Source organism: Medicago sativa, chromosome 8 (assembly GCF_051527215.1).
Source record: "Medicago sativa cultivar Bolivia chromosome 8, Bolivia_mono, whole genome shotgun sequence".
Taxonomy (NCBI): Eukaryota; Viridiplantae; Streptophyta; class Magnoliopsida; order Fabales; family Fabaceae; genus Medicago; species Medicago sativa.
The window spans coordinates 42498692-42570103 of record NC_140756.1 but is presented as its reverse complement, the minus strand read 5'-3'; the positions used below and the strand labels follow the sequence as shown (position 1 = coordinate 42570103).

The 71412-nt window shown below is 33.9% G+C and overlaps 6 protein-coding genes across 8 annotated transcripts; 4 read left to right on the top strand and 2 right to left on the bottom strand.

Annotated features, from left to right (window-relative positions):
• The first annotated feature begins 1859 nt into the window (after positions 1-1859).
• On the top strand, positions 1860-8030 carry LOC146899266 (putative beta-1,3-galactosyltransferase 14). The gene is made up of 7 exons (XM_085732734.1): positions 1860-2347; positions 4033-4185; positions 4279-4361; positions 4464-4563; positions 5881-5994; positions 6774-6916; positions 7562-8030. The coding sequence occupies exons 1-7, from the start codon at positions 2001-2003 to the stop codon at positions 7648-7650; spliced, it is 1029 nt and encodes a 342-aa protein (XP_085588860.1). The 5' UTR covers positions 1860-2000; the 3' UTR covers positions 7651-8030.
• A 2547-nt stretch (positions 8031-10577) lies between these two features.
• Positions 10578-16109, bottom strand: LOC146899265 (phosphoenolpyruvate carboxylase, housekeeping isozyme). Of its 2 annotated transcripts, none has more exons than XM_085732732.1 (10): positions 16042-16109; positions 15307-15906; positions 15140-15224; positions 14272-14494; positions 13960-14063; positions 13770-13863; positions 13486-13640; positions 12135-13133; positions 11647-12033; positions 10578-11183 (listed from the first exon to the last, which is right to left on the bottom strand). In XM_085732732.1, the coding sequence occupies exons 2-10, from the start codon at positions 15864-15866 to the stop codon at positions 10887-10889; spliced, it is 2904 nt and encodes a 967-aa protein (XP_085588858.1). In that variant the 5' UTR covers positions 15867-15906; positions 16042-16109; the 3' UTR covers positions 10578-10886. The 2 variants fall into 2 exon arrangements, with proteins under 2 accessions (XP_085588858.1, XP_085588859.1); XM_085732733.1 differs by having other exon boundaries at positions 15307-15901.
• A 3914-nt stretch (positions 16110-20023) lies between these two features.
• Positions 20024-25270, top strand: LOC146899264 (UBP1-associated protein 2C-like). Of its 2 annotated transcripts, none has more exons than XM_085739153.1 (2): positions 20024-21471; positions 24602-25270. In XM_085739153.1, exon 1 carries the CDS (start codon positions 20139-20141, stop codon positions 21468-21470), a length of 1332 nt encoding a protein of 443 aa, XP_085595279.1. In that variant the 5' UTR covers positions 20024-20138; the 3' UTR covers position 21471; positions 24602-25270. The 2 variants fall into 2 exon arrangements, with proteins under 2 accessions (XP_085595279.1, XP_085595278.1); XM_085739152.1 differs by lacking the exon at positions 24602-25270 and adding an exon at positions 23071-23384.
• Positions 25271-30732: 5462 nt separating this feature from the next.
• On the top strand, positions 30733-34774 carry LOC146899263 (mucin). Its single transcript, XM_085732946.1, has 5 exons — positions 30733-30896; positions 31099-31227; positions 31327-32347; positions 33281-33420; positions 33725-34774. The coding sequence occupies exons 2-5, from the start codon at positions 31135-31137 to the stop codon at positions 33923-33925; spliced, it is 1455 nt and encodes a 484-aa protein (XP_085589072.1). The 5' UTR covers positions 30733-30896; positions 31099-31134; the 3' UTR covers positions 33926-34774.
• On the bottom strand, positions 34022-36519 carry TBL31 (trichome birefringence-like protein (DUF828)). Its single transcript, XM_085732948.1, has 5 exons — positions 36084-36519; positions 35764-35935; positions 35242-35441; positions 34900-35046; positions 34022-34568 (listed from the first exon to the last, which is right to left on the bottom strand). The coding sequence occupies exons 1-5, from the start codon at positions 36458-36460 to the stop codon at positions 34211-34213; spliced, it is 1254 nt and encodes a 417-aa protein (XP_085589074.1). The 5' UTR covers positions 36461-36519; the 3' UTR covers positions 34022-34210.
• Positions 36520-44199: 7680 nt separating this feature from the next.
• LOC146899261 (malate dehydrogenase, mitochondrial-like) lies at positions 44200-47932 on the top strand. The gene is made up of 7 exons (XM_085735656.1): positions 44200-44537; positions 45613-45786; positions 46305-46473; positions 46733-46794; positions 46899-47020; positions 47180-47300; positions 47500-47932. Exons 1-7 carry the CDS (start codon positions 44292-44294, stop codon positions 47635-47637), a joined length of 1032 nt encoding a protein of 343 aa, XP_085591782.1. The 5' UTR covers positions 44200-44291; the 3' UTR covers positions 47638-47932.
• The last annotated feature ends 23480 nt before the right edge of the window (positions 47933-71412 follow it).

The window sequence follows — 71412 nt, the reverse complement described above, 5'->3', positions numbered from 1 at the left end:
TCTATATGATTGTATTTTTGTGGTTTAGGAATACTGACCCCTTACAACCAATATTTTAGGTATTGATGAGTTTGAAGATTTGAAGAAAGAATGATGTTAAGCTTGTACGCACGCAGGGAATAAATTTGCGTTTTTCATAAATTGTAATTTAAAACATTATTGAGGTTTATTTTAATTTTTCTGTTAACACTCCTTAGAAAATGAGGATGTGGATTCTCTTTATTAGATAATACTCAATTTTAATGATTAATTTTTAATATTTTATTTTAATAGTTACTTTCTAGATATCTTTTCTATTAATTTTCTCTTATTAATTTATTTTTAAAAGCAAATATACTCATATTTTCTAAAGAATAAATAATATTTAAGCAAATAATATTTTTAAAAGCACTAATCTCAACCTTTGATCTTGTCCTTACCACTCTTTTCCTCTTTTGTCAACACCGTTGGATCAAATCCAACGCTTGAAAAGTGCACATAAGAGGTGGCAATACCAAAACAGCAGGAGGTGATATGTTTCCGTGTCGAGAATCTCAATCCGTAAGACCATTTACAATGGACCTATTGAAAGCAACTTTAAACATGTTGAACCATTGCAAGAGTATGTTGAAAATGAGTGGAAAGCTGATGTGGATGAAAGAGGTGATGAAGCTGTTAAACATGGCGCGTTGCGGTTGGGCAAAACTGGCGCATGAGATGCACGCGCCGACAGGGCGCGTGTGGGAATTGTGCACGCGGAGAGAGAAAGAGTTTTGGATAAAGTTGGGACACTTGGCATGTTACGATTGGCTGCTTGGATTTTTATCATCTTAATATTTTGGACTCAATTATTTCATTGTGAATCAACGTCCCTATAATATGGCATACTATCTAGCTGATGGGATCTACCCTTCTTATCCAACTTTCGTCAAATCAATTAGACTTCCTCAAAGTGAACCCGATAAGTTATTTGCAAAACATCATGAGGGATGTCGGAAGGACATCGAACGTGCTTTTGGAGTGCTTCAAGCTCGATTTAAAATCGCCCGTGAACCAGCTCGCTTGTGGGACATAGCCGATTTGGGTATCATCATGAGGTCATGCATCATATTACATAATATGATTGTTGAGGATGAACGAGATACATATGCTCAATGTTGGACTGATTTTGAGCAATCTGAGGGAAGTGGATCTAGTACACCGCAACCATAGTCGACCGAGATGTTACCAGCTTTTGCAAATCATGTGCGTGCTAGATCCGAGTTGCGTGATCCAAATGTTCATCACAAATTGCAAGCAGGTCTAGTGAAGCACATATGGACAAAGTTTGGAATGTTTCGTGATTGAAGATGATTTGTATCGTACTAAATAAATTACTTGTGTTTTGTGTGCTTGTTTGTTGTCTTGCATTTTAAGCTATTTGTGTGCCGCATGCTTAGTTTGTTGTATTGCATTTTAAGTTAAGAAAATATAAATAAATTATTTAAATAAATTTTGTTTTTACAAAAAACAACAAAAAATTGTCAAGTGTTTTTTTATTTTAATTTAATTATAATTGTAATTTTACGTAATTATAAAAACAAAAATATAAAATTTAATAAGAATAAGAAATAAAAGATGGTGGGGTAGAGTGTTGAATGAAAAAACCATTGGAGAGGGTAAAAGTTGGATGAGTGTTAAATTAAGAGAAAAAAAATAATGTGGAGTGTTGGGAATTGAAAAAGTGGGTTTTGAGGGTTGTTGAATGGTTTTCACCATTGTAAATGGTCTAATAACATTAGTAAAAAAAATAACTTCTCCGTCGCAAAAAAAAAAAAAAAAATAGTAAAAAAAGTAACTTTCATCTATCAATAATCAATTTCCACTGAAGTAACTGATTTACCACTAGAGCAGTTTGGGTTTCTGCGTGGACAAGGCAAAGAAAAGGCACGCCAAAGCTAGATTAGTCTTGTTAATGTCCATCCAATAAAGCAGAGAGCTCGTGGAGTTTTTGTAATTCCATGAGCTAAGCCATTATTACGATGATGACAAACAAGTACTCCTCCAAGTTTCACGGCCACAACGTCGCCGCCTTCTCCTTGTCTCGCAGATCCCTCATTCTATCCGCCCTTTTCCTTTGCATCATCGCCGCTTTTCTCTTTTTCCGCCCTTTTCAGGCAAACCGCTGCCTCAACTCCAATCCCAGATCAGTTAAAGTCGTTTGGGAACACTCCACCGCCGCCACTGTCACTGGTAGCCATGATCAGGTTTCCAATCATCGGCATAAGGTTATGGGTTTTGTGGGTATTCAGACCGGATTCGGATCTGTTGGTCGGAGACAATCCTTGAGAAACACTTGGTTCCCATCTGATCACCAGTCCCTTCAACGGTATCTATTCTTCTTAATCAATTTAACATCCATCCTGCAACATTCATATTAAAGTTTAGTTTTATTCGTCATTGTTAGGACTTAGTAGTCCCGTATCGAGTAGATAAAAATGCTGTGGTATGTAAGTCATGAGGAGCTCGTGGACCAGTCTTTTGGTTGGGCTTAAGTCCTAATAATTGGTGCTCTCGTTGAGAGTTGGACCACGAAAAGACTACCAATAGGCTGGATTAAGGTGCTTCACCGAATACTGATAGGTGAGTGAAGCCGCCGAAAAAAAGAGGGCTACCATCGAGTCAGTGGCGTGAAAGCCGCCGTGAACGTCGGCGCTTAAAAGATGTGGCAATGTTAGGAGCCCCACATCAAGTTCTACCTATATATGTTGGATTAAGGTGCTCCACCAAATACTGATAGGTGAGTGAAGCCGACAAAAAAGAGGGCTACCATCGAATTAGTGGCAATAGAGTGACAACCGCCGTGGACATCGGCGTGTAAAGACGTGGCAATGTTAGGAGTCCCACATCGAGTAGATAAAAATGCTTGATGTGGTATTTAAGCCATAGACTCTCCCACCTAGGACTAGTCTTTTGATTGGACTCTGTATGGGCTTAAGTCCTAACAGTCATGTTGTAGGTTAAGTGTTAAAGTTATGCAAAACTAGATTGTTTTATTCATAGTAGTCAATAGTGGCCGATAGCGGCGCTATAGCGGCCGCACGTAGCGTAGCGGCGACGAACCGCTACGCTAATCGTCGTAGCGGTGCGGAATGAGATAGCGGCGAGATAGCGGTCGCTTCAGCTGCTATAGCGGCATAGCGAAGCGGCCCCTTCAGCCGCTATTTGATTATAGTTGAAAATTTTCAAATTGTCACTATTTTTAAAACATTTTGTATGATTTCTCAATTTATAAATTAATTTTAGGGCATTTTGGAGAATTTTAACACCAAATTGACTCTGTTGTATGCTTTCTCTATTCTTTTTTTCTTCCTCTGTTTTCTTTTGTTTTATGGTTTCTCTTGTTTTATGATTTTTTTATTTGTTCCTCTATCTTTTGATTTTTGGCGTTTTGATTTATGAATGTATCATGAGATTTGAGTGTTATATTTAATATAATGTAAGTTTTTTTTTTAGAAATATGTAAGTTTGTTTATACTTTATACCATTTTTCAAGTAATTTGTTCAAAATATAATCAAATATTGGTGACCGCTATTTGTCATACCACTACACCCTAACCAGCTATCCCACTTTTGAGGTCGGCCGTTACGCACCACTATCCTAGATTGACTACTATGTTGAATTTTGATCAAGACTTTTGATATTATGTTGGAGACTTGAAAACTTTCACAAGATTTGGGTGTTTTGTATGATTTATGAATGTTTCATGAGATTTGAATGTTATATTTAATTTTAGGGTTATGCTGGGCACTAGTTAAGGAAACTAAAAATAGTAAAGTTCGCATTGAATTCAATAATTTATATTAGATATATGTTTGTTTATAATTTATACTATTATTTACGTAATTTGTCAAAAAAAAATTCAAATAGCGGCCTTAGAACTATGCGCTATCCCGCTATAGCATTTTTGGGGTCGACCGCTACGTACCGCTATCCGCAATTGACTACTATGGTTTTATTGGTCGCCTGTATAAATCTTGCAATTAAATTTATTTGTTGTTGCTTGCTTGCAGCTTGGAAGAAGCCACTGGGTTGGCATTTAGGTTTGTCATTGGAAGAACAAGTGATAAATCAAAGATGTCTGCACTTAAAAAGGAAGTAGCAGAATATGATGATTTCATTCTGTTGGATATTCAAGAGGAGTACAGTAAGCTCCCATACAAAACGTGTGTGCTGGAAATGAATAAATTGTTAAATTGTAGTATGCGTGTGCGTGTGTATAATTTGTTACTAACTTGACTATTATTCCTTTGTAACAGGTTAGCTTTCTTTAAAGCCGCTTATGCTCTTTTTGATGCTGAGTTTTATGTCAAAGCGGATGATGACATATATTTAAGACCTGGTGACTAAACCTTTAAGGCTTATAGTTATGGAATTCATTCCTTTTTTGACTGCATTACACCTCTAGTTAAGTTTTTCTAAAATATTTTCAATTTGTTGTCAGATCGTCTTTCATTACTACTGGCAAAAGAGCGATCCCATACTCAAACTTACATAGGATGCATGAAAAAAGGACCTGTTTTCACTGATCCAAAACTCAAATGGTTAGTTTTGTTTTGATTGAATTTACTTTATCTCTATGCTTTAGTTCGCTTCTTTGTTGCTATAATACTAGTATATAGAACTTGTTTTGGTCTCTTCTTAACGGCGTTGTTTGCTTGAGAAAGAATAAATTACTGTTTAGTTCTAGGATTAAGAAATGAACAATTACTATGGTGACAGAGAGCCAATGTCAGATAATTAATTTCCAAGCAGATGTTAGTTTTAATTATGTGTCAGCCTGAAACTTTTTTTTTTCAATTACCTTTACATGTAAATTTTCTGAACATTTTATTTTTTAGCTTTCTTCTAAACTGGCTTTCCATTTATTTGGGGGCAGAGTAAAATTGTTATTATCTTTGGCTGAATCAAAATAAATTTATTATAATTCATCAAAATCATTAAAATGTTATTATAAATAGATACATGGTATTCAAAATGACATTTTCAACTGCTATTTTGTGCCATTTTTAGTTTCCATTTGATTACTACAAACAAAACTTCTAAAATAGTGTTATTCGTGATTATCAAATCAAGACTCGTTATGAATTGAAAGACCTATTTTCCGAATCATGCATTGGAAACTATTATGTATCTTAAAATGCATGATCAATATAACTATGATATTTGTAAGTAAAAACAAGTAAAATAGCAAAATACATCAAGTCATAAATCGAAATGAAAAAGTGGTTGGCTATACAAGTTGAAAAAAAAAAGTGGTTGACAACACTAGGTTCAGGTTGTGATTCATTAGAGTGAATCTAGATTCATCATAGTGAATCAGATTCATCCTAATGAATTGAGATTCATGTTGGGATTCAGGTCTAAACTAGATGCGGATTCAGGTCTAAACTAGATGCACACAGGGATTCATATTGATTGCGTTTACTTTATATCAAACTGAGATACAACTTGCATGTATTTTATGATACTGATAACTTATCAAGCAGATATCAAATTTAGAATTCTATTTTTCTTATCAGTCAACTGTCCCCACTTAATGGGATAATGATTGATTGTTGCCAGTTGGGGAATTTATTTCCAATTGCGACCGTCAGTAAATTGAAACAATTTCCCACCTTTTGCTGGGATATTTGAGTGCCAATTCCTTTTGTGCGTCATACTCATATGTAACCATTAACCTTTTGTTTTAGTTTACGTTGTTGATGTTATTTGCTATCTAGTCTTGCTCTACAATTTGTGGCGACATTTTATAACTATCATATGAACTTCTTTTGTTTATGGAGTAATTATACTATACTAATATAGAACTTCTTTTGTTTATGGAGTAATTAATTATACTATACTAATATATCTTGCAGGTATGAGCCACTATCCCATTTGCTTGGAAAGGAGTATTTTCTTCATGCTTATGGTCCTATATATGCTCTTTCTGCTGATGTTGTTTCAAGCTTGGTTGTTCTTCGAAATGACAGGTATGTTTTCCTGGGGTTGCAAAATGTAGACAACTATTGTATATTTTGGGAATTGCAGGAAATAGCACTAGATATACTTGTTTTTTATTTTTATATGTTTTTTATTTTATAATTTTGGGTGGTGGTGGGGGGCATCCAGAATAAAATACTACTGATCTTTGTGTTGTGCGTATCTGCTCTTTTGCCATTTCCTATAATGGATTGTAAACATTTATATGTCTACTAGTGCTATGGTTGGATAATCTCTGTTTATATCTTTAAAAAATAAAATAAAAGTTGATACATTACTCTGAATTTGGGATAGTCCTGTTGAGTAATGAGCTGTTTCCTGGCCCAAATTGATTGGGAGCTATATTCTCGTTTTATTACCTTCCATAACATTGTTTCGTGGAGTTTGTCCACTCATTTGGTTCTTGAGTCCATGGTTTAAACTTGTAAAATATAAAGCCCTTACAATGTTGTTTCCTTTGAATATCATGTCCATTGAATCAATCCCGTAAGTTGTTTGTTAGTTATCAAATTTACCGATAGACTGGTTATGAAAACATTGTGTGTAGATCAATTTGGAACTTATGAACTGGCTTCTTTTCTTAACCCCATAATGTCCCTAATTAATTCATACATTTTCATGATTCATATGTCACGACGTTTTAAAATGTGTTTCATCCTTTCATCCATGAAAAGGGATGAAGATTACAATAAATAAACATATTGATATGAACATTGTTCAGTACCTGACCCCTTCCCGTATCGAATGTAATATTTGCATTGTGTCACAGTTTCCGGATGTTCAGCAATGAGGATGTTACTATTGGAGCTTGGATGCTCGCAATGAATGTCAAACATGAGAACAATCTCGAACTTTGTGCTTCAGACTGTACAGCCACATCTATTGCTGTGTGGGATATTCCTAAGTGTTCAGGTTCGTTTTTCTCTTTGCCCAAAAATGTTAGTATCTATATTCCGGAGTTTGTGCAATAGAATTCCCTCAAAATATGAAAAAACACAAATAGGCCTGCAACCAAATAATTTTACTGTTATCATTGGACTGCCTTGTGGTGAACAATTGTCTGAAGCTTAATTTTTGTGTAGTTATCTCTCTGTCCAACTATCGATGGAGAAGATCGGATGGCAAAAAAAAGAGGGATAAATTTAACTGCATAACAGACTCATAAAATGTATTGGAAAAGAAATCAAGGGATTTTTACTCTTTTCATATTAAATTAGTCTGAAAAATAACCCACTTGAGTTGGCCTGGTGGTATTCGCTTGGGACTTGGGAGTGTGCTCCTCCTCAAGGTCCCAGGTTCGATTCTCCCAGTCCCCGGTACCAATTTGGGTGGGCTAATTTAGCTTCTTCAATAAAAAAAAAAAATTAGTCTGAAATAAGGAATGTTTAGTTACTTACCATCTTTGCAGAGATTCTTGTATATTTAGTGTATTGTATTAAATCTCTCACATGTACACACTCGAGTGTATGCACACATTTGTTATATTCATCATATTATAATGTAACCAGAAAGGAATGGGAAATATTTTGTGAATTATATCTGGAAATATCTTTGCAGGCCTGTGTAATCCAGAAAAGAAAATGTTGGAGCTCCATCAAAAGGAGAGCTGCTCTCAGAGCCCAACGCTGGAATCCGATGATGATTAGAATTTGTGGGAGTGGGATATTATTTGGGAAAAGTAAGCTCAGAAATTGTGGAGGAAGTTCTTGTCATTTCTTAATGCCAGAAGATGCTACCAATGCCATTCTTTCCCGTTCACCTTTCTTCTCGTTTGAAGATAGGTTGTTGAGTTTTCTTTCATATCTCTTTCACACACACACACACTCTCCATTTTCATCTCATTTGAAGAGGGTAGTATTGAATGATACGAAGGTTGTATGAGGAGGGCTTTTAGATAAAACGTAAAGGATGAGATCAAGAGATCATTGTAGTTAACTGTAGTTTATTGTAGTTTACCAATTACAGATTCTTATATCAAACATTTTTGGAATTATACATCTAATGGTAAATGTTATACTTCTTAAAATTGTGTGTTCACTCCTTGGCATGAGTCACGGTTTCCAAGGTTTATGGGTTAATTCCCTCTTAGTTCAAAATAATCAAATTTTAATTTCTTACTTCTTTGTTTTGGATAGAAGCAGAAGCTACACGTTTAAATATCTTGATTTTATAGATAAAACGGTGGAGAAATAGATTCAGATATAGATATCTTGATTTCATAGTATAAAACGGTGGTTGAAATGGAGAAGAACCTTGTGTTTTAATGTGATATGTTGGATAGTTGTAAGACTGAGGATGTTGTACGGAACAGAGTGTTGGTGAAGAACCGACACGGGAATAAAATAATCGTAGCGGAGATGAAGATGTTGTGTTAGATGTGTGATAAGATATGACGAAATATAATTAGATATGATATTTAACACCTTATTATTTAATTTATTATTTATGTATTTACTTTTTATTCATTCAACCACGGTTGGACAATGAGCTGGAAGTTTCAACGACTTGATTTTTGAAAAGTTAATGATTAATTTAAAGATAAATGTGTATTTTTTTTAAATAGTGTGCCTCTTGAATATTTTATGGATAAAAATATGGAGGAAAAAAAACCTATAATTTACTATAAAAATTAGGCTTAAACACACTTTTGGCCCCTAACTTTGCACTAGTTGCGATTTTGGTTTCTTATTAAAAAAATTACATTTCAACCCCCTAAGTTTCCCTCTTTTTGCAACTTTTAATTTTGATCATTCAAAATCAACTATTCGAGACTGTATAAGATCAAGAAACCAGTCTCAAACCATATTCTTTGCCTGTAAATCTTAAACTTATTTAACAAAACACCTAATTTGTTTTTAGGGTCCCCCTAATATGGTCTTTTTTTTTTAAGGTCCAGCCGTGAACCTCTTAATATGACTGGTTATAGAAGGTTCCCTATCACTTCTTAAAATAATACATTCTCCATAAAAAATGTATCAAATTTTGTGGGTGAAGATTGCAATCGAATTGGCGGACAATGAAGGTGGGGGAGCGAGAAGGGAGTGAATGCAAAGGAGAATGAAACTCTCAAATTTCATTATGTCTCTGTAATTGATGTTTACAATTGCATTCTTTTGAAAGTTGAACTGATAGTTTGTTAATTATTAGCCTTTTAATAACGAAGTTTTGCATCTTGATGCCATCGCATAAAACAATTCCCACATTAAGTTCCTCAAAAAAAAAAAAAAAAAAATTCCCACATTAAGTTACAACCATGACATAAAACGACCCATAGAAACCCCCCATTATCTTATGCTTCACATCTCTGTAACCCACCAGAACCACTACTCCACCACCACTTACAACCTCAACAAAAAGGGAATCGAGGACCCAAGTCCATGTTTACAGACAGATCTTGCGGAGCTTTTTGTTATGATTGTGTGGTGAAGAGAGGAAAATGAAGAGTTTTTGTTAATGGAAGTTTGTGTTGCAGAGAAAGATCTGATTTGTTTTCTATAAGAAATTAAAATAAATAAAAAAATAAATAATAATCTAGACTTTCAGTTTCAGTTTGGGCTTTAATTTTTATTAGCAGAACAAGAAATAAAAATTAAAACCATATCTAACCCATAATCTTAATTAACTCACACAATAGAATTTGGTTGTGTTGTGTTTCTGAAGATGGTAAAGAATGGCGCGGTGAAAGGAGATGGGGGAATAGAGAAGAAAAACGTGGTGAAACTACCAAATCTACCTACTATAACCGATCATATTAGGAGGACCATAAGTGAACCTTAAAATGAGAGGACCATATTAGGGGTACCCAACCCTTGTTTTTATTGTCTTGAATTGTTGATTTTGAATGATCAAAATTGAAAGTTACAAAAGGGAGAAACTCAAGAGGCTGCAATGTGGTTTTTTTTTTAATATGAGGCCAAAATCGTAACTAGTATAAAGTTAGGAGACCAAAAGTGTGTTTAGACACCTAATTATCACTAATTAATTTGTTTTAAGAAATTCTTTCACAAATCAATTAATTACAAGAGAACTGTGTATTTTATTTTATTTTAGTTTTTGACAGAGTATTTATTAGTTGTGTATCTTCTACATTATTTTTTAAAGCAAATCTTCTACATTATTTTTTAAAATGAGAAAAATATAGCTATACACTAATTAAAAATTTAAATTAGGTGCACTCGTTGTCACTGTATTAATAAAATTAATTAAACAAGTATAAATAAAAATAATCTTGATCACTCTAAAAAATATTGTTGAGTCATTTATACTAAAATTTAAAATTAAATTGATATTAATCAATATAACAATGTTGATAAAATTACAAAACACTGACTATAATGTAGTAGTAAATAAATATTGTCACAAGACTTTTGTAAATAAATTGTATTTTGTCTAAAAATCAACCAAAAAAACTCTGCATTAATGCTATTGATAACTTTTTTTCATGTATTTTACAAAAAAAAATAAAAAAGATTTGTATGGTGTTTTTGTAGGTGTTTTTGTAAACTGACTACAATGATATCATGTATTTGTATGGTGCACGGATATCACACTAAAAAATAACAAACAAAAAATATTTAATTAATATGACTGATGATAACATATATTTTGTAACAATCAATCACTGATAAAAATTATCCGTCAACATAGTTTAGGACTGAACATACCAATCAGTTGCAAACTTGCATTGATTCATTCCAATGTAATGCATCTATATTTTTAGCACAGAAGCATGGAAACACTGTTCATATCTTATGATGGATATAACTAGGGAAAAGAAAAAAAAAACACCCTTTTGGTGTGAGCAACTAGTTCATTATTTCTGGTAAGAAAACAGAAAACCAAAGTGAAAGCAAAGAGAAGACAAGACCACATAAACTCAGATTTAACCGGTGTTTTGCAAGCCAGCAGCAATACCCTTCATGGTGAGAATGAGGGTGTCTTCCAAACCAGGTGCATATTCACTTGTTGGGTTCAGTGTTACAAGTTCATCAGCAGCTTTACTTATCTCTATAGACTCTTTAGAGATATGGGGACGTAGTTTCACATTATAGTTTGGATCACGGATGCGTTTCAATGTGTAAGCCTGGCACACATTCAAGGTAGTTATGTATGAATCACGCAGGCGGAGTCTTTGCTTCAAGTAAGGGTCTCCCTCAAGAAGATCCTTGTGCGCAGCCACCTATACCAGTACAGCAGAAAAATGAAAATAAGCTTTTGTAAGAACTAACCAGTGTCTTATTCTTTGTAAATAGTTCAATGATTAACAAAGAATAAAAAGCTACTTATAGTTCAAATAATCTAGATATGTTCCCAAGAATATATGGCTAGGGGAAGTGTATTGTTTGTTAAAAGGTTCCCAAGAGGATTGGAGGAAAATCGTATGAATGTAATTTATGTGCAATTTTTTTTTTCAATTCTATCACAACCTTAATAGCTCACTTTTAAAAATACTTGGAATTTTATAAATGATAACCAACCAGTTCTTTTGAAAGAAAAAAAAAAAAAATACTTGTTCAATAAAATAAATAATACTCAAAAATAAGATTCTCATCATTATAATCCTAAATACATTTCCAATAATTAATTTAAATAACTGGAGACAAACATCTTGTTAGGAATTAATTGAATTAATATAGCTTCACCTGAAGTAGGAGTTTCTTGGTTTCTTCGAATTTGGTTCTCAACTGCTCCCCAAATGACCATAGATCGTTTGAAACAAGGAGCCTATCATACAGAGCAGCAATACCTGGGTCTCCCTTGGCAAACACCATTTCAACTAAATCAATAGTGACCCTAAAGAAAGGCCATTGATTGTACATCTCTTGAAGCATTTGAAGATTTCTAATATCCTTGTCAATAACATTCTTGAATGCTGCCCCAAAGCCTAGCCACACTGGAAGATGAAACCTTGTTTGTGTCCAGGCAAAGATCCAAGGAATAGCACGGAGAGTCTCAATACCTCCGCTTGGCTTACGCTTTGCTGGTCGACTTCCAATATTCATGCGGCCATACTCCAACTCTGGAGTAGCCTGCAGTTTAGAACGTTTTTAGTGACTGTTAATATAACTGCCGGTTTATTCAATAGAAAGAAAGAAAAACAAGCAACTGATCTTTATTTTAGGAATCTTACCAGCCTGAAATACTCAACAAAACGAGGTTCTTGGAATACCATAGAACGGTATTCCTCTGTGGCAATGATAGCCATCTGATCCATCAACGCACGCCATTCTGGTTTGGGAGAAATTGGAGGATGCATTCCATGCTCTAGAGTAGCTGCAGTGAAACGTTGTAGTGTTCGGAAACATAAGTGCTCCTCACCAAATGATTGCTCGATAACTTCGCCTTGGACAGTTACACGAAGTGATCCATGGATTGTATCTGGAGGCTGAGACAAGATAGCAAGATGAGTGGGACCGCCACCTCTCCCAACAGTCCCTCCACGACCATGGAACATAGTTAGTTTAACACCATATTCCTTAGCTACCTTTATAAGCTCCTCTTGAGCCTTGAATAGCTGCCATGCTGCAGAAAACCTTCCGGCATCTTTACCTGAATCGGAGTACCCAATCATGACTTCTTGTTTCCCGTTGATCCGATTTCTGTACCAATCTATTGAGAACAATCGAGCCAAAGCAGCAGGAGCTGCCTCCAGATCTGCAAGCTTCTCAAACAATGGTACAACTCTCAATGGTTGCTTGACATGGCATTCGCGTTGCAAAAGTTCAACTGCTAGCACATCGGATGCTGCAGTTGCCATTGATATGATATATGCTCCAAAGTTGTCTGATGGTAGTTCTGCTATGACATGAAATGTATCCAAAACATCTTTAATTTCTTCGGTTTGGGGAAGGTCAGGTCCGAACAAGGGGCGTTTGCCACTCAATTCAGACAAAAGCCATTTCTGCCGCTTATCTTCAGACCATTCTTGGTAGGAGCCAATTTCAAGGTGTTTGGTTATGGCATCCAACACGTCAGTATGACGATCTGACTCTTGCCTAATATCAAGCCTCACTAGTGACAGACCAAAAGTAGAGACTTGCCTCAAGAAATCTAGAAGACTTCCATCAGCAATTGCGCGATCACCACAAGCACAAAGTGATCTATAACAGAGTTCAAGAGGTTCCAAGAACTAGAATAAATTTAAAAAGTTCAGTTAGGGTCTGTAAGCCAAAAAATAACAAGCAATCAAACTAAATGTTTCATAAAACATATCCTTGTTCTGTTATGTCTATTTTATCCTTTTTCACTACAAACAAAACTAAAGTAAAGTAGTAAACATTGATGATAATCTAACAAAACTGAAAAACATCAATTTCAGAAAATGAAATTATATTAATTATTGAAATGGGTTTTGATAAGTTTCTTAAACTACATAAACAGTGGGCGAATAATGTATAACAATGATGATTTTTAAACTGCTAAACTCAGAAGCTGGAATAGATTGTATTATTTGAAGAAAAAAAAGTAAGCAAATATATTACCTCGTCAACATTGGTGAAAGTATTTTCCTCTGGAATGTCCGAGTACCCATGAGCTAACAAATGGCGAGAACGCTCACGAGTTTGATAGAGCCTGTCCCTTACTTCACCAAGTATCACTCGGTATGGTTCATTTGGAGGAATGTTTTTCCAAAACTCTGTATCATGAATTGAGTAAAGAGTATCAGAAAAGTAAACTAACCAATGTAGCTATCATAATATGGGAGCTTTTACTAAAGTACAAAAAATTTACTTAATTGAACTTAAAGAGAGGCTTAAGTAAACACCTATGTAGTGTTTTGCAACTGCATCTTTCTTGGAAGACCTATTAAGTTCTTCTGCACGAACACGTAGCTCGTCATTGCAACGCCACATTGACAGCTACAGAAACAAAAGGAGAAATCAATATAATGGTGCCACAGTAGTAAACCATCTACAATGATACCATTTAAAAAGATTTAGGCGGCTTTAAATTACTTCAAACATAAGATCCTCTATTTGGGAGTAATACAAATTAGCAGCCATCATTCTAGCCAATAAGCAAACATCTCTTGTCACTTCAGGAGTTACTCTTGGATTTCCTGCATTATACTGAACATTGTTAGACACATGAGATTTGAAGAAGCGTAATAGTATAATGACATATATTACAAACAAACAAATATGAACCGTCTAAAGGTTGACATTTGACGTGGCCACGTTTATAACGTTTTGCTTCACAATCTCTACACATATTGGTTTCCTTCATAAACTGAGAAATATTATTGGTGGAGGAAAAAAGAATCATACCATCACGATCACCACCCATCCAAGAAGAAAACTGAATAAGTGGAGCATTATATGGGACACGTTCATTAATCCCTATATTCTTTAAAGCTGTATCAACACGACGGAGAAATTTAGGTACACCCATCCAAATTGTTTCATGGAAGTAGCTCATCCCTGCTCTCATCTCATCTTGTGGGGTTGGAGGGGTCCTCCTGATTTCATCAGTACGGAAGGCAGCTTGGATCTACATGAACAGAGTCAGCAGAAGAAACGTTTCAAAATCATGAATAAAGCATTTGCTTGCAACTTGAATATGTATATATATTTTGGTGATTATATACTTTTTGATAGCATGGATTCAATGATAATTTTTGTTATAAATTATAATATTCTCATGTGACCCCATTTTAAAGAAATAAGGAGAATAAATACTCTATAAATATTCTGATTTCAATGTCTACATTTGAAAGTAAATGTTTCAAATGTATAATTTGGATGGATTCAATGATAATTTTTGTTATAAATTATAATATTCTCATGTGACCCCATTTTAAAGAAATAAGGAGAATAAATACTCTATAAATATTCTGATTTCAATGTCTACATTTGAAAGTAAATGTTTCAAATGTATAATTTGGTTTAAAGATACAATAAGGCACTAGTAACAACCATTAGATCACAGCTCAAAAACTTGTAGAACTATGTTATGGAAGAAATAATTTTCCCCGTTATTTTTGCACTTAACTTCCCTTTAATAGATCAAATTGCATATAAATGTCTATATTTACAGGTATAGATGTCAAAAAACACATGCAGCGAATATAAAATATGATAAAATCGTTACAATCTAAAACGTATCAAAAGAAATTCCAAGAGTTTTGATATCCACCTCCCTTTGTAGAGCCTCATCAAGCTCCTGTTTATCATCCGGAGTGATGTCTTTGGCATACAATTGTGTTAAACAATTACGTATCCTGCAAAGAAAATGAAGTGATGAAAGTGAACTAAATGAAAGATAACAAAAGTAAAGGACATAAGGTTTTGAATCTAACTAACCTTCCATGCTTTTGAAGCAAAGACCTGCGAATTGATTGCGTTGGATGAGCAGTAAGAACGAGATCAACGGTCTGGTTTTTAAGTGCATCAAAAACTTCCTGAGGAGTCTTGTTCAACTCACCTACAAGTCTCTTGAGAGTTTCTTCGATATCTGATTCTGTTGTTGCATTGTTCTCATCAGCAAAATCACCCTTTTTCAACTTAATCCTTCGGCGGTGAGCAATTTGGACCTCTTCAGCTAAGTTAGCCAAGTTAAGCATATGAGAAAAGGATTTGGCAACAACAATAGAATCTCCAGCATCCAAACTAGTTATGAGATTTCCAAGTTCTTCAAGTTTTTGAGGATCATGCTTTCCTTCGTACTCAGCAGAAAGTTCATATACTTCTTGAACAGTTTCCTTGAGATCCTCACCGTGTAAATCCTGAAGAATATCAAGGAAACGGTCCAAGAGCAAAGCATCATACTCAACCAGTTTATCATCCTCACTCACTTTTGCAGGAACCAGTTGCCGAAGCTGAGCATCGATGGATGCCATCTTTTCAAGGTTCCTGTTCGCCATTGCTGCCTGCTGCTACTTACTTTTTCTTTTCTTTTCTTTCCTGCAAACATCAAAATTCAATCATAAATAAAGTGTTTGTTTGTTTGGTTTGCTAATACTAAAGCAGCCTATGGAAACATAACATGTGGATGATGAATCAATAACCGAGATCTAAGATTATGTAGAACTGTAGTACCTATCCTATGTAAAGGAAAGGACCAATCAGATAAGTAGATAGAGAGAGAAGTGAAAGTCTCCAGATCCAAAGTGAAAAGTGGTGCAGAGCTGTCTTTATATAGATAGATTGAGATAAACAAGGAATGACACGTGCACAAAATTGTTTAAGTAATCTAAGACTATGTTTGGATATTATAAAAAGAATGAAATAGAGTGGAACGGAACGGAACGGAAAGGAATACAATGGAGTGGAATGAAATAGAGAATCAATTCTATTGTTTTTGATATTTTATAATCGAACATAACAAAATATATTAAGATAGGATCCTAAACTTAATGAGCCTAAATGAATAGGGGGAAGACAATATGTGGAATGACGAACAAAAGATCTTAAGATCGAGTACGAAGGGTAAGACATGTCACTAGGACAAAGGACGTAAAAAATGGGGAACAAAACTAATGATGGGTGTGAGTTCTAAACATGATGTTGATTTAACGAAGACGTGAACTATAATATGTAGATATGATGTTAATCAACGAATGAGATGTTTACATTGTAAGATAATGGATATGATGATAATATAAATGTCATATGACGATGATGAACGACGTAATCAAAGATGCTTATGAGAGACTTAAGAGGAAAGTAGAGAGAGTTGTAAGTGGTTATTCATGAACTAATAAAGATGAAAATGATAGTAAATTAGAGTAAGGGACAAATATAATGATGAGGCTATATGAAGAGTGTGAACTTAGGAAAATTGTTAGGTTGAAGCATAAAGGAGTCGAGGTAAAATGGTAAAGATAAAGATACGATGAGGCGTATGTAAACAGGGATTAGAGATGAGTAGGTTAAATAAAGGGATGTAGTGAAAGATGGCAGTCGCGGTAATGATGAATACAAAGTTACGTACGAATAATGAGACAAAATCATAACAGTACAAATAACGAGGATGAATTTAGAGAATTGATGACGATGAGGGAATCGTTAAGGTGAAATGTAAACGGAGATAGGAAGTTGTGTATGAAGTAAATGAATGACGTGAGGGGTAGTAAGAGCGGTGAGTTAGGATAGGAATCTAACAAAAGAGAGTAAGATGAATGAGAAGGAAGATAAGAGATACATGAAGAAAAATGGATTGTTTTAGGAATAGTTCATAAACAAGAGACGAAGATAATAGAAGAAACTTAGAATAAAGGTCGAGTCTAGTAGCTTAAGTTAAAATTAAAGAGTACAAAACCTAAGTAAAACGAGCATATGGTGTTAGCGGCCTAAGGCAGTAGACGGCGAATAAGATGACTTAATTTATAATGATAGGAATTGATAAGTGGAAGTAATGATGAGGTAAGAGCTTAAAACTAATACGAAGAATAAGATATGCCGTAGAGGGTAAGGTGTAGAGCCAAAATGAACAAGTAGGATGGTGAAGTGGTTTAAGGTAATTAAGATGTTAGGTGAAGGAATAAGACGAAGGTAATTGTAAATATAAATGTGTAAGTTAAAGTACGGGATAATGTTAGAAATAGTGTTAATGGTGAAGTAACGACCTTAAGTTAAAATGAACAGAGTGTGGTCGATTTAAGAGGATAGATAATGTTAAGATAATTGATAAAATGAAATAGAACGAGAATAAAAAGTTGTGTGTTAATTAATGAATGATGTCAGAGGTAATATTAGTGACGAGACAAGATAATAAATCACTAGAGAAAAAAAAGACCTAAGTTAGAATGAGGTAATGATGATTAGGATGATTGGAGTTATAATTGACGATGAAAGAGAAACATAGTACTATGGTATAGTTGTGACTGAGAGTAAATAGTCTACTCATGGTGAAATGGAATTAGTGTCCTATAAAATCATTAATGATGAAATGAAGTAATATGGCATAAAATTGTTTTAAAGTGGAGAATAATTGTGATAGTTGTAATGATAATGGTGAGGTGGAACCTTAATAAAGGACAAAGAATTTGTAGTTAGGATGAAACACGCAGTGCATGAGAATAGTTAATGTTGAGTATAGGTTTTAAGGACAATGTTGAGTAATGACGATTTTGTATGTTGAATGATGACGTAATGACGGGGTTGTATAATATTGAATAATGACGACATAAATGGTGTCTATGATGATGTATAAATGACATATATGAATGACGAATAATGACGAATGATATACTTGTTTTAGAATAACAAGTAGAATGATGAAATGAACTATGTTGTGAAGATGATCTGTTGTCGATGTATTTTCTAAATGGTGTTAGTTAGTCTTCATGCATCATATCATATTGCATAAAAATGACGAAAGACGAATGATGTATGTTTGTTCAGTAACACAACTCTGACATACAAATGTTGATTAGGATTTATGTATGTATGCTCAGTAACACAACCCCCTGACATACAAATGTTGATTAGAAATCGGTACCGGGATGCATATAGAGGTGTGAAAGAGACGTTGTTGATTGTCAGCACATCAAAAGAGTCGTTGTTGAAGCTTGATCAAATCACCAATGATCCGTTGCTTGATTTGGTTATTGTCCTAAGAGGGAACAATTTCAAATCCATTCCTTGTATAGAGAATTACCAGCGTAGTCACAGCTGTTGTCTTGTACTATTGCAGACACAAAACATAGTAGTGGAGATAGTGGTTGTACAATTGTACTATTGTCCTTTTTCTGCGTTCTTCAATGGATAAACATTCAATGCCTTCAAATTCCTCTGAATTAGCCGTTGCTCCAGGCTTCTATTCCTTCTGCAATGATGCACAATTAGAATGACAACATTTAACTAACTTCAGCTTCCAGTCTTCAGCTTCTGATGATTTTTAGTTTCTGATGATCTCCAGCTTCTGATGACGTCAGCTTCTGATGATCTTCAGAACCTCTTTTCTTCAGATGCTTTCTTGCAACACAAGCTTCCTTTTTGTAGATTCAATTGCTCTCATTTGTTCTTTCAGAACCTATACTTGGTTTAGAGACACTTAAATTTTTGTCTATGGTCTTACACATTTGAATAAATATTAGCATATCCAATTGACAATTTTTAATACTTTGTTATCATCAAAACTCAAAGGGTAATGTTAAACACATTTTGTTCCAGCAGGCGTGAGTTAACTCACGCAGGCCATGTATCCTGCGTGACTTAAGTTACGCAATGGTTTACACGAGCGTGAGTTAAATCACGTTGTGTGAGTTAAGTTACGCAAATTTAACACTAACTTGAGTTAACGCACGCAAAGGTAAAAATGTCTTTTCAGTTGGGAACGAGCAAAAACTATTGGATAAATAGCGGAATTCTTGAAGCAATCCATAGCCATCGACCAATTGTTTTTTTTTTAGGCTTAATAGCAGTTTTAGACCCCTAAGTTTCAAGAAGTTACGATTTTAGCCCCCTAAGAAGAAAATTACAAAACCGCCCCCTAAGTTTTGACCCCTGGGCCAATTTTGACTCGGTCAACACGCCACGTGTGTATTTATTTATTTATTTTAATTAATTTTTTTTTTTTATTTTTTAATAAAAAAATATTTTTAAAATAATAAAAGAAATTATTTTTTATATAATTAAAAAATTACTCCCTCCGTCTCTAAATTATAGTCGTTTAAGGTTTGTGCACGGTTATTAAGGAAATGATTAGTTTGGTTGATTTTGATAGTAAAATTAGTGTCATTTACTAAAACACCCTTATTAATTGTAGTTAGTGGAGTAGTTAAGTTGGATGAAATTCAATAAATAAGGGTATATTAATGGAAAAAAATAATAAATGTTGCATTGGTATTCTAAAGTGACAATTATTTTGAGAAAAAGAAAAAATAGTAAAGTGACAATTATTGTGAGACGGAGGGAGTAAAAACTTAGGGGACGATTTTATAATTTTTTTTTCTTAGACAACCAAAATCGCAGCTTCTTTAAACTTAGGGGGGCTAAAACTGGCATATTTTTTGGGATCAAACCCAGTATCAATGTTCTGTTTATATAATCCCCTGATATTATTTTAACCAATCTCTCTCTCTCTCTCTTCTCATACAACACAACACAATCAGAGTGAAGAGAGCTGACACATTAAGGATTTAGGGTTAGGGTTTATCTTTTCTTGAATCTTTACCCTTTTCTAAATTCCAATGCAAACGATAATGGATCCCACCAAAAAGCGCAAGCTGGACGAGAACGGCTTCGGCGGCGAATCTGATCACCTAAAGCTCTCCCCCTCGGAAGGCCGCAAGCTGATCGAGCGTTTCACCTCCGACCAGCTAATCAACATCCTTCAAGACGCCGTCGTCCGCCATCCCGACGTTCTCTCAGCCGCTCGTGCAGTTGCAGACCCAGACATCTCCCGACGCAAGCTCTTTATCCGCGGCCTCGGTTGGGACACCACCACCGAAGGCCTCCGTTCACTCTTTTCAACCTACGGTGAACTCGAAGAAGCCATCGTCATCGTCGATAAGGCCACCGGGAAGTCAAAGGGTTACGGCTTTGTAACCTTCCTCCACGTGGACGGTGCCCTATTAGCTCTCCGTGAGCCTAGCAAGCGTATTGATGGGCGCGTTACTGTCACGCAGCTGGCTGCAGCAGGGAATTCAGGTTCCAACACCAACGCAGCTGACGTTGCCCAACGGAAAATATATGTATCCAACGTGCCGCCAGATCTTCCAGGGGACAAGCTTCTAGCCCACTTCTCAATTTATGGGGAGATCGAGGAAGGTCCATTGGGTTTTGATAAGCAGACAGGAAGATCCAAAGGCTTCGCTCTTTTTGTTTATAAGACACCTGAGGGGGCAAACGCCGCCGTATCAGAGCCCGTCAAGAATGTGGAGGGGCGCCAGTTAAATTGCAAGCTGGCAATAACAGATGGTGGGAAACAGCAAGGGATGCGGGGTGGCCCGGACGGGACTCAGGTTCGTGGGAATGCTCATGGAAATGGAATGGGGATGGCTCCTGCAGCTGGGCCTGCGTCGGGTCAATATGGTGCTTCTGTGGGTATGGGTTCTTACGGTGGGTTTTCTGCTGGGCATCAGGGTCAGCCTCCAATGGGTAACCATCCTTTGAATTCGTCTGTTGGTGGTGGTTTGTCTTCTGTTGGGAATCAGGCTCCATCTTCAATGGGTGGAGCTGGTGGGTATGGTGGTGGTCATTATGGAGGTTATGGTGGGCCAGCGGCGACTGGCTATGGCGGTAGTGGTGGTGGTGGTGGTTATGGCGGAGGTAGTGGTGTGACGGGTCCCAGTGCAGGAGCCGGTGGTGGACATGGTTCTGCTGGAGGTAGTGGTGGACTTGGACTTACTTCCTTGTACAGATTACCAAGTTCTGGTGGAATGCAAGCTGGTGGATATCCCGACAGTGGACACTATAATTCATCGGGCTATCCGAATCAGCATCATCCTCCTGCTGGAGCGTCGCCGGTACCAAGGGTTCAACCTGGTTCCATGTATTCAAATGTGCCTCCTTACTACTAAGGTAATTTTGAATTTTCTGGTTTGTAACATTCTCTTTAGGTCAATTATTTTATGTTGTATGTTCCTTTTTCTTAGTTTTGTTCTTCTGTTATTACATTGTTTCTCTTTTCTCAGTTTTTGTTTTGTCAATAGAGTGTTTCTTTGTGTACTTCATAGTATTATTTGGTATATGTTATTATTACCTGCATTATTTCCACTGTGGTATTATTTTTAACAATTATTTGCACTGTGTTTTGTAGCATGAGTTCTATTCATGAATAATCAGTGGTGAGGTCTGAGGACTAAATAGTGTTATAGTTCAAAATTTGCTTCGCATGCCCTGTCTATGTTATGAAAAGTTGTTCCTGTCATAGTTTGTGTTTTGTGTTTGCTGTCTTGACTTGTAAATTATTCAGTATGTATGACTAAATATGTCGTTTGTGATGTCTTTTTTGCTCTTTTGATCGGTATCTTTATTTAATTGTTACCTTTTGACCTCTTTGCTTGTCGTCTTGTAAAATAATTGTCTTAATATTAATTGAATTGAACATACCTGTTTGTTGTGGTGTTAGAGATTGCAGCTGATCTGTGATTTTCTATACCTGATTGATAAATGTTTTGATTTCTATGCACCTGTAGCTAGATAAATCCTTATTTGAAGTCGTTAATAGTGAATTTGTGATGGGTAGTAAATTCCATCCTTTCAGTATGGAATATACCGAATCCCTTTTTTTTTTTATTAAACTTCTGACTTGGTTTTAGTTTTGTTATTTTTGTTTTATTTTACTTGACTACAACCTGTTTTGTTACTTTCTTTGTTAACTCATTCATTATGTATTGCATACCAACACTATCATTTAGAATTGCGCTAGGAAACTTTCGTCTCATTCAATAAAAAACGGCATGGAATAAAATCTGAAGTTTTGGTACTCCCTTTGTCCCAGATAATTGTTGCTTCTAGTTTCCAGTGCAATTTTCATTTCTTTTTTCAAATTGTACCTTCTAATCAATAATATGTGCATCACTTTCAATTCATTATTCTCTCACTTTGTTTTAATGATAATTAGAACACACCAATAGTTAATAAGTATAATTTGGTAAAATCATCTCTTTCTCTCTCATTTATCATATTGGTCAAATACATCACTTAATTTTTTGGGATGGAGGGAGTATTATTTATGGAGACATTGAGTTTATTTCTTGTTGAAACTCTTATTTAGTGCTTATCCAACATTTATCATGTTTTGTTCTGCAATGTCTTTCTAATTTTTAATTCCCTTAATACTAAGTGCCGTCTATATGATTTGATTTTAATCGGTATCATCTGATTATCTGATATTGTGGTTTTCCCCTCCTTGCTTGTATAGTTTAATTGTTTGTGGTGTGTGGCTTGTTTGTCTTTAAACTTTGCCATTATAATTTCCTACTTGTTGTGCATGTTTCGTATTCCTTGCTTGAAATCATCTTCAAAATTGTAATTTGGGTTGTGTTTTGACATGGCCGTTCCTCCTATTAATGGATAAGCAGTGATTTTTGTCATCGAGTATGCACTTTTACTATATATATTCATTGAAAGATGGTTGTGAAATGATGAATTGAGTTGAATGGATGTTTGATTCAGGTGTATCATCGCTTGTTGGGCGCAGATCTTTGTGTGCTTCTGGTGATTGCGTTATTGCAGACTATGTGCTCTGGTGTTGTGATTGTGTTAGCTTGTCCTTTTACAGCCTGTTGATTTCATCTGCCCCTTTTTTAAGCTTGTTCCATGTGTTGTTAGTTAAAAGCTATTGAGATAGACTAGTTTTGTACTTTTAGCCGGATCACTTTAGCTGTACAATCTGTTTTAATTATATGCTCATGGATTATGGTATTTTTATTATGAGTTTGTACTTGGTTACATTTTCCTTGGGTTATCAATAATTTCTTCCTGAGTTATATTATACTCCTTATTTGATGTTTTCTTCCTGAGTTATATTATACTCTCCTTATTTGATGTTGTACCTAAAAAGAATTACCTAAAAAGAATTTCTTTGTACAATATAAAATGGATTATATTGGTGTCAGCCTTTTTTAATTCCAAAACATCTTTGCTTTTCCAACAATTCCAACAAGAACCCATTTATTTTGTTTCCCCAAGGAACTCCACATCAAGTTATTGCACCTTTGTTTAGATTTATCAACTGCGCTGTATGAATTTGTTGTAAAGAAATTGTTTAGGTTTGAAGTATGATGCCCTAGTTACTTGCATAGATTGTTAGTGATGTTGTGAATGGAAGATGGCGGTTTATGGAAGATGCTCTTTAACAAAAATGATTGTTGATACACTTTATGTAGAGCTGGTTAGTGGAAGATAGCGATGCAGTTGTGTATTTCAATAAATTTATGTTCATTTCTCAATCTAACGGGATTTAGTTTCTTTTGCTGGTTTGTGGTATGGTGAAGGCTTTCTGCACCAATTAGTATTTTAGGTTGGTATTGTTGATTGCTAACCTGAAGATAAAATGATAGAGTGAAATAATGTGTATTGCTTAATGCCTGCGCTTTATTTAGGTCTAATGAAGCTTGCTGATCGATGAATTTCTTGCTTCCTTCTGTTTTGTATTTCACTCTTCTACATTTTCTTTCCCCCTCTATTCTAGTAGTGGTCTGATCATGGGACTGTGTTTGGATTGCCTCAACAATTTATTTTTTTGCATTTCATTTTTGTTTGCCATAAACCCCACATCTATAGAATAATTCCATGTCTACTCATGTGGAATTCATTAGATGCTTGGCTTTATTATTTCTTTTTGGGTGTATTGTATTCTGAATTTGCTCGTGTGTTTGGGATATTATACTCCGTCCGATCTGAACACTTGATTCTTTTAGATTGTTGGTACTTCAAAATTTATGTTTTGTACGATTTCTTTACATCATTTTTTTCATTATAGGTCAAATTTGAATCCTATAATATATTTTGTTTTTTCTTCAAACTTCTCTTGGTCGCGATCCTTACTAATTCATATTCTAAAAGCTAGTGTATAATTTGCTTGCTATGGTGTAATTAGCTTTATTCCATTACACAAATGATAGCTGAAGTTTTAATCAAAAAGATACTAATGCATTATTATTATTTGCAATACTTATACATCTAAGTGTCTTATTGGTTGTAGTTTGGTTATATATCTCCTTCACCCTATGTTGGTTATGTCTAAATATTGTGGTAAAGGTTCAACCATTGGTTGAACATGAACAAAAGATTGGTTGCCGCGGGACCGAATAGTTGAACTGAAGTAGCACCTGTTTGGTTGTGCGTCCAACATGCAATTTGTCCCGACGTTGTTTTCACCTCAATTTCAAGAACCTATACATCCAAGCTTCTGGCTAAATGTGTGGCCATGTCCAACTAAACACAGTAACAAACTAGTTTATTTACGTGATCATTACTAGTCTAGTGAAGTGCCTTCAGGAAGATGGTTGTTGGCGTGGAATTGAAATTCTGTCATACGATGGCTTGGTGGGTAAATCTTTTTCCAAAAGCTCTTGTTTGACACGACTCATCGCTTTGAAATTCATTGGCCCTTCCAACAAGCCCTGTGACGCTTGTATATATGTGTCAAGTTGGTAATAGTATAGTTTAGTTAGTTAACTTTGTTTAGGTCAGTTAACGTTTTAGAAGACTGAAAATATTGTTAGAACTGGTGTGCTTTGTATTAGCCACTGCCACTGTATTACAAGTTATTGTTGGAATTTGGATGTCATTGGTATGGTTTCCTTATTTGCTTACTACACAATTCAGAATAGCGGTTTTCGATCAATCAATAAATCACCCAATTAATTTATCTTATGTTTTTCTTTTTGTACAGAAAAATCATATATAATGTTAGAATCAAAACTTGTACCAACTTGAATGTTGGGGTAATTTTCAGTGTAAGTTTACTGAAATGATATTGAGAGTTGAAAGTTTTGAAATTTTCAATGCGTGTACACAAACTTGAGTGAGTTGTTTTGATTTTAACTAACGATCTAAGTCTAGTTTTTGAGCAGGAGTTTAATTGAGTTCAACATGGAAAAGGATTCACTTTTAAAAAAAAAAAAAAAAATTGGAAGAGGATTCACGTCAAACTTGGTGATAATTCGGTTTCAATTTTTATCTTGTTGAAATGAATTAAATTAGACTATTATTTTTCCCCCTCTATTACTTTTCCCACTTTATGATATTCTTGTGCGCTCGCAAAATTTTTTTAAAAAAAAAATACCTATGGTTCGGATAATATAATTTGAACCAGATTGTTAGCATTTTTTGGATTTTAAAATCCAAAATATTACAAACTACATTTTTCGTGTTGTATTTGATGTCAAATGTAATACCTGCATAAACCGTAAAGCAATTGCAGGGATTTTATGAACTGTCAACAATGATAATAGATTTCTATGGTCCAACCCACCAAAAATGCATTAAACACACCACAAACCGTCCAAACCTTTGGCAAAACGTCGCCGTCCAAATACATCTGAACTTGTCTAAATAATTGCAGATTACATAATTTGAATAGCACCAGACTGTGTTTAAGTTTCATTTTGAATAGCACCAGAATGTGTTTAAGTTTCATGTTTTGCAGGTTTTCATGGCCAATGACATAGGATTTTTTTTTAAAAAGGTACAAAAATAATTAAACAGCTTAAATTATTAAAACAATAAAATAACAGAAGTGATGAATCTTCTTGGAAAGTGTTTGAAGATGTGATTTTGTACTTGATCCTGCTGGGCTGCCAACTGGATCAAATTTATGAGAACCTCTTCGGAATCAGATCTGCAACATAATGATAAAAGCCAAGATGTTTCAAGAAGATTATTTTGAGTTAGATCTTGATGTCTTGCCAACTGAGATATCTATATGCCAAAGTAGCAAAATCTAGCTCATAGTAATCTCTTGGCGTTTTTTTGCTGTGTTTTACAGAAAATGAACTAAGCACACTTATTTATAGAAGTTTATGTGCATCGTGGACCACATAAACTATCAGTGCAATGTTGACCACACAAAAAACACGTGTTGATCTGGTTCGGATTATATAATCCAAACCTGACTTGCATCCTATAATTCTTGGTATATTTGACAACATGATGAGAATCTTCAGCTGAGAGATATTTGACAGCATAATGAAGATCTTCATAATGATGTCTATCTATATTTTTAAATGAACATCTTTGGTATAAAGTTCAGCTAAGAGATATTTGACAGCATGATGGAGATCTTCATTATGTTGTCTATCTTTATTTTTAAAATGGATATCTTTTGCATGAAGTTCAATTGAGATGTTTTTGACAACATGATGAAGATCTTCAACTGAGAGATATTTGACAGCATGAAGATCTTTATCATGTTGTCTATCTATAATTTTAAATTAACATCTCTTGCATAAAGTTCAGCTGGGAGATTTTTGACAGCATGATGAAAATCTTCAACTCTGAGATATTTGACAGCATGATGAATATCTTCATCATGTTGTCTATCTATATTTTTACATGAGCATCTTTTGCATAAAGTTTAGCCGAGATATTTTTGCTAACATGATGAGAATCTTTAGAAACAAAATCAAACATAATTCAACAAAATAAAACTAATCATAGATCTGAATTCAACAACATAAAACACGAAATAAAATAAAACATAATAGATCACGGATCATCTAAACTAATGTCTTCGTCTGGTGTGTCAGCAGTACCCTGATCTCTTCGTAGTTCATGGGCTGGATCAAATTTTTCTGAATTTGTTCAACATATCTGACCAACGAGGTGTCCAACTCGATCGGTCCTCTACTACTGTACTGACCAAAGATCGAGAACATGGTTCTCACGTCGTCGTCGTTCATTAGCTTCATCCGGCTGAATCGCACACTCTCGGCTGAGTCGGTCGATGGATGCCAATAATCAACACTGGCCACCACTCCGTGTATCTCTATGATTGAGTTTTCAGTTGATTTGATCCAGCTGATCATTCAACCTGGAGAGGGTGACATCAGTGCGGATCCTGAACAGATGGGGTGATTTCTCCCCACTGTAGTAAACTGCAGCTAGCTTGGTGTTCGGATCAATGACAGAGTTTTCCATGCTTTTTTTTATTTGGTGTGGTTTACCGGTTATGAAAACAAGGACACCTATTAAAAGAATTTTCTTAACGCCGTGGACCAAAAAAACCGTTGGTACAATGCAGACCACAAAAAAAAAATCATGTCCTGAACTATTTCGGATTATATAATATGAAACTTCTTTCACCCTATAATTTTCGGATTATACAAAGTAGAACAAGTCAGAGTTTTGGACAGTGTTATGTAACTTATGGAACACGTTTTCAAAGGTTTTTACCAGCTTTAATGGCTGGTAAAACCCTTTGAACACGTTTTTTTGACTTATCATTATGAGTCGTTACACTCTATGCAACATAATTTTCACAATTTTTCCCTATAAATACCCTTCAAACCTTCATCATTTCTCACACCATCATCTCACACTCTCTCCTACTCTTCCTTCTACAACAATGTGCTTCCATCATTGGTCTTTCATAAAAATATACTACTTTGGAAATTCAGGGATTGCATAAACGGTCAATGGAGATAGTGACGCGCTGCAAAGAAGCACGATTTGTCTGTGTGTCAAGTTGGTCTGTCTGAGTGAAAGGTTGACCATCAACGTCTCTTTCGCCCTAGAAAGGAAACAAGTCTTACCCCATCCCACCCCCTCCCAATATCTCTTTCTCCTTCCCCCTCCCCTCCTCCTTTCCTCCCCATCAACTTGCACTACTGGTTTAGCTTAGGGTTTTTAATAAACTAGCATTAGGTTTGAATATTTTATGTAATAAGCTCAAAAAGCTTTAAGTTTAAACTTTATTTTATTGTAAATGTATTGATATAATAATAAAATGAGATTTTTTTGTATCATTTTGTCTTTTTAATTTTGCTTATATTTGCATTTATTTTATGATTTTAGCATCAAAATAATATAAATAAACCAAAGTCTATTTTAAATTTTGGGCAAAGACCATTTCCGATTATATAATCCGAATATTCTTGGCAATCTAGTTCGGATTATATAATTCGAATCAGGGGTATTTTTGGAAAAATAGGACCCGTGAGAATGGGAAAAGTAATAATCATTCAATTAAGTTTGGGGGAGAAATTGGATTCCTAGCTTGGTTTGGGTTTTAGTGAAAATTGAATTTTAACTAGTCAACTTTGATTGCTGTATAATTGTCAAAAAAAAAAAAAAAACTTTGATTTGGTGTATAATTGTTCAAAAGAAAACTTTAATTGATGTATATTTATAAAAATATCAATCAATAATTTTTCGTAAGTCTCAACAAAGCCAGCCAATGTTCACCCATTGGTGTTACTGCCTTTACATGATTTTTATTTAATTAATAAATTTTGAGATATTACAACCTTTGTTTTTTAAGAAAAATAATAGTCCTCGTGAGTTTAGCTCAGTTGGTATGGACAATGCATAATATATGCAAGGTCCGGGGTTCGAACCCCGGCCACTACAAAAAAAAAAAAATAATAGTACTACTTAGAACGAAATGTTTAAAATCTGTCATCTATAACACGAAAGTGTCTTCCCAAAACTTCTTTAAAATAATGATTATGTGTCTGTATGTTTATTTATCTATGTTCATTTTGGTAATTTTACATTCAAAAGTAATTTTGATCAAAATTATCCAAACAACAATCACTCTGTTTAATCAATTCTGCATTATTACATCCAAACATAAATTAATTATGTCAGAAACAATTCTCTAAGAATCAATTTTGTCAGAATCAATTATGTACACCGCAGAACCAAACACACATATCTGCATGTTTTTCTAAAGGCTGAAATAAAATATATTAATAAAAACATAGTTTGATCTAGCACAAGTAGTGCTAGAGAAGAACTTAGAAAGTTGACAACAGAAAAACTAAATTGAAAAAATAAACATAACGAGCTATGCGACTACTTGCAAAAAGATAAAATTTGCATATTTTGTTTTCGACCACCAAAAAGACAACAACTTAACTTTGATGATACAAATATTCCTCCTTATGTTGAAAAATACACATTTTTGTTCTTTCCATATAATCCAAACACACAATAACCATATTAGATATAACGGAGACCGAATACTTTTAGAAAAATCACCTAACTGACAAAATTGGAGAAGATGATCAGGGAGACACGTCAGATTCACTGATTTCTCTGTTAATAATATAACACTTTTTTTTTTTCAAAAAAAAGGTTGGGGTATACAATAGGTCGAGTTTGACTTGGTCATAAATGAAAATAGAGGGCAGATATGCCAACCTTGTTGGGATGTCTGAGTTTTCCCCTGATGCTGAACATATCTCTTGGTTCACACAAAAAATGACTCGTATTGGGACCAACTCGATTGTATCCTTATACCACTTGTTCTTATTGGATCTATATTTCATCAGATTTGATCAAATTTTGATCTAAAAAATTGGCTCGATTAATGTTAGGCTTGGGGTCACATGTAACCCGACTAACACACATCCTTTCTTTCTTAGACGTTAACAATAATTTCATTAACCAAAAATCTACAATAAATAAAAAGTTAAAGCTGCAAAAACACAAGAGTCTCTTTAATTCAAATGCAATCCAGATTATGAAGAGAGTATTGAGCAAAATAATTGGCAGCTTAGTTAGCCTTATGTCTAGTCTAACATGCATGAAACTTAAACTATGAAAAAAAAAACATTAAAATTAATACAATCTCCAATAATAGATTGACATAGTTGAGTCAATGTTGATGAGCATTCAATGTCAAAACCATGTTAAAAATATAGGCTTATATAAAAAGCAAATATTTATTAAAAAAATTAAATTTCAATCTTTTGTGAAATAAATTGACATATTTTTCAATAAAAAAAATTATTTTAGTACTTTAACATGTGCCCCAATAACATATCATGTGTCTAAGTATACATTGTAAAAAAAAATAAAAAATGTGTCTAAGTATACATGATAGCATTTTCCTTTCCTAAAAAAAAAAGCATTTTCCTAAAAATATGAAGAATGATATGGTAAACAACCAAATTGTACAACCTACAACTTATTTGCTATTTTTAAATATATTTTGCCCAATTTCAATTTCTATACACCTCATAGTATTATAGATTGTTGCATTGATTGTCCAATTTTAGTTGTACAAATAAGATAGCTCTAAAAATATTTATAAGATTGAGAAAAAAAGAAACGAGAGTAAAAAAAAGTTGCTTACTTAAACCCTTCGATTATATTCTTCTTCGTATGCATCAAAAACCCTTTCTCATCTTCCTTCCCGTGTGTGTTTGGCCGGTGACACGCTGATCGATCGTTAACCGGTCGCCGACGGTGTTTCTTTTTTCACCTCCAGAATATTTGATCACGCCCCCTTTTTGTTTCTCTTGCAAGTCAATTTTCCGCACTCACAGGTAAGGTCATATATTTGATGTTTATGTTGTTTAACTCTTATTTGTTATGCAATATGCTGACTCTGATGGCACTGTGGATTTTATTATCTATTTGTTGATGTATTCAAAGTGTGAACAAAAATTAGTTTTATTTGGCATGTACAATTTTGTGAACAACTTTCTGTTTATTAAGAGTGAGATCCTTCCTTCATTTTTACTGCAGATCTATCCTAGGATTCCAAGTTCTAGTCCGGGCACGATGAATTTGAAGGTTAAAGGTATAAATTGGGTGGGGAATATTTACCACAAGTTTGAATCAGTGTGCCATGAGATGGATGGTATTGTAGGCCAGGTGCTGTTTCATTATTGCTTTCATATTCGTCTTTTTTATTTCTCTTCTTCATTTACGGAGTTAGTATGTGATACTTGTTTCTATTTTCTCTTGTTTCAGGATACTGCTAAATATCTCGAGGATCGAGTCCAGAATGTTGGAGATAGTGTGAAAAAGTTATATTCTGGAGTTGTGCATGAGATACTACCTTTTCCTACCTTGTCTAGTCCCACAAAATACGAAGCTCATCCGTTTTCTTTGAAAAATAATGTTGGTTTGTCAGTTATGTCGGCTGTTGGTGTTGAAGACAACGATAAAAATAACAGCAGGGTTGAAGAAAACCCTGCCAATAATTTTATCGAGTCATTGCAGGATTCTAATGTAATTGATCTTGTTAATGAGCAACATGTTGGTAATCTTCCAGGCAAACATGAGCTTGTAAATCAAGTTAGTGGTGAAACTTGCTCGGATTCCCTTGAGGTGGAAGATTTTTTCGTAACTCAAGAAGAGGTTGCTGATGACTCTAGAGAAACTTTTGTGCTTGAAAACGAAATCTTGCATGCAAGCATTGAAGAAACGGCCATCAAGTCCACATCCAAGCTACTGAATATTATGTCTCTTAAAGAGTACGAACCCGTTGAATTCTCAATGCATAGTCAATCCCATTCTGGTTCTTCTGATAGTGCATGTGGAGTTTCAGGGAGAACGGAAGTTAATGTAGAACAAGATTCATGTTTTATTGTTGAAGAAGATAATATGAGTTCATCTAGTGTTGAAGTGTTGGATTTCACGTCTGTTGGTGAGACAAAATTAACAAAATCCTACTTATTCGATGAATCATCTGATGTTGATAAGGGTGATACTGATATACTAGCTTATGTTTCACCTGCTGTATCATTTGCGTCATGCAAACAGCCTTATATCACAGAGATAGGAACTTCATACTATGAAAGTTCTGTAGTTTCTGACGGTCCATGTTCAGAATCATTAGGAAGCTACCCCTGTGAAATTGAATCGGACAAAAGCAATTCAGGTGATGTTGCTTTGTGTATTTCAGACAGTTCCATGGCACAGGTCAAGGTCAAGGAATCCCGTGATGGAATCATTTCCTCTTGTCGGTGCCAATCAATGGAATCAAATGGTTAGTTTTCATAAAGTTTTAATTTTTGGGAACTTTTGTTTGAATTCTTGTTTAAGACTATAAGAACAACATCACCCAAGCCTTTTTATACTAGATTAGTTGGCTACATGATTGCTTGATGCTATAATACCCCGTCACATATTATGTCTTGTTTAATACTACATGTGGTCTTAGGAGATGCTTAAAACCTCAAAATGCATTGAAATATCTTGCTTCACTGTATGTGCTTTGGCCTTGTGGTATGCATAGTTGAAGCATCCATGCAGTATCTAATTTATATGATCAGGAAACTTGTTGATTTTGCATGCGTGATGTCAGGGACTAGAAACGGTTGATTATATGTTTCATTAATTTCCTGTTTCAAATTTTTTTGGAGTCAATATTCTTTTGAATTTCAATTTTTCAATGGTAAGCAACGATGATTAAAATTTTAAGTTTGAAGGTACTTTGTCAACTGCCTTTGGTCTTGATTCATGAAAAGAGTGAACTGTTTCGAATATTGCTACACTAGATATGCTATTTCTGCAATCAGAAAGACAAAATCTCTATAGAGAAATTTGAAAATCTTGTTTTTTTCCATTTCAAACGTATTCATGATTATGCTTACTTGAAGTTGAAGTTGTATTACTGATACTTCTGTTCTTTCAACATTTTCTTTTCTTTCTTTGGTGATTTTTCTACAACAATCTTCCCCATGTCATCATGTGTGTCCACACTTGTACTTTCGTCCTAGTTTTTGATGAATATTTTATTGTATGGATATAATTAATATAAATGGAGAAGTTAGAAAGCAATCCTTGAAAAAACGAAGAACAAATTCACAAATAGCAATAGGAGCTGAAAATTTCATTGAAATCTTATAATTAATGATCTTCATGGACCTGTTGTGTGTATTGTCACGTAGCTGATGTTGGTTTTGCTTGTGCTGTTCAGTTGAATCACGCTCTATTAAATTAAAGTTGGAGGACATTCAATTGAATTATGATACAAAGCGTGAAGGTAGCGGTATATTTGTGAATGATCGGGAACTCTACGCAGTCTCATGCAGAATCCAAAAGCTTAGATCGTATAAGGTACTCCATTAGTCTTTTCTACTAAATGTTTCAATGAATAAACTTATAAGTTAAGTTGTTCTATATATTGGTATTTTAAAGTGTTTTCTTCGAATAGTTTGAAACTTGACTATTAACAACTAAAATAGCTATAGTTATTTTTAGTTATAGAAGAAAACTTAGTTTCTTTGCCACATATTCACCGTTTCTTTGAATTTTATTCAAAAAATGGCGTAGAAGAAAAAGAAAGTGAAGTTTATTTTAAGAAATAAGTTCTGCTGTTAAGAAATGTCGTGTTCCATTACTGTCATTTTTCATGGGACAGAAAAGAATCCAGGATGCATTCTCTTCGAAGAAGAGGTTAGCAAAGGAGTATGAACAACTAGCAATATGGTTTGGAGATGCTGATATCGAGCCAGGTCAAGATTTACCACCAACTCTCAGACGATTTAATTCCAGAACATATGTGAACTCAACGAATTTGCAAGTGCAGCAAGCTTCTGAAACTGAGTGGGAGCTGCTGTAAATAATAATCAAGTGGCATGTAAATAAGACACAAATGCTGTGGCTCATTTAGTTGCAAATGTACATGTCAAAGGTGGGATTGCTTGACGAGATTTCCTTTGTTTACAGTCTGTGTCTATCTACATTTATATTGAATCTATTGTTCTGTTATACAATCCAAAAGGCAAAAGGTGTTGGAAAAGAAAGCAAAATAGAATGGTGAATTGATGAAAAATTGCGAATGTGTCCAGTGTCCACCATCAATCTGAATGATGCTCGTGCTTTTCTGTCAGGCTTATTAGCCACGTTAAGAAAAGTTTTGATAGTTCTTAAACAGATATGCATATAGGATTTCATTCCATGTATCTGGGACCCCAGGTAAACACCAGTGAATGCAATCAGCAAAAGATTTTGGGTTAGCTCTCTGTTCTTTAGTTAGGAGCTTGCCCTTTCGCTCGCCATAAACTGAGGTGTGAGCATCTTTTCTGTACTCTGATAATTGGGTGATGTTCAATAGGATGACATCTATTTTCAGTTCTTGTAGTGAATCATGTAATATCTTCATAATCTCAAGATTCGAGCCTGTGCCCCAATATGACGAACCTTGTATTGGGTATGATTCGTTGAAGCAGTTTTCATCACTTCCTGGCTTCCATTCCCAGCTCCTGGAGAAGAAAATAAATTCTTTAGAGAATGTTGTCAATTGAATTTTGAACCAGAATAAAATAAAAAATTGAACTTGTGTTACTTTGCTATATTTTCTTCAATATATGTAATTTATAACATCATTTCTTTTGTGTTGAAGAGAGATGTTAATAACTCTAGTTATTATTAGGTAAAAAATGCATGTTAGTTTCAAACATTCACCAAATCATGCGGGCTTCACTTTCTATTTTTGCAAACCACTCTTTAAATTTGGTGAGATCTATATGAATTTCACCTTATTAGCGAAACGTGATATTGGAAACTGTTTAGTAGAAAAAGATTGTAACTTACCACAAATGTGTTGGGGACATACTCATGAAAAATACATTTTGAGTAAGTGGTTGGATGTTTGATTCTAACCAATTTGCCCATGTTTTTAACGCCAACTTATATGCTGTCGTGACGTTATATTCTTGGACTTCATCTGGTGATCCATATCTGGAACAAAACATGTTTTAAACCAATTCAATAATTTGTCTGATTTATATTTGAAATTTTGATTTGATTATAATTTCACATATTGTGCTATGCCATTTTGTGCTTTTTCGACAACTATAGGCTATAGCCATGAACATTCATTCAAGTACTGAACTATGCTCATGGAGACCAGCCAAGGTCTATAGATATACTCACGTAGCATTGATGAAAGGGCTGTGCATCCACCAAACATAACTCTCGAATACCAAAATGTCCACTCCTTGCCAATGTTTGCCATGCTTAGCTATTGAGTCAAGCATCACCATCCGTTTATGTACCGTATGATTTGTTGCATGATCGGAAATTGATTCAACCATGAATGGAGCCCAGTAGTATTCAATCGTTGCATTAAACTCCTGCCAAAACAAAGCTATAGGAATTTTCAGAAATTTGAAATGTCACGACATCATCATCATTCAATCAAATTTCATAAGCTGTTTCTATAGATTTGTTTAGATTGACTTATCTGAGCTTATTTATTGACATAAATATTTGTGAGATTGGTCTAGAAAGCTTATGTAAATAACTTATGACGTGTTCATATGCTATTTGTTGACTATGACATAAGCCTTTTAGATTGTTATAAAAATAGTTTACACATAAGCAGTTACTTAAGTTATTTATGAAAGCATGGATATTGTTTTGAAAAATACAGATGAAAGATGCATTTTTATGTACCTCAACTTTAAATATCTTCATAGGTGGAATTCTTTGGAGGGATTTCTTTCCTTCAGGAATTACAGATTGTACCAAACAGATCATAGACTCAAATTGGCCTCTTTGTAATGAGTCTCCAATAAACATCATTCTTTTGTTCCTCAACATGTGCAACAACTTCAAAGGATCAAACCTGAAGTCAAGAAAAGCATAAGGAGAAGTCAAATTGATCTACTACGACACTACTCATCAATAAAAGATTTCGACATTTTTTTTAAGTTCACAATCGGAAACCTAAGAGTAATCAAGGCGAAGTTAAAATCTGGAAAAGTGTTGGCTACCTTGGGAGGTTGCATCCATGAGGCTGCCACCTCCAATTTGTGTAGAAAGAATCAGGTCTCCCATTCTTCATGCAAGTGGTCTGCTTGACCAAGTAAGGGCAACTCACTTCTTCATAAAGAGGATAGGACACATTATCCCATACCCATTTCCCTTCAAATACATTGCAACCCTCCTCAATGCGATCCTCCGGCAACACAACAACCGGTAATCGATTCCTTCCACCAGATGACATGCCGTAGAGCTGAAAAACATGGCTTTGCTTGCTCTTCAAGCTATCTAGGACTAACCTTGTAACTGCAAAGATTAGAAGTGAATACAATATAATTGGGAAAATTGATTGGATCCGGCGATCAATCGAAGACTTGAGAGACAGCATTGATATGAGATGGTTGATGGAATTGTAAACTGCTAAGATTCTATAATTTTGTGTTGCACACATTTTCGAGTGACTGATTTCGTACATATAGCTTGCTTTAGTTTAAAGTTACTTTGAAACACACCCTTTGCAACAAACGGTTGGTAAGATCAAAGTTTAGGTGTTGAAATTATTAAGATTGAAGGAACATAGTTACATAGGCATTTTCGTATGTCGTATTTTGAATGTCAATTTTCGGTTCAAAACATATATAATATAGTAATAAATTAAGCGAAAATCCAAACTCATATTTAACAAAAAGTACAGTAGCTATAAAAAAAAAAAAGTACAGTTTTTTTTTTTTTTTTATAAAAAAAAGTACAGCGATTTATTTGATCTAAAAAAATAAAAAATATAAATTTAGTTGTCGAAAATTTCAAGCATTGGTCAAATTATATTTTAAAGATATCTAATAGGTAAACTGTAGTTTGCATCAATTTGAAGCTTCTTTTCTTAATGGCACTGCTTTATTTTTTTAATTGAATTAGATAGATTAGATGTGTGTTGTGCTAATTGACTTTTACTTCAAGTTTTGGTTTCTATTTCACATATCACAAAGATTAAGAGCTTGTTTGTTATAGTTTTTTTAAGAAAAAAAATCACTTTAAAAAAAAAATCACATTTAAGAGTATTTTATTCGTTTGTTATAGCTTTTTAAAAAAAATCAGAATCTAAAAAGAATCTAAAAACAGTTTCAAATGAGAAGTTGTTGAGAGTAACTTATCAAAAAGTAGATTTTTTTTAGAGGAGAGAGAAAATATGGATCAAAATATTGAACTAATTTTGTAACAAAAAATCGCTTTTATATAGCTGTATCCAAACAAACTATATTATTTTTAAAAAAACAAAAATGATTTTTATTAGTGTAAGCAAACGCAAAATAGATTATGATTTTTCATAAAATCTCTAAATTATTTTATGGCAAAATCACTTTTATTTTAATCCGTAACAAACGGGCCCTAAGACAGGCGTGGCATGGCATCTACACAGTGGCGTACCATGACCAGGGTTTGGGTGTAATAGTTCGGTTTGAATAAGATTTTAGTAAAAAAAAAAGTTCAAATCTACAATAATTTGGTTTGTTTTGGTTTTCAACAATTTTTAGAAGTGAAACTGAACCAAATTAAATCGATAATATTTGATTTTATTCATTTGATCGGTGTACCAGAAAATGCAGTTAACAAAAAAACTTTGGCTTAATAGCAATTTTGGCTCCTTAAGTATCACAAATTTGCAATTTTGGCCCTAGAAAGTACAATTTAGGGGACTTAGGTGGAACATCATTGGCAAGTTTAATGCTGAGGGAACAAAAGAGTATAGCAGAGGAGACTTGTGGGAGAGATCAAGAACAAGCTACTTTTTTGAATCAATCTTTTTTAAACAAACCAATGGTGGAGGGACAGGTGAAGGAGAATAGTGTGTCTTCTGATTTGCAATAGATCTAGCTGGCTATGCAGGGACACTTGGCGATTGAAGATGAGTGTTTGGGGGGTGCGTGTGCCAGAGATGGGCCTTGCCATCCTGGAGCGCGTGGAAGGGAGTGTGAAGGGGGACTTTGCAGAGGTGGGTCCGGTAGAGGTGGAACACGTGCAGAAGGTTTGTGAAGGATGGAGAGAGCGCGAGGAAGGGGAATTCCTAAAAAGTTGGAAGTTATGGTAGGGCCAGCGAGCTTGGGAGAAGGTGGGCCGAGTAACATTGAGGCACCTATTGGGCCTAATTTGCAGAATTTGAGTGAGGAATTAGGACAAGTTTTTGCTCCAGGAGGAAATGTTGAGTTTCCGCCACTTAAGGGGTGAGGTTAGTAAATCAGCATGTCTGCTTTTATTTCGAGGACTCAGACCTTTCTGAATTTGGTGATTATTTGGCGGCCATCGGGGAGGACATGAGCAGAAAGCACTTCAGAAAGTTAGGCGTAGACATAAAAAAAAAAATTGATAGGAGGGGGGAAACCTCTTCCAATGGAAACACCCAATTTTATTCAAATGGCGAAGATGATTAAAGGTGGTAAAGGCATAAGTAAGAGGAATGTAAAGCATCGTTCTAATTCTAATTCAATTAATGAGGGAGTGGTCTCGGGTGACAAAGGTGTGGAAGAGGAGAGAAGGACTGAAGGTGTTCCGGTGGAGGATGAGGTTTCCTATAATGTCATCGCCTCACCGACTTCGGGCTTGCGGCTGATTCTTGAGGATGGAGGTTCTTTTGTGCCGGAAACACCTATCCTGGTGCAAAGTGAGGATCCTTTAAAGAAATTGGAGGCGGTGTCCTTGTTTGGTATTCAAAATGTAATGGGTTTTTCTTTTGCTACGCATGGACTTGAAAACACCGAGAGGGTGGAGGTTATCGAGGTTGTAGATGTTAAGAATAAGGTAATAAGGGAGAGTAGAAAGGGTGATCAATGATTACTTTTAATATTAGAGGTCTATGAGGGCGATAAAGAGAATCAAGATAAAGGGGTTAGTGCGGTATCAAAAGGTGGAGTTCTTGGTGATTCAAGAGACGAAAATGGAGGTGATCAATCAAAATTTTTGCAATAGCCTTTGGGGAGGGGAGGATTGTGATTGGGCTTTCATTCCTTCCATTGGTAATAGTGGTGGGATTCTTTCGATTTGGAGTAAAACAAACGCTAATTTTAATTTCTCTTTTATGGGTGAAGGATATGTGGGAGTGTGCTTGGATTGGGGAGTTTTAAAGCATAAGTGTTTTGTGATTAATGTTTATTCTAAATGTGATTTACCGGCAAATTGGAGGTTATGGGAGAGGCTTATTGAATTGAGAAGGAGTTAGGAGGATGGAGTGTGGTATATCTTAGGCGATTTTAATACGGTGGGAGGAAGTGATGAAAGAAGGGGAGTCAATGGCGAGGCATCGGCTAGTCAAAGGGAAGAAATATTTCTTTACAATAATTTTGTTAGGGAGGTGGAGATGGAGGATTTGAATGTGTTGGGTAGGAGGTATTCGTGGTATCATCCTAATGGGAGATCTATGAGTCGAATTGATAGGGTGCTTATCTCCGAATAGTGGGTGTCTTTATGGGGAGATTCTTCGCTTTGGGTGCTTCCTAGAGATGTCTCCGATCATTGCCCGTTAGTTTTGAAAGATGGAGGTTGGGATTGGGGTCCGAGGCATTTCTGCTTTAACAACATTTGGTTGGAAAACCGGGATTTCAAAGGGGTGGTGGAAGAGAACTGGAGAGGTTTGCCTAGTGACGGGTGGATGAGTTTTATCTTGAAAGAGAAGCTTAAAGGCTTGAAATCTTGAATTAAGGATTGGCATAAAGAGGTGTACGGTGACATGAAAGCGAGAATTGTGAAGTTGGTGGAAGATATTCATGGTTTGGATGTTAGAGGGGAGGAGGTGGGTTTGAGTGAGGAGGAAGTGCAAAGGTGTAAAGATTTATTTCGGGAATTGTAGAGACTTTTAAAGGCAAAGGACTCGAATATGGTGCAAAGAACTAGATCTAGTTGGATTAAGAATGGTGATGATAATTCAAAGTATTTTCATAAGTTTGTGAAATTGAGGCACAATAAGAATTCTATTAAGACTCTAAAGGTGGGGGATAATTATGTGCAATCACCAACGAAGGTTAGGAGAGTGGTGGTGGACTTTTTTAGGAACCATGTGGCGGCTTCGACGTGGGAACGCCCTAAACTTGACGGTGTTCCGTTTGAAAGGTTGGATGGGGAGAAGAATGCTAGATTAGTGGCTCCGTTCACTTTAGAAGAAATTGAAGGGGTTTTGGATGAGTGTAATGGTGATAAAAGCCTGGGTCCGGATGGTTTTAACTTCGCTTTTGTGAAAAAGTTTTGGTATTTGATGAAATGTGAAGTGAGAATCATGTTTGAGCAATTCTATGGTAATGGAAGTATCCCGAAATCTACGTTGGCTTATTTTGTGGCTTTGATTCCCAAAATTAATTCCTCTTTGGAGTTGAAAGAAGAAGAGGAAGAAGAAGAATGTTGTTGTTGTTGTTGTTGTTAAGTTTTGATGAAGAGTGAATGTTTAGGATGAGAGATCTAGAAGAAGAAAGAAATATGGCATCATCAGATGTATCTATGAAGGGAAATTTTGTCAACGGAAAAGGTGAAAGCAACGTTGATGGTGTTGAAGATGCTTAAAACAGTTTCACTTGGAGTTAGATAGGTATTAATATGATTGCACATGTTTTGAAGCTACAATAGGGGTTGCTCTTTGGAATTAACGACATCTTAAATTTGGGGTGGGGTAACAATAGATCATATTTTGTCAGAAAAAGAAAAAAATGGAAAAAAATGAAAAAAAATGTAGATAATCATGGATCTACACAAAAAAATAGAAAAAAGAAAAAAAATCAAGAGCAAAAAATTTTAGTCTCTTGAAAAAAAATGTTTGTTTCTGTCAAAAATAAAAAGACAAATAGTTCTACGGTTTTACCCATATTGTTTGAATCAAGGAAGGAATGATGGCAGTTTATCAAAGTTTAGTAGGAATCCCTAGGTTAATGAACTAACTCCAAGTTCTTTTGTTAGCCTACTTTCCCAAATATATACACCCTTAACCTAAGCCAAGTTATAACCCTGAAAGTCCTCAAAGTGTGCGAATAATCTTAACTTGATTATCTGTTTATAATTGTTTCAACTTTATAACAAGGTACATTCATGTGACGACTGAAGTGGGCAAATGCCGTGACCAGTGTAACAGCTCGATTTTCGTTAGACTTATTTTAATTGATTTTTATACGTGTTTATATTTGTTTGTATGTGATTAATTGCCTCTGTGTGTATTTTGGTTGAGATGAATGGAATTTAGTGTTAGAAGGGTATTTTAGTCATGTTGGACTTACAGGTATTTTGGTCATTTTGTAAGCAAGGGTAAATTAGTAATTTCACCGTGAGGATTATTTTAGTGTTCTAAGTGGGAACCATTATTTTTACTAAGTTATTAATGGGTTGCGGTAAATAGTTAAGAACAGGTAACTATTCGTTATTTTTATCCGTAAGTGAATAGAAACCTTATGAATTAGTTGTAAGAGCTTTAGGCCCGTTAAGACATTTTGAGGGTTGAGCCCAATTGTGTAGAGCCTATATAAACTATAGTCTTTGAGGAAATTAGGTCACATAGACTCATTCATTCATTTTCACAAAAACTTTAGAAAGAGGTAGAGAGAGAAAGAGCAAGAACAAGGGTTAGAGAGAAGAAACTTGGGAGAAGAAAAGAATAGTAGAGATTCAAGAGGGTGGAGCTAAAGTGAAGCCTAAGCTTAATTTGTGCTCATTTGAGGTAAGGGGCTAGTATTCTCTCATAATCTTTTAGTGTAATCTCTTTTCTACATCAACCGATAAGTGCTTAATTGTGAAAAGTGATTATTGTGAATTTAGTTGGTGAAATCCGTGCTCTTATTTTGATAAAATGTTTAGGTGTGTGAAATTGATGATAATTAAGTTGTTGATGTTGAATTTGCATGCTTGAGATGTATATATGGGTATACTTTGTGTTTTGCTCAAAATTAATGAAGTAAGATGTTGTTGTTGGATTGTTGATGAATTCATGGTTAATTGTTGTTGTTGTTGTTGTTGTTGTTGTTGTTTTGAGATGTTGTTGTTGATGATTGATGTCATGGGTGTTCATAATTATGGAATTGTGGTGTGAATTGAGTTGTTGAGAGTTTTTGTGAAGAATAATTGAATTGTTGAATTGTGTTGAAATGATGTTTTGATTTCAAGTTCTATATGGTTTTGAGTGTCTTTTTATGTACATATACCTGTAAACAACCTTTGGGAAATAATTTGGATATTGGGGGATCAAAGTTTGGGTTCCTTGGGAGGCGGTTTGTTTGTGGTGGTTGTAGAACATTGTTGCTTCGGTAAGAAAAGTTTGGATGTCCAACCTGGATTGTAAGTTTTAGAATATGGATTCCTCTGCTGCCTAGAATAATTTCCCATATACTTTACTTGTTCTTCTGAAAACCCTAAACTTGTTGCTAAGCATGCACCACTTTCGTGAGTTTGCTCACAGAAGTCACAAATGGTTTTTGCAGACAGTTGTTCAACTTCACGAGCTTCCAAACATTTTAGTAATGCTTCTAGTTAGATGCTAAGAAGTTTATTATTAGCAAGTAAAGCATCCTGAGTATTTAGATCTATCATACCTTTCTTCTTTGGGGTAGTCTCTTCCTCGGTGTGTCCAACCAAGAACTCCCTCTTGAGCTGATCCCAAATCTTAATAATACCATTTGGTAATGTGTCCAGCCAATCCTTTGTCCGTCCGGTTAGAGAGTAACCAAACAGTCTGAGACGTTTGTCTAATTCTGACACCTAGTTGGGTTGATAGTGCTGCAAACATCTAGAAAACGTGTCAAATGAGCATTGCAATCTTCCGACTCTTTACCTAAAAATTGGTTAGATTTCAAATTCAGCATAACACTGTTCTAGATGTCAAATACCACCGGGATTGCTGGTTGGAAATCTAGTGATACTTCTTCCAAGTTGTCTAGCCTTTCATAGTCACTCACATAGTGTAATGCGGCGTTCTTCTCCTATTTTTGACTCGTCTGATGAATAGTCTTGAATTGGGATTGATTTTGGTTGTTCTGTCCTTTCTTTTGCAATTCAGGCTGCTTTCCGAAGTGCTCGTTCAGTTTTGTCTAGGGGTGTTCAAATCCAAACCGATCCAAAATAAAACCGCAAACCGATCCAAAAAAACCGAAAACCGCAAAAAACCGAATATTTTCGGATGTGTTTGGATGTTGTTTTGGAAAACCGCTATGATTGGATCGGATTTCGGATTGCTTTTTCAAAACCGAACCGAACCAAACCGAACCGCAAAAGTAAATTTTTATAATTATTTATTATTTTATTAGTATTATATATTGCATTAATATATTTCTTATTGGTATGTTATCTTATATATTGCATTAATTTTGTAACCAAAAAAAAATATATTGCATTAATTTAATCTATTTTATTATTACTTCATCTATTTCAAATATAATCAATCATTTTCATTGTGTAATGTTAACTTTTTTAATAAATTCGTGTTATATTTTGTACCAAACCTATTATTTTATTGTGTATGAGTAATATTAATGTTAATAAAAAAATTTACATGTTACACTTTGGATATCCAAAAACCGATCCAAATTAAACCGCATATATTTGGATCGGATCGGTTCGGATTTTTTTAACATAATCATCCAAACCGAACCAAACCGCACGTGATTTTTATTTTGGATCGGTTGATTTTTTACCTCAAAACCGATCCAAACCGGACCGCGAACACCCCTAGTTTTGTCTATGTCTAGATCAAATTACAGAATACATGTGTTGGTATTACTCATAAACAACTCGTTTTACTTATTTTTAGTTGACAATAAAATAAGAGTTAAAGAGTTGAAAATAAATTTGATAAGGGTCCTGTTAACCGGTGCCCCCGGGCACTGGTTAAGGAATCCAAAAAAGAAAAATTTGAATTAAAAATAACACTTTTTTGACTTTTAAAAAGTTAATTACACAATTTCCAATACAAAAACTACTATATTTGCTTCCTTAAACCAGTGCCCCGGGCACTGGTTAACCTTTCCCATTTGATAAAGATGAAAATATTCACTCACAAATTTTCCCCAAAATTTACTACTTTTGTGTGGACCCAAAATAGTTGATGCTTGCAAGATGCTCAGTCACTAATCTCTACTCGCAATAAATTGGAACCATCGTCACTCTCCAAGCATAAGCATTCCTTCATATCTAACTCTCTCTCTCTCTCTCTCTCTCTCTCTCTCTCTCTCTCGTTATTCTCGAAAAGCTATCTCGAAGCATCCATGATGAGGCCGTCGATACTCAGATCCGTCAAGTCAGCCGTGTCCCGCAGCATAACCCGCCGTGGCTATGCCACCGAACCGGTGCCTGAACGCAAGGTGGCCATTCTCGGTGCCGCCGGTGGGATCGGTCAGCCCCTCTCTCTTCTCATGAAGCTCAATCCTCTCGTTTCAACCCTTTCTCTTTATGATATTGCTGGTACCCCTGGTGTTGCTGCCGATGTTAGCCACATCAACTCCAGATCTCAGGTACCCTTTTCACTGGTTAATTGTAAAATTCAATCTTTATTGCTTGATGATGAATCTTAATTTCAAAGGTGCTAACTTTACTGGTGCTGTTTATTGGGTTATTCTTGTGAGAGATCGGAATTAATCGGTGTTTTTTATGAAGAAACTATACATTTTCCATCTCATGCGTATTTTTATTAAATTAAATTATTAAACATTTGTTTCAATCTATGAGAGCACAAGCACTCCTCGGATTAGGCGTGTCTCGGCACGACACCAATATATATGATTACATTGAACTATGTGATTTTCTTAAATGATCAGCGGTGTCGGCGTGTCAGTGTCTATGTCTGTCTTGTGCGGTGTCCATATCCATGTTTCATAAGTTTTAACGATCTCATTTCTCGTTTGTTGTATTTTAATGTTATGGTAATTAACATTTGGGTTAATATATGTTTAACCCCCTGTAATATGAGCGATTTCCGATGTACCCCTTAAAAAAAATTGTTTAGATTCCAACCTGTGATTTAAAGATTCTTTGGTTTTGGACCTTCATGACATCAAATTACAAAATTTAAGATACTTTCGACCTTTGTAATTTGAAAGAATTTCGGTTTACCCCCTGTCAAAGAATCTTCAAATTACAGTGTTGGAATCTAAACAATTTTTTTATAGGGGTAAACCGGAAATCACCAATATTACATGGGAGGTAAACATATATTAACCCTTAACCTTTTTTGTGGGGGAGTGAACTGCAATTTTTTATAGGGGTAAACCGGAAATCACCAATATTACATGGGAGGTAAACATATATTAACCCTTAACCTTATTTGTGGGGGAGTAAACTGCAAAGATGCATGATTTATTTATTATTATGGTTTCATTTGATTTTAGAACACGAAGGTACTCTTTTATTGGATTTAGTTTGATGTTGTATCACAACAATTGCAAATGTTAAAATGCAAACTCTGATTTTTTTGATGTTATTGTAAATTCAACCCTTCAGCAATGCCGTGATTTTTTTAGTTTAGTTTAATGTTGTTGAGCTGTTGATTGAGGATTTTTTTTTCCTTTCCAATTTTGGTTTTAAATGCAGGTAACTGGGTACGCAGGTGAAGATGAGCTTGGAAAAGCTTTGGAGGGTGCTGACGTTGTTATCATTCCTGCCGGCGTGCCCAGAAAGCCTGGAATGACTCGTGATGATCTTTTCAACATTAACGCTGGCATTGTTAAATCACTTGCCACTGCTATTTCTAAGTACTGCCCCCATGTGAGTCTCTGTTTTCGTTGAGTTGTTTTTTATTGTTCTTCTGTAACTCTATGTTGATTTTGCTTGCAATTCAGTGATGTTTATTTTGGTTTCTCTGTGAAAATTTTAAACATGTGTACTAGCTTATGCAATGAAGGAAATGAGTGAATTTCATTACAATTGGTTATGTATCAATTAATTTTCTTAAACTTACCCTGGATTTACTCTTAGACTGGTAGTCTATTTCTCTAATCGACTTATTATGTGTATTGAATTGATTTAAAATTTGATTTGATGACCAATAATACTAATAATTGAGTGGCATATTATTGGTTTTTTTACATCCATTAAAAGTGTAGGATTTGAGATTTATAAGTTGGAAAATTAGAAAACTAATCAAGTGTATTTGATAAATTGAAATAAGTAAATATATGCATGTCCTTCTATATTTAAGCATGATATGGTTTTAGTTTTTATATTCATATATAATATAATTTTATTTTATTTGATGCTGAGTACTTCTTTAAATATGGAATCAGGCTCTTGTTAACATGATAAGCAACCCTGTGAACTCAACTGTCCCCATTGCTGCTGAGGTTTTCAAGAAGGCAGGGACATACGACGAGAAGAGATTGTTTGGGGTTACAACTCTTGATGTAGTTAGGGCAAAAACTTTCTATGCTGGGAAAGCTAATGTTCCAGTTGCGGGTATGTAAAGTGTAACTGTCGCACAAATAGTCTAATGTTTTTGTTCAATTTTCCTTAAGACGAAACATGAGGATTTGAGTATTGGTCATATTTAAGCTTCAAGCTTTCCCAAAGAAAGTTGAACATAACTGAAATGTTTTTTCTCGAGCAAGAACGGGGGTCGGTGGGGAAAGGATTGTAATTGCATGAAGATTTTGGATTTCTTTCTACAGCAGACCAATTTGCTATTAGTTGTACATAACATTTGATTTTTCTGCAGAGGTCAATGTACCTGTTATAGGAGGCCATGCAGGAGTTACTATTCTCCCACTATTTTCTCAGGTAATTCCCTGCTCTTTAACTTGCATTTTCGTACTTCTAACATGTATTTTGGCTTCCAAACGCTGCTGGTATGTGGTAATTCTCTTAACTGTTCTCTTGTATAGGCATCACCTCAAGCCAATCTGGATGATGATGTCATTAAGGCTCTAACTGCGAGGACCCAAGATGGAGGAACAGAGGTTGTGACTGCCAAGGCTGGAAAGGGTTCCGCAACTTTGTCAATGGCGTAAGTCTTGATTTAGCCATGTTGATACTGGACTGGACAGTATAATTAATCACTAGAATAAGTTTATTCAATGTTAACACTCGATAGTACTACAAGAATTATGATTCCTGGGTGAGTTTTTCGTGTAGTTGATGTAAAGTATTCACATGTTTCTTGCAGTTATGCTGGAGCCATATTTGCTGATGCTTGCCTCAAAGGTCTTAATGGAGTTCCAGATGTTGTTGAGTGCTCGTATGTGCAATCCAATCTCATTGCTGAACTTCCTTTCTTTGCTTCCAAGGTGATCGAAACTGCAATGAACTATATTCTTTTATGTTTCTATTTTTACTTCTAATGGTTTAAGGTTCATTCTCTTGTTGTTTGTGGATGCATAGGGCCTATTTTCTTTTAACTTGTTGTGTTCATAGAAACGGTGATCTATGTTGACCACCAGTTGTTTTATTCTTTCGTATCGACTAAACTGTTGAAATGTTTTACAGGTGAGGATTGGGAAGAATGGTGTAGAGGAAATTCTGGGCCTAGGTTCTCTCTCAGATTTTGAGAAACAAGGCCTTGAAAACCTCAAGTCTGAACTTAAGTCATCTATTGAGAAGGGAATCAAATTTGCCTCCCAGTAATCGAACATGTCATACATTTCTGGCAGGTTACTGGATTTTTCCATTTAGAACCGAATCAAATTTTGCAAATTCAGAACAATTGTTTGTAATGTTGCCGGCAGAGGTGGTGGCTTTGTTGTTTTATTTAGAGCAGGTATACGCCTAGATTTAATAATTAAATCTGCAAGAACAGTTTATTGCTGCAGGGATTGAAATTAAAACCAGTTTTAGATTGGCCTTTCCATTCATAATGGCCCTTCACTAATGTATGGTTTCATATACTATGCAATTGAAGGGTGATGTACACTTTTTTTTCCTTTTTATTTCTTATTTATATTTCTTCTAGTTTTCTACATATCGATCCATTTTATTTTGGTTTAGATCTTGAAAAGTGGTTATAAAATTATTAGGCTCAGGCTAGGGTGGATGAGTGGAGGAAGTCGTCCACGTGGATGAGTTATGTGGACATATGTGAACTGTTGGATGAGTGTTATTCCACTGATTTATGATGCACATCCCCTATCTTATACAATTCTTTTCTCTTCTCTCTCCTCCCTTGATCTCTCATCTCTCCTGGTCTTTCTCCTACAATTTTTCATCATCCTTCTCAGGTTCTCAACATGCTTGGTCCTAATTACGATTTTTTAACTTAAAATATGGGATATATTGATTGGAAATTAATAAGCTTTACAATCAAACTTTGAATCTAATTAATTCAATAAAGATGAACTAAATGGTTGAAAGGAAGAAAATATGAAAAATTGTATTGGTTGGAAATGTAGCTCCAACAAGGAAGAGATCCATGATATGTCTTGTGGTATGGTGGCACTTGACACACTCCCATAAACAACAATCAACATCACTGCTATCTTCCCATTATGTAAGATTATCTTATCTTACTCACTAATGCTGTTTGAAATCAAGAAGGTTTTGAGATCTAACAAACCTAACTTTTCTTTCTCTAAACATCCTTCTAATTCCTTCACAAGAATCAAAACGACAACAAGAATCCACAAACACAAGTGATTTTTTACAAAGTCTCTCCGTTTAGTTCTATTAACTTAACAACAACACATGCTTTTCGATAGAAATCAAATCCATTACAGGATTTTGATAATGTAATATAATCTGGTTTTGGATTTGGATTTGGAAATAAGATTAGTTACAAATCTTCCTTAAAAAGAGATTAGTTACAAATCTGAAATTGATTTTGTGTAGTGTATGTGATTTTTTTTTATTTAAATTTTCAGCAATTTTTTTTTTTGGCAGAAGAAGTATTTGCTGGGTTTGACTTGTTTTCGATTTCAGATTTCGTCTTATGTTTTGAATGAACTGAAATTTGTATAGGGGTTCTTGTTGTTGCATCTCAACAACGCAAAAAACTCAACCAACTCTAGTATGATTGTGCTATGACCTTTCAAATCAATCTCAACCAAGATCTTTAAGATGCAAAAAAAAAAAAAAAGATTGTTTGAGAATCAGTGAAGAGATTTGTCAACAAAAAACAATTGAAGAATGTTTTTTAGAAGCAGATCTAGAAGTGGTGGGAAAGCAAAAGAGATAGAAAGAGTTTGGATGGAGACAAAAAGATACGGTACAAAGCCGCATACCGTGCACTTGCGGATTTTTCACTCATCCACGGTGGATGATATGAGAGACTCATCCACCCTAGAAGGTGCCTAATTATTATGGAATCTACTAAATTGCAACATCTTTTAAAATATAAATTGTAAGATAACCCCAATATTATATTTTTGAATCTGCTCTTCTCCCTTGCTCGTGCCCAACTGAACTTTCTAAAATACCTCTGCTTGAGTTAACTCACGCAAATGTTAATTCCCAGCGTGAGTTAATTCACACAAGTGTTAATTCCAGCGTGAGTTAAGTTGCGCAGCGCATGTTAAGATGCGCAGATTTTAAGACATGCGTTACTTAACTAACGAAGGGATATTTTCGGTATTTCAGTTGGGCGCGAGCAAAATGTGTTGGGAGAAGAGCAGTAATCTAAATTTTTTAGCTACTAAAACGCTCATAGAAATGGCCCACAAATGACCCCTCTTTCCCATCTTCATTTTAAAGAACATTCGGGGTGCTGAAAGAAGCTTCCAAGGGTGATTAGGAGACTCGAATTGCACATGGATTCCACAACTCCACCGCTTCAACTTGTCTTGCTTCCTCTAGTTGTGTTTTCTCTAACTCCTGTATGACCTACCCTATTGGGGTCGTTTTTTCCCCTACAAACAATGCCCTCAAAGGTTCAACTAATTTTTCATTCTCTTGGTGCTTATTATTGTTTTTTTTTCTTTCCCAGAATCATTAGTAATCACCGGGAGTTCATATTTTTATTCTTCCCAGCTTTTGAGTCACTTCAGCTTCAGCCTCTTTTACCTTTGATGAGAACCAGGGGTCTATGATGAAGGAAATAAAGAGGATTGTAGGGCAATGCTTGTAAATAACATAGGTTAAATAATCAACCTTAGCCTATGAATTTGTTCAAAAAACCTTAGCCTATGAAGTTCAAATACGTAGTACAAGTACATATGAGTACGTGGATACGCAAAATTTCTAAAATTTAGGATACAATACGGTTAATATACACTAACAAATTTTTTATACTATAACTTATATGTGAAGTTGACCTTAGTGTTAGTTTTGTTTTGATGATTTTTGAATAGGTTGCTAGATATTTTGATGATGTTTATTGTTCCTTTTATAGTGATTAGCATATGTTAAAGCACCTAGCAATCCATGTTCTTAGGGTTCTTCAAAGTTTCTTGTGTGTCAAGTTTCATTGTGGCAAACTCTTTTTTCCATCCCTTTGAATTTATTCACTATGTGTTGATTCGTATCATTTGGGTTCTCCGGTCTGGGTTCTTGTTGGACATGTAAATATGAATCGTTTCATGAATATTTTGATTCGTATCATTTGTGTTCTTTGGTTCTGTGATTTGTCTTGATGAATCATATCACTATTCTTTGATTCGTATCAACCTTCATCTGAGTTACTTTGAATCAATTCATTTCCTTGCATGAGCACTTTTGAAGAGTATTAATCTTCATCTGGAAATCACTTGATTCGATTCAAATGTTCCTTGAATCGTATCAATCTTCATAGTTCCAAATTTATCCTTTTTCACTTGTCTGAATCAAATCATACTTAGTGTTATTCAAATCAAGTCGTTGTTTTTGCCACAAATATTGCACTTATCACTCCTGCCTATATATAGTTATACCCATACACCTTCCAACTTACTGAATCAATTGCAAATAACATTATAGTGTCTTCAAACCTCTCTCCACTTGTTCTTTAGATTAAACATCCTTTCTAAGATTTTTTGTGGATTTTGAGTCATAGATTGCTAGAGTGCTATAAAATTGTACATTGGTTTCTTTCAAGGAACTTGATTGAGGATCAAGGGTCTAAAGAAAAAGAGGGATTTCTTTCCACCTCCAAGGGGAATTGTGGGGGTCTTTCTAACTTTTCAAGTTCAAGGGGATCCAAGCTTCGGACATAGCAAAGAAGAATTCAAGGTGAACGAATTCCAAGGATTGCCTGAGAGATTTCTTTTTGTAATTATTATAATTTGTAAATATTTTTCAACAATAGTAGAAGTCTTTAATAGAGACGTTTTCTATCAAGAAGAGTGGAGGTTCCCCGAAGCAAGGACGAAAGAGGGAACCACTATAAATCTCAGTGTTCTTCTCTTCCATATCCTTTTAGATTTTTGCATTCATAATTGTATATGATTTCTATGTTTGAAACAATCTTTATTTAATTGTGATTACTTTTGTTCACTTAACCTAATCTCAATTACTTCAATTGAGAATACAAAAAAAAATTACTTCAATTGAGATTCTTTCAAATTCAATTTTATCACAATCAAGGTTCAATTAAGTTCCTAACCATTGATTCATATACGTTGTATTCATTAGTTGTTAGTGTGATTTATTGTTAATAGGTTTGAATTGAGATTTATTAGTTTTGCAATTTGTATTTTTGAATACTGATATTTGACTTGCTTAATAAGATTCAATATTTGAAAATCTCAATCCAGCTTTGAATCTTAGTTCTTGTTCATTGTCTTAAATTTGTTATCATCGTCTCGCACAAATTCAATAAGTCATAAGTTTACAAATTCACGCTTTTAAAAAACCTTTTGAAAATCGAAAAAATTCTATTCACCCCTTGGGCACCTTCTTTTCCATCATATAAACCAATAATATGCATGTAAAATACTTGAAAACAAAGCATCATTTACTCTTCCTTAATATATAATTATAGAAATAACAATTTACAAGAAATAATACATGTGATCAAAATAAAAAATATAAAGTTTTCGTATAAATCATATTCTATTTCTATGGTAGGATATTAACAAAAACATCATTAAAACCTCAACAAATTTTGTCTAAGAGAAATGATATTTGTACAACCACTTTATTACAACTTTTTGACAACTTTCTATTTCATACTCACATTATATTCTTATTCTCTCTCTTCCTTTTTCTCTCTCTATTGTTTTGGACCAATGAGAATAGAGAAAATGAAAGTTGTCATCAAAGTTGTTCGAAATTGTTGTACATATATCACTACTCTTTTGTCTAATGTTGATTGATTGAATCGATTAATTTCCTTGTCTGAGCACTTTTGAAGCGTATCAATCTTCATCTGGAAACCACTTGATTCGATTCAAATGTCCCTTGAATCATATCAATCTGCATAGCTCCATATTTATCCTTTTTCACATGTCTGAATCGAATCATACTGAGTGTGATTCAAATCAAGCCGTTGTTTTGCCACAAATATTGCACTTATCACTCATGCCTATATATAGCTATACCCATCCACCTTTCAACTTAGTGAATATATTGCTAATAACATTCTTGAGTCTCTAAACCTTTCTCTCCACTTGTTTTTAAGATTAAACCTTTTTTCTAATAATTTTTGTGGATTTTGAATCATAGATTGCAAAAGTGATATAGGAATTGTAGATTGGTTTCTTTCAAGTAACTTGATTGAGGATCAAAGTTTTAAAAGAAAAGAGAGATTTCTCTCCACCGCCAATAGGAATTGTGAGGGTCTTTCTAACTTCTCAAGTTTAAGGAGATCCAAGCTTCGGACACAGGAAAGAATAATTCAAGGTCACACACAACTTAACTCACATTATGAAACAAGACAAAACACTGTAGAAGTGACAAGAAATATTATGTACCAACAATATGTAACTTGTAATTTCATGTAAAAGAATAAATCAGGAACTAAATGAATCATTTTGAGTCATAAAAATTAAAAGAGAAGCAATTTAGTAGTGTCGTGCAATTATTGCGAAAACATTGTCGTACCATTTAGTATTTTCCTTAGGAAAATGAAAATAAAATACAATTCAGGGGCATCCATTAAATGATCAAAACTTCCACCATCACTACATTTATTCAACCATATAAGCATTAGAAACCACAAATGTGATTAGTAGCTAGACATACAAGTATTAACACCTTTTCATTTTCCCAAATGTGACATAATGACATTGTTTTATTCATTCCCTTTACCATTGATCTTATCTCATATAATGAAAAAGCTATGCTTATTCACAAACACTAATATGATTTTTTTTTTTTTTTTTGGAGAAGCTAAATTAGCTCACTTAAATTGACATTGAAGAGAATCGAATCTGAAACCATGAGGAGGAGCATACTCCTAGATCCCGAGCCAATACCACAAGGACAGGTTAACACTAATATGATATATCTAGTGATGTTGAGCATCTGGCCCTCCAGGGGACACTCTCTCTGGCTTTCCACCTAGCAATGCCCTCTTCCGCAGCCACTCACTATTTTTTACATCATTAATTACTTCACGCAACCCAAATTTGCTATTCATCACTTTGTCCTTTGTTGAGAACAAAATAGGCACAAGTCTTGCCTCTGACCTCATCACAAGCAATGTTAGAACACAAATGAAGATAAGAAACTCTCTTGAATTCGTGGAAGTAGCCATGATCTTACAATTCACTTAAATTTGCAAGCAAAACAAGTAACTAGCTTAATTATTTTTATCAATGAGTGAAGTAGCTTGGACTTTAACAATGCCAAGCTACATATATATATAAACACGTCGAGGATGAAATTAATTGTTCAAATGGGATGAATTCAATTTAAGGATTTTGTATTACAAAATTCCAATTGGAATGTCGTGTAAGCAGATATAACTATAATCCAAGCAAGCCTTGTCTTATGCTCTTTCTGTTTCAAATTCAACTTGTCGCCATAGATGACAAATGTTGAATGATATGATATGACACTTTTATGGATTTTACAAATTTGGGTGCTTTACTCTAATATAAGTCCACCCAACCTATTCACCTTAATTTGTCTTTGTTGTTAATTATATTAAGATAAGAAGTAACGACAAATAACCCTTTACATTTTGGTCCATCTTTTTGAAATCCATCAATAGTATTTCGACTATGATCAATAGTATTTCGACAAATAACCCTTAACATTTTTTTTAGCTCAAATGCCGTCGTTTACAATAGTGCTAATCAATTGGGTCATATCACAATATCTCTTTTAGCATTTGGTTTATACACGCGTTATTTGAGAAAGATTGATTTTAAAAGATGGACATGGACCAAAATGTAAAGCGTTATTTGTCGTTACTTCTCATCTTAATCTAGTCAAGAACAATGACAAATTAGCACTGAACCAGCACCTCATAACTATTGGAAAAATTGAATTCCACACATATTAAAGATAAGTTCTGGTTAAAGTTTAAATAGAGGTCCCTCACTTTACAAACCGATTTTGTAAGATTGAGTTAGGTTCAACAAAATTCTAAAATGATATCACAATATAGCAATTTGGATCAACCATAATTTATATATACACACCAAACTCAATAATGTTGGACGTAGGGGGTTATTGAAAAATTTACCTGACGAGAGTTTATAAAGAGAGATACATTCACCTTACAAAACGTTTTGTATGATTTAGCTAGTACTAATTCAAATTTCAAGACGAACAAAAGACAACGACATCAAGTCTCCACTTGATTATTAAAAAAAATCAATTAAATTAACATATAAATTTCATTAAGGAAATATAGTTAAGTTAAGAATACATATATAACATTAGACCAAATGGTTAATATCCTTTAAATCAATTTAACAAACAATTAATACAACAAGACCTTAAATCAATTTAACAAACAATTACTACAACAAGACTTAATAAAACCAAACACAACTACGACAGTTATTTGGAACTATTGTGATATAGGACTAATGAGCAACCTAGAAATATTCTTCAATTTTCTAATAATATTTTCTGCTAACCTTAAACACCATTCTAAAAAATAATTAGTTTAAGAAACTTAGTAACAAAGAATATAAAAAAGATATGTGAACAGATTTTGTGAACAAATTTGATGAAATTGGCAGCAAATGAAACAATCGTGCTTGAACCTTGTCCTTCACTACATGATAATCTAACTTATTAGAGGATATAGGGCCGTTCTAATGAAATTGGAGGCTCGGTTCTAATATTAAAAATAACCCTTAATAATAAGGGAAATGCTAACTAGTGCTCCGGGGCACTAGTTAAAGAAACCAAATATAGTATAAGTATCTTAGAACTTGTGTAGTCAAAGTTTAAAAAGTGTAAAAAAAATTATGTTTTTAATGCAAATATTTCTTTTTTTGTTTCCTTAACTAGTGCCCCGAGGCACTAGTTAACAAGACCCTAAAAATAATTAATGATAATTTAAACAATTGCAAATTAACAATAAGCATTATTTTGATTTTAATTGAGGCCCCCGTAAATTGGAGGCTCGGTTCCGTAGAGCTCCTTGCACATGCCAAGGAACGGCTCTGAGAGGATAGTACTTCATCTAGCGTACAACCTGTTATTACAAGTCACAAATAGGATATAGATGATAGAATTGAGTTACTTACACCAAAATAAGCTTGTTCAAAGTTAGTTATAACTTGTAACTTGTTCTCCAAGTTATCTAGCTTTCCATCACTTGTATATATATATATAGGAACCATGTAATTAACTGCTAGTTAGATCATTCATTTAAGGGAAATGCTAGCAAGTGTCCTTAAGGAACTTGTTAAGAAATCTCATGTGAAAATTTTGTCTTGGAAATGGTACATTCAAAACATTGAAACTTTAAAATGTAAATTTTTCTACATAAAACTTATAAATTATTTCTATTTTTAAATATATGTCACTTTGGTCATTTCTCTCTATTTTTTATCTTCTCATATGATATCATGAGCCTTTCGTGAATTCGCTCACGCTTTCGAATTTTTCCTTTGTTTTATGTGGATTTTCGTAGAATCTTCTTGATTCTGTTTAATTATGCAGTTTCTTCTCGATTCTTATTTTTATCTACAAATTGAAGGGGTTTTTTTTGTTTGTGTTTCTTGCAATTTCTCATTCATCTTCATCATCTACCTTGATGCTTTTTTCATCCTTTCATAGCGCGCAACAATACTCTGCTTCTACCGGTACAAATAATTGTAGTACTGTAACAGATCCTTCACAAAGTACTACTTCAGAGTACTATGTTCATCCTAGCGATGAATTGATTTCTCTTACTCTTACACCACCTTTGGATTGAAGAAAGTATCTTGCTTGGGCTCGAGTAATGCGTCATGCCTTAGGTGCTAAGGATAAGTTTGAGTTTGTTGATGGAAGCATTCTAGTTCCTACACTTCTTGATCCAAATTGAAAAGTTTAGGAATCATGCAATAGTTTGATTTACTCTTGGATTAACCCATGTAGAATTGTTCATGAAATACCCTTTCTAACTTATTCCAATTATGAATTGAATGTGGTGCAAGGGTAGTGAACCAAGTAAAGGCATTTTTTGTTAGAGAATTTGGAAAAAATTTCATTCTCAAATTCTCATTATTTGCTATGTTTCCAGTCTCAGTCAAATAACGTGCAATGTGTTCGATAGTAGATTCACTGGTATCACCAACAAACTTAGTAAACTTAGGGATTTTCCAACTCCTTGAAAGTTCAGTTTGTAAAACATATCCTAAAAGAGCAAAAACAAAGTTTGACCTATATAATCCCATGTTTAGACCATTTTGAGCCATGATAGTTTCGACCAAATTGGCTATGTTATTAGGTTCCCCAAAGTTTTGTTGTTGAACATTTCTAACAACTTCAACTGCATCATTATTTCTATTTACCAAAATCACTTCTGGTTGAGCTTGAACTACTGGTTCGACAGGTTGAGGTTAAGGCTGAGGCACAAGTTGTTTTTCTTGAACCACAAGTTCAAAAATTTGCAAAGGTCGAAGACTTTAGACTTGTGGAATCTGTTGATGACCAGGTTTAACAGGGTTAAAGAAATCTGCTATTCTTCCCATTTGAGTGGCTAAGGCTTGGTAACTTTGGTTAGTGTTTTGAATGAAAGGATTAAAAATTGTACCAATTTGTTGTGTTAACATATTAACCATCTAATGGTCACTCTCATCCATTTGTTGTCTTAAGGACATCATAAACTCTGTAGTTAAGGCTGGTCAAGTATTTCGACCATGTACACTTGAACTAGAAGGTATATTTGCATGATAAGGTGTGAATGGTATTACATGATCTGCAAATGTAGATGCATTGTTATGCAGACTAGCCATCATAGATGTTGGAATACCATAAGGTTGTTCCCTTGTGGTCATGGGAATAATGAAATTTTGTATGGTTATAAACCTATCATCCAATCCAGACCTAATATGATGATAAGAAAACATAGGAATACTAGTAGACACATGAATATTGGTAGTGAATGGTGGCACAAAAGCTCCTATATTTGATTGTGTCATTGCAGCAGCAGTTGTCGAAACTGGCATTGCCATGGTTGCCCCCATGGTAGTTGACACATTGGCACCCACTGTAGGAGGGGCAGATGCCTGTGTGGATTGTGCTTGTGAAGAAGATTGTAATGATTGTGATGACGTAAAAGTACCACTATTGGTGGGTCGAGCCATTTCTTTCAAGGCCTTACCATTTCTTAAGTGCATGCACAGACAAATAGTTTTTTTTCCAAAAAAATTTCACCTAAAACAGTTATAATTTTCTAGAAATATTTTCACAAGAACACTTAGAAAAAGTTTAAAAAGTTATGGAAGTTTCTGCCACAAAATTTGCACAAGCAGGGTCCCACTGGACGTGCCAATTTGTTTACCGGTGTTTTTGGTAAACAAGAGGACTAGTTTTGATTATTACAAGCAGGATCAAATAATAAATATTAGGACATGTTGTGCAATCTTTTTCCAGAAAATACATGAATGTTCATCATATTCATAGGTTGCTTTATGAGTCAGATGAAGAAAATCGTTTTTGTATGAAAATAATTGTCTTTCGACAGAGATCTGTAAAGATAATGGAAGTAAAGACTTAAAAGTTTAAACACAGAAACTTAAAGAAAGGGTAAATTGCATTGCATTAATGTAAATGTGGCTCGACAAATCAGATTACATACATTCTGTAACTCTTTTATCTAGACGTTGATATTTTAAATGTTAGAATCTATAAGTGATTTGCGACCCGTTTTTCTTATGAAAAACTACTATATATGCATTGAAAAAATAATTGTAGAACCTAAACTCCAAAAAACTGCATGTCTTCGACGAGAAATTGCATGCCTTCCACGTGTCTGGACACTTGAAATCACATTCTTTACTAAATTAATTGTCTGTCGAACTGTGGCTTCTATCGAATACTCTCTGTATCTGTTGAACTCAACAACTCCAATCATGGACTTTGAGAATTTTACAGCTTTAAACCTTTTTTTACCTGTCGAATATACACAAGATAAAATGCAGTCTAACATGGAGGCAATAGTGCAAAAAGTGCTCCGGTACGGTGGCGACCAGGTCTTCACGATCGAACGGAGGGTGCCTGCAGGCACGTTAGCACTCTAACGCCCAAGTCAGTGTAGGAAATGAGGTTGAATGTGTAAAAAATGTCTGGAAAAGTGAATCATACCTTGAGGGTGAAACAAAGTCACCCTTATATAGGCGCGTGTAAGAACAACCGTCTACTTGAAATGCGGTGCCTCATCAAAAGGTCATTAGAGGACACGTGTACATTGTTTGATGCACGGAGGTGTGCTTCGGTGGGGTGACGCGCACCAGAGCTAGCATGTTCTTTCGAGTGACGTGCATTGATCTGACCGGTTTCTTGTCCACGTGTCAGCGTGAGATTGACTTTCTAGCCGATCCAGAACAAGATCCAAATGCTTCGATTGTGGAGCTTGTGAATTCACTACAAAAACAAAAGGTATACTGTGAAGTTACTCTTACTTTAACTACTAGCCGGCCGACCCGTGAGACGCACAGATCTTATGGTTTAATAAATAAATATTTCATTAAAAAAATTTGAACACTAAAAACATTAAATTTACAATCGGAATAAATAAACATTATCTGAATTTTGTAAATTAAAACATCAGCCAATATTACTTATAATTGTGTCATTTAGTGAATTATCCTATCCTTATTTTGTGAATTCAAAATTTCATTGAACGACACAAAATCAAAATGGTTGATTGGATCATCTTTAATCTTGATAAGGTTTGTAAAAAACATGCAATTTAGCTTATACTTGTGTGGCGTGATTTTGCACTTAATATCATTTCCGGCTACCAGTATCTTGTCAACCCCATATGCTGACCCTTCTTCAACATCCTCTGTTATCTTTGGCACCAAATGCTTTCTCAAAGTAGCATGAATCTTGTTAGACTTTTACATGAAAGAAAGGAAATGTTAGCAAATAACAAAAAATATGCATAAAAGTAAAGGCCAATTGGAAATATGTATAATTAACGTTGTAGTATATTTTCATCAATAAACAACATATTCATATAAGTAACTTCTGAAGGATTTTTTCTTGAAGTTACATCCCTCATACGAAGTACGCGAACCTTCAATTCCATATTTTCTTTCCCCGCAACTATAGCAGAAATTGGAGTAAACTACATGATTGAATTGTAATTTAAATGTTAATATCAAAGTAGTAGAATTTAACTTCTGTAAGAGGAGTCCAGTGCCGAAGTGATCTACTATAATGTGAATTAGGCGTAAGAATTTTGCAGCTTCTGAAGGACTTTGTGTTTTTGTAAGAATTAATTAGCCATTATTATTATTTTTGATTCATTTCATTTTAACATCAACCATTATTAATTTTTTTGGTGTGTTTCATATGAAATTTTATTGTATGTTTTTTTATAACATTTCTATCACCAACCTGAATTTCATTCGTCGTTTTCAGTTTTAACTAATATTATTTTTGTAATTCATTATTTATAAAAATATTAATGTTTTTGTTTATATTAAACTTACATTTGGTTAGAAACATAAACAAAAAAAATTACAAATATGTATAGGTAAACATGATTGATCACACATTTCTAAAAACTTCTCTATAAACTCGTGTGACACACAAACTTTTCTAAACCCTAAGATAAAATTTCAAAATTTAGCCCATACATCAATTCATTCACTCAATTGATGCATTTCTAAAAGTATACTTGTTAGCAGTAGATTTTTTGAAATTATTTATATTAATGAAATCCTCAACAAGAAAAAGAAATTCTCAAACCAATTAAATTATCCAATCTCTATATTTAACATTTGTTTCTCTAAGAAAAATTCAAATCCACCGGATATCCATTAGAATTCTTTCCCTACACAAAAGGAAATATTAGAACACTCTATTTATTACAAAAAAATTGTTAAAATAGTTACCAAAATATAAAAACACACATCAGCTACCTTGTTGTCTTCATCAATCAAATCTTGAACTTTGCTACCAAAAAAACTGATTTAGTACTTGATCAAACAACACAAAGGAAAAAACTAAAAACACAAAAATCATAGAACATATTAATGGAAAACATGAATGAAAAAGAGTGATATTCTTACTTAGGTATAATGACTACTTTGTTGCACCAAAACTTCTCTCTACACATAAGCGAAAAATCAATAAATGAATTCGATAAAGAAAAAAGTATATGGACAATGGTTTATATATGAATGATTAGTGGGAGAAAATAAAATGAGAAAGAAAGACAAGGGAAAATGAGAAAGAGGTGAAGAAAAAATTGGGAGGAAGCATAATCAGAGATAAAAATCGTATAATTGAGAGAGAGAGAGAGAGAGAGAGAGAGAGATTCCTTGAAATTTCATTGACATATAGTACAAAAAAAAGAGTAATTTTTTTATGCGTATAGTTTTATAATGAGTTTCTTAACATGTGCCCTTGAGGGCACAAGATATCATTTGCCTTTTTTTATTAGAAATCAATGCACCTTCTATTTAGGAAACTTAATTGCTAAGTTAAGTGGGTCAAATGAAAAGATAAAATAAGTATAATGGAATAAAAGGGTTAATGGTGGTTAGTAACTGGCTAGTAACTAACTAATGAAAGGGTTAATGGAATAAATCACAATTATGGCCCACCACTATGTGATTAAGGAGTGAAAAAGTAGGGTAAAAATACGGTTTAGGGTAGAAGACTTAGTAGGATTTAGATATATAAATAAATTTAGGTTATGAGTTGGTGAGAGAAATAATTGATTCTTTAGTGAGTTAAGAGAACAAAACGTAAAAATAAATAAATTATGTAACCAATATAAAATCCCATGAATAGTTAAAGTAATAAATATGTAATTTAGCTATACCTAAGATTGTACTTTTATCCTCTTCGCAAAGATTCATTCTTTGGTGCTAAATAAAAAATCTTGGTAAAGATTCCATTAGATTAGGTATATTAAGTTCATGATAATTTATATCTTAAGGACGCATGTTAAAGATTTCATAAATGATAAATATTTATTATTTCAGACAAATAAATTAGCACAATTTGTTAAATAAATTTTTTACTCTTAAGTACTTTAATATGTACTCTAAAGTACAAGTTAACATTTCCCTAATATTCTTTGGTGCTATCATTTAATTCGTAGCTTTGCGAAAGTCACTCAGCTTTGTTTAATATGGAACAATTAATGGGACGCGGCCCAATGACACAGCTTGAAAGTTGACTTCCATAGCAACATTCAACAAAAGATAATCCAATATTTAAGATTCTAATTCCTTAAGTCTCTCTTTTTCTTTTTGGTGGATTGTTTAAAAGATTCTTTGAGTCTTTTCTTTATGAACTTTTTTAGTCATTTTTACGAATATAGTATTCTTCACACCATATTTAGTGCCTATTTTGAATATGATATATTATTATAAAGAAGATAAGTATCATATGTGAGTAAAAAAAGAGCATGTGATATAAATTACTTTTGAAAAGTTTTTCGGAGTTTAATAAAAATTGATTTTAACGAAATAGACTATTGGAATCGTGCGCGAACAATCACAACAATAAGCAAAAAGATAAACATATGTGCAATAAGATTCAATGTAGAATTGAGTGATTCACAATACAAATCTTATTAACAATCAAACTTTAATGTGCCTTGAACAATTTACAAAATTTTCGACAATTTCAAAGTCAAACCTATATGAACAAAATATTAAACTATCAATTGCAAACACAATGCATATGAAATTGAAGAATTGATTAGATTTTGCAATCAATTGATCTAAGCAAATTATTTAAATGAATTAGATTATCTTTTGATTGAAAAACAACTTAGATCAACACTAGCAATTATCCTAACAATTATTCAATTAATCACATGCAATAGTAAAAAGTAAAGAGGATAGGGAAGAGAGATAACACCAATATTTTTATAGTAGTTCGCTCTTTCTCGTCCTCGCTTGAGCTACGTCTACTCTTCTTGATGAAGTACCCCTTCACCAAGGTCATCCACTAAGTAACAAATGTTGAATACAATGTGTTTACAAGAGTTCCTTGAAATTGAACATAATTCTTCAACCCCTATGCAAACACTCCCCCAAACTTCAAATAACCTTTGAATTCGGTGCTCATTGAATCTTCGAATCCTTGATTACCCGTGCACCCCTTCGAACTTTTCACTCGAGCCTTCGATGCTACGTCCGGTAAGCGAAACCCCTTCGACTTCAAGAACGGTTAGAAAGATCCCAAGTCCTTTGGAGGTGGAATGAGATTATTCACTTCACTTTAGAACCTTGATTAAGCCCAATCAATTTTCTTGAAAGAACCAACTTACAATCTCTACTAGCACCCTAGCAAATCAATGTGACTCAATGTACAAAGTGATTCTAAGAAAAAGTATTTAATCTTGAAGAATTTATGTGCAATGAGTTTTTGAGACCTACAGAGAATAGTTGCAAATGATTCAATGAATTAAGAGTTATGAGGAAGAGGGTTTATATAGTAGAGGTGGTGAAGAGCAAATTTTTGAGCTAAAACAACTGAATGAATCGATTCACTAAATGAGTGAATCGATTAAGACCACTAAATGACAAAGCTGGAAAGGTAAAAATGTCATGAAGATTGATGTGTGTCAAATGATATTTGAATCGATTCAGGCTGTCCAAGATGAATGTTCATACGATTCAGAATATGTGAATCGATTTAGGATAAGTCAGAGACATATGGTGATACGATTCATGCATTTTTGAGACAAGCCAGAGTGAATCGATTCATACATGTTATGAATCGATTCACACAAAGTCAGAAACTTTTGTGATACGATTCAGAAATGTTCAAATCAATTCATACAGTAAAATATGGATTTTCTGTGAATAAAAGGAAGGCTTGAGACACACATAAGCTAGGGTGCTTTAACATATTCTAAGATACAACAGACATCTATATAAACATGCTAAACTTAGAACACAAACTTGATAACCAATCCAACATCATCCAAAACTAGCTAGAGGCTTCACGAACTCGTCTCAACTCTCAACATAACTCTCTAAATGCTATTAATAGAAATAAACTCCTAGAAAATTTTGAAATCAGACTCGGTAATCACATCATACACATCTTAAAACTATTGTCTAAAGTGAGATTGATGCCATTCGGAATAGCTAGCAGCTCAACAATCATGTTGGAAGAAAAACCACAAGAATCAAATAACCCAAAGATCTATTCACCACCATAATTTTTGCATAAACCATAAAAGCTATGATGGCTCAGATTTACCAAAGGAGCTTTCATCATTTTCGTAACAAAGGAGGACACCATCTCACTAATCGTGGTTCAGTAGCATCTTCTGTGAACTTAAAGACAACCACAATAGAAACATAAACAGACTGAGTTTGATATAAAACTTTCCAAGAATACCAAGTTCGATTGTTATAGACAAAGTCATTTCTATCTCGCCAAAGACTCGAACAAGTGATTTCTAATTTAATACTTTTTGAAGAAAAAAGGTAACACTGCAACCATTCAGTGCAAGGCTAGTAAGGAAAGTCGGAGAATCAATAATTTTGAGGCTATTCCAAAGCATTCGGTGGAACATTTCTATGGACGGAAAGCAAAATGAAATGCTTAATGTTTTCAGAGAGCTTAAGTTTTCACAATTTGTTCCACATCGAATTCACAATTCTGTCAACTTAATCATCATGTTCAACTTTGAGCCAACTGTAACCAAATTTAGCTGAATAAATTCCATCTACCTCAGCCTCTCAAATTAAGTTATCTGCACAAGTGTTATCAATGAAGATATTCTTGAACAGTGATTGAATATTAAGGGGATAGTTACGGGTAAACGATGAAATTTATTTCCTATTCCGACTAATAAGCAAATCCTAGAGTAGTAAGGTGTTTGAGATGTTCACATAAGGAATGTAACACCCTAACCTCAACTAGTATTTTCTATATTAAAATTACAATCAAAACACCTATTAATACATTTAAAAGTTTCACACTGTAGAAACAAAATCAAGTGCCATGGAATAAAGTTGATTATAATAATTGAAAAAGTTTTTAGTAGGGAGTGGCCCACTTAATCATCCTAATAGAGTCTATCTAAAGTGTATTATGATGCTGATTTTTTAATGGTTTTAATAAGTAGGCTATACTGCTATAGTGGTAGCATAGTATCTATTGTCAAGAGAAGAAAGGTGGAGAGAGATTAGAAAAGAATTATGCAGAATGGATAAAAGAAGTCATCTTTTACAATGACAAAAATAATAAAATGTCATTCAAGAACATAGAGAATTGTTCAAAAAATTAGAATATAATAGAAGAAAAGGGAGGAAATGAGTATAAAAGAAAAGGGAATAGTTTAAATCTAAACATAGAAAATCAACAAAAAATATGTTGGTTAATTTTCCAACGCGGCTGGGTTGACCTCCGGCGTGGTGGTCCTCGACGAACATACTTTAATTAATATTTTTATTACAGAGTTTTGTTGAGAGCATCAAACTGTTATACTTCAGAACTTAGTTTTATCAATGTAAGCTTGTGGTGGTCGAAAAATGAAGAAATTGACAGTCTTAAAAATGAACTTTGTAGAACTGAGAAATAAAGATGACAATTTTATAGATGACAAAAGGTAGATCAAGATGATGGTTTTATTTTAGCATGAGGCGGTCGGGTTGATGGAAAAAGAAGAGAGAATGTAGAGATAACAGTGGTAGAGAGGGTGCAGAAATCACATGTGTCCACGAAGCAAAAAAGTAACATCCCTTCTCTTTTCTTTTAATTTTTAATCTTGAAATATCCCTTTTATTTTCATTTCTTATTTGTTATGTTTATTTATTTATTTTTTAGGAATTTTTGTTATATTTATTTTGAGATATATTTTTTTTACGATTGAGATATATTTTTTTAATAGATTTTGAGATATAATATTATACTTACTAAATCATTTTTTTTATCATGATAATGATACAAAGTTTTCACTTAACAATGATTAATCTTTGTCGAAGAAACTCTGGAGCACACAAACTAGGTTGTCATCTCTTATTCAGATTTTTTTTCATATGCATAAGACAAAACTTAAACTTCTAACCACATACTTTAAGCGGTTCAAGTGATTTACCAATTGAACTAATCTATTGTTGGTTATTTACTAAATTATTAACGAAATTAAAGTATTGTTGGTTATTTACTAAATTATTAACGAAATTAAAGTAATAATAAAAGGATCTCCATAAACTTAAGTCAAATGGTATAAATATTATAACATGGAGAGTTGTTTGATCATCTAAAAACAGGGTTGGCTGGCCCTGTGCAAGTGCATCAAGGCCCTTGGCACAGAGCCTCAAACTTGAAGGGGCCTCAAAATTTGAAAAAAAGGAAAAAAACTGTGAACCTACGAACAAAATCCGTCATTAAATGTCATTTTTACGTAGGTAAAAATCCAGAATCCAACTATTTTACTGTCAATTATACATTGTCCGTGAGTAAATATCTATATGTCTGTGGGTAAAAGTTATGTTTAAATCATTGCTCATATATTTAAACAGAACGTAGATGTTTTTCACTTTAAGGGGTGTTAAAATTATCAAGATTACAACGGGGCCTCTGTATTGTCGGAGACGACCCTATCTTAAAAGATAAAATTTTGTCCACTAGACCAAAAGAAACAAAATAGTAAATGGTTAAATATATGAATTAAACTGAGTCAATTGTTAAAATATAAATTTTGGATACTTTTTTGAAATATTCATATTTTTATATTTTATTTAAAAATGCACTATAAAGTGATAAACTAATTTTATGATTTAATTTAACTTTTTTATATTCTTTTATGAATTACCTGTCATAACTCAATCATGATCCAATATGAACTAAATTTATGATCAGGTTGATTGGTTCTAATTGAAATAAGAAATTAAGTATTTTTTTGTAAAAAAAAAAAATTGAGTATTTTAATAAAGGCAAATTAATAAATTTTGATTGAATTAGGTAACAAGCTTTGTCAAAACTTACCCAACTAAGCACTAAAAATTAGTTTGAAATCAAAGAAACAATTGTATCCTCAATATTAAACCGACCTTATATTATTGATTTTATATACCACACCAAACATTGTGATGACGTGCTGAGATCCTTACATATTATTGCTTAAGGAGTAGCCAATATCAAGTGTCATTTTTTGGAAGTGATTGGATGGAGTTGTATTGTGAGATTGACTTTCAAGATCCTAATGTGTAGAGTTTCAATTCAATTTTTTTTTTTTTGACGTTCAATTCAAAAGTTCATTTGTTGTGAACATTGACATTGTTATTATTGTCACTAAGCATTAAAAAAATAGTAACAAAAATTAATTGTAGGTATGTGTGGAGATACTAAATTTATTTTTGTATTGTTGGTTGTTTGTTAAATTTATATATGTTGTTGCATTATATATAGTTTCCATACTCAATCAATTGTTCAGTTTACCCAAATGATTGAAATACTTTTTAACAAATTCATCAAACAAACCAAAAAAAAATACTCATTTGCTCATCCAAAAATTTTTTCGACAAAACAATAGATTGATGTACAATTTGGTATAGCAGAGTTGAAACGTATCGATTACTATAAGGTTCAAGTACTTATTAGATTGCATATTTTATTTAATGTATATATCAATTTTTAATTTTATTTATGTTATTATGTAAGAATTATATAAAAAACCTAAAATAAATTTTTAATTGTAGTAATCGGTTCAAATGTGGTTCAACCACAGTTAAACTCTTGAACCTTATAATGGTGCCTTTACCGGTTCAATGATTGGTTGGGTTTTCTAAATATTGGTTAATCATGTTACATGTTCATCACTTAATTTATTACTTTTTCTATGCAAGAGTAAAATTATATTAAATAAAAAGTAAATGATACAATGATTGGGGGTATTATACTTGACATATGTATAACTTGAACGAGAATGCATCATGATAAAACATACTAAGTGGACCAACTTTAATCTATCATAACAAAAATTCACTCATCACAGTTGCAACCCAGCAAACCTGCGTACGGCCGCAAAACGAGATTGTAAGAAATATGAAGAGTGAACATTTGGAAAGAACAATTAGAGTTAAAAAAATGGTGAATGGATCGACCGCCAACACAAGCAAATTTCAAGTGCCAACAACTTCCTGAACGAAGCAACAAGCATAAAAGCTCTTTCAAACATTAACAATCAATGAATAGTCACATGGACTTCACAGATAACCAGTCGATACCAGAGTGAAGGCGAACATGATGCCTTGAAACCTGCAGATTTCAACAAATTTGGAACAACCGATAATCGAAGAGGTCAGACCACCAAACACAACATGCTTTAGTTGACGCATAAAAACATAGATCGAGCAAAGAGTCCAATATGTTAGTAATTAGACTCTTTCGAGTTATTAGAACCAGAACTTTCTGGGTTTTTTAAACTAAACCACATCAAAAAGAGGCCATAAATCTTCTATCACTCAATCTCTGGTCCAAAATAGAAGCATAAAAACACATACCAAATAGTAGTAGACCCACGAAAACAAAAAAACACACCAACCACACACGAACACCACCAACGACCCATCTAGAACGAAACAAAACGCCAATGACCACCAAACCAACATTGGTGACAATACTGCCACCAACCTCGCCTAAGCAACGACTATATCCACTAACAACCATCAACCTTCCGACACGTAGACCAACCTCAATCGAAACTAACCTTGTGAATGACGGATAATATCAAACTAAGGCACGATGGATGCCAGTATGAAGTAGGAGACAAACTCCAAAACACACGTCGCAAAACCATAGGAACCAAAGAAACTCATATCGTAGCACCAAAGGACTAGAAAAGGGTGGTGCAGAGAAGGAAATCTCTCATCGCACCACCGTCAGAAACTATTAAATCTTGGTGGGAGAGATTTAGATCCAAAGGGTAAGGCGGTGGAGGGGTCAGCTTAGAGAGAAGGAAGAGAAAGAAATGTCAAAGAGAAAGAGGAAGAAAAATGAAAAAATCATCACTTAATTTATTACTATTAGTATATCAATAAAAAAAAATTATTATTGTTATTAACTACTTTTTTCGTCCCTATAAAAAAAGATCTCACACCTACAAAAAATTCAAGTAGTTAATATTCAATTAATATTAAGTAAATAAAATCTAAATTTTTATGGAGGAAATTATTATAATGTTCTAAACATATATGTGAAAAAAACAATTCAAAATTTAAAATTTGAAACATAATTAAACATGTTTTGTTCCAATTGAGATCAAACCTACATGCAAGATGATTTTCTTAAGGTTTAAAAAATATGATTTTTTTTAAGACAAAACATGAACTTGATAATTTTACAGAGACAAATGATAAAGTAGGTTTGTTATCATTAATACTACTTTTTTGAGAAAAAAAATATTAATATAGATATTCCTATGGCTTCCTTTTAATATATACAACTTTTTTTATTGAGACAATTATAAGATTGTGTCATGCATTTTAATTTTTTTTCAAGAGCAATTCAACCAGTGATTCGATCAATGACTCAACACTTTACCGAGTCAACGATCGAGATGATTTATAAAACATTAGACAAATATTTGTCACAGATAAATTAATAAAAAAACTCAAGTTAGGTATTTATCATTGATAAATATAATAAAAAAGGGGAAAATGTTTGCATTGATAAATATAAAGAAACATGGGATAAGTTTATGTGAATAGTAAATCCAAAAAAAAAATATGGGGCAAACATTTGTTATTAATAAACTATTTGTGAGTGTCTTGAATTTCTATTAAATATGAAAATTATGTCCATGATATCACATATATTAGTAGATTAATCTAACAGTGTTGAATGTATTATAAATTTTTTTCTTATTGATTTTGGCATTACCAGGTCATTTTGTTGCGGGAACACTTTGTTCAACATCCAATACTTTGCACTGATAATATGAGCAAAATATTTTTTTTAATTCTATATAAGAAAAGTATGACATTTGAAATAGGTCTTTCATGGGAAGATTTGTGTGCTTCAAATGATTTAAAAGCTTGGGACATTATTCGTCTCATTTGAGATGTAATGTTTTTAAAATCCCCAATTGCTTTGTATTTTCATCGACATCGTGTTTTTTTTTCCAAATTGATTTTAGTCCCTGCACGACTGGTGTTCGATTTCCTTGAACTTTTTATAAACCTGATGATCATTTTGCTCTTTATGAAAAACAAGAAAGACGAAAAGAAACAGAAACGTGACTCACGTGCCTTTCTTTCGGGAAATTTATGAACCGTTGGATCAATTTCATTTAATGGTTAAGCTTTGGTATAAGTCTTTTTCCTTACACCTTGTGTGGATCCTGACTCTTTAATTATAGCTATTTATATTATCATATTTTTATTATATGCTCTAATACGCCAAAAGTTATGTTGAATTGAGATGTGGCTTGATACTTAACCTCTCAACTATTATTTAACGTGGCCTTTTTTTGTGTGTTAACCATTTGGTTTTTAGGAGAATGGATCCTGGTAATTAGGCATGGCACCAAAACTCATATCTGTGGGTACCCGCCTAAACGCACCCCGATTGGACGGGGTTTCTCGCTTTGATTGGATTTGGATATGAGTTAGGCTTTTCCTCGATTTCAAAACATAGGTACGAGACATGTTACATGGATATATATATATATATATATATATATATATATATATATATATATATATATATATACCCCCACTCGGAACCCATACCCAGACTCGTCCTTCGGATGTTAAAAATTACTATATTACTCTTTTATATAAATAAAATTTCAAATCCTAAACCATTTCACTCAATCAGTAAGAATGTCAGTGTGTCTGGACTCACTCGAGTTCTCTCTCTTCTTTTTCCACATCTCGCACCCTCAGTCTCTCTTTTCTACAATACAACATTGCTCTAGGGCTGGAGAAAGCTTCTTTTTATATTAAAAGAAATGATTCGCTTTGGGTACATGGATGAGATACCCGATCCCGTCGTAGACAGGGATGATATTCAATTTCTCTTCCATGTTGGACCTAAACGACATTATTTTTTACACTAAAAAAGTGATTTTTTATTTTTAGTTGTGTTAAAACATGTAATGTTTTTAGTTAAATGTTTATTCTATGTTGAACGTAGGTTTTGGATGTCATTTTTTTTTGTATGATGTTTGTAATTTGTATTTCTATTCCAAAATTTCCGTTATTTCATTTCTTTTGTTTTTATGTCTAACATATAATTTATCTTTCTTTTTATATATGAACTATTTTCTCTTTTTACATTTTTTTTGTGCAAATCAATATTCTATTTTTATATCTGTTTGGGCAAATCAATATTTATCACGGTATGCAGGTTGAAGGAAACCAAATGAGATCCGATTGAAGACAAATGAACAAATAAAATTTAACCGTGCGACGCACGGGTTAGATCACTAGTTAATAATAAAGCATATAAGGGTGTCACACAATCTCATTGTTCAAAAGTACTTCATTTTGACTAAAAATAGTGCAGTGGAAATAAGTTTAAAACACAGTCACATCATCTTAATAATTAAACTAAATTCAAACATTAATCTCAAACCAAAATCTGAAAATTAAAAAGAAACTCCAATTCCCCAGTGTTACAGAATCAGAGCATTGACATAATTTAAATTCGCAGCGACAAAAAAAGTTGACAAGAAAGGCTCCTCGCTATCCTCCGAGACTCACAACTTCTAAGGTTCTTCATCATGAGTATATGTAGGTACAAGCATCCAACACGCAATTAAAACAGGGGTGAGCATATATTCAAAATAATTTGGGTGCATAAACATCATAAGTGGACTCAAAGAGATAAAAAAAACATGTTCACAGTTAATTATCATCATTTAACAATCATCATTTGATCATCATCGTTTACTAATCACTATTCAATCATCATTATTTAACAATCACAGTTCAATCATCA

Excerpts from the sequence above, each read along its gene's own strand:
- TBL31 (XM_085732948.1), bottom strand. The coding sequence starts at position 36,460 with ATGCTGTCTCTCAAGTCTTCGATTGATCGCCGGATCCAATCAATTTTC. Across the intron at positions 35,936-36,083 it reads CATGGATGCAACCTCCCAAG|GTTTGATCCTTTGAAGTTGT; the intron begins GTAGCCAACACT and ends TCTTGACTTCAG. Across the intron at positions 35,047-35,241 it reads AGCCCTTTCATCAATGCTAC|ATATGGATCACCAGATGAAG; the intron begins GTGAGTATATCT and ends GTTTTGTTCCAG.
- LOC146899266 (XM_085732734.1), top strand. The coding sequence starts at position 2,001 with ATGATGACAAACAAGTACTCCTCCAAGTTTCACGGCCACAACGTCGCC. Across the intron at positions 2,348-4,032 it reads GATCACCAGTCCCTTCAACG|CTTGGAAGAAGCCACTGGGT; the intron begins GTATCTATTCTT and ends GCTTGCTTGCAG. Across the intron at positions 4,186-4,278 it reads AGTAAGCTCCCATACAAAAC|GTTAGCTTTCTTTAAAGCCG; the intron begins GTGTGTGCTGGA and ends CCTTTGTAACAG.
- LOC146899261 (XM_085735656.1), top strand. The coding sequence starts at position 44,292 with ATGATGAGGCCGTCGATACTCAGATCCGTCAAGTCAGCCGTGTCCCGC. Across the intron at positions 44,538-45,612 it reads ACATCAACTCCAGATCTCAG|GTAACTGGGTACGCAGGTGA; the intron begins GTACCCTTTTCA and ends TTTTAAATGCAG. Across the intron at positions 45,787-46,304 it reads TTTCTAAGTACTGCCCCCAT|GCTCTTGTTAACATGATAAG; the intron begins GTGAGTCTCTGT and ends ATATGGAATCAG.
- LOC146899264 (XM_085739153.1), top strand. The coding sequence starts at position 20,139 with ATGCAAACGATAATGGATCCCACCAAAAAGCGCAAGCTGGACGAGAAC.
- LOC146899265 (XM_085732732.1), bottom strand. The coding sequence starts at position 15,866 with ATGGCGAACAGGAACCTTGAAAAGATGGCATCCATCGATGCTCAGCTT. Across the intron at positions 15,225-15,306 it reads TTGCTTCAAAAGCATGGAAG|GATACGTAATTGTTTAACAC; the intron begins GTTAGTTAGATT and ends TTTTCTTTGCAG. Across the intron at positions 13,134-13,485 it reads CTTTCACCAATGTTGACGAG|TTCTTGGAACCTCTTGAACT; the intron begins GTAATATATTTG and ends AATTTATTCTAG.
- LOC146899263 (XM_085732946.1), top strand. The coding sequence starts at position 31,135 with ATGAATTTGAAGGTTAAAGGTATAAATTGGGTGGGGAATATTTACCAC. Across the intron at positions 31,228-31,326 it reads TGGATGGTATTGTAGGCCAG|GATACTGCTAAATATCTCGA; the intron begins GTGCTGTTTCAT and ends CTCTTGTTTCAG. Across the intron at positions 33,421-33,724 it reads AAAAGCTTAGATCGTATAAG|AAAAGAATCCAGGATGCATT; the intron begins GTACTCCATTAG and ends TTCATGGGACAG.